The sequence below is a fragment of the Miniopterus natalensis genome, chromosome 8, assembly GCF_054644295.1.
Source record: "Miniopterus natalensis isolate mMinNat1 chromosome 8, mMinNat1.hap1, whole genome shotgun sequence".
Classification (NCBI taxonomy): Eukaryota; Metazoa; Chordata; class Mammalia; order Chiroptera; family Miniopteridae; genus Miniopterus; species Miniopterus natalensis.
Window position 1 is genome coordinate 21,428,104 of NC_142088.1, and position 72,089 is coordinate 21,500,192.

At 39.5% G+C, this 72,089-nt stretch overlaps 1 protein-coding gene and 1 pseudogene across 1 annotated transcript; one reads left to right on the top strand and one right to left on the bottom strand.

Moving 5' to 3' along the window:
* Positions 1 to 20,166: 20,166 nt before the first annotated feature.
* On the bottom strand, positions 20,167 to 34,579 carry CD28 (CD28 molecule; the record flags this gene model as incomplete). The annotated part of the gene is given in 5 exon segments (XM_087819385.1): positions 20,167 to 20,295; positions 25,822 to 25,946; positions 26,199 to 26,552; positions 32,570 to 32,581; positions 34,552 to 34,579. Coding segments are annotated over 5 exon segments (648 nt in total), but the record flags the coding sequence as incomplete, so codon positions are not given.
* A 6,937-nt stretch (positions 34,580 to 41,516) lies between these two features.
* Positions 41,517 to 45,254, top strand: LOC107524791 (SWI/SNF complex subunit SMARCC1 pseudogene; annotated as a pseudogene).
* The last annotated feature ends 26,835 nt before the right edge of the window (positions 45,255 to 72,089 follow it).

The following is a 72,089-nucleotide window of genomic DNA, read 5'->3' on the forward strand; positions in this document are numbered from 1 at the left end:
AACTACACAACTGAACAAAATAGGAGCCCAGAAACAGACCCATACCCACATGGAAGCTTCATGAAAAGGTAACCTTGAATATCAGTGCAATAGTGGCACAAATGGGCATTTATTTGTCTATAAATGGATCTATAAATGGAAAAAATAAAACTGTATCCCAACCTCACACTATATTCAAAAATCAATTTCAAACTGATTGTAGACTTAAATGTGAAAAGCAAACTTAAAAATCTTTAAAAGAAAATATATTTATAATCTCAGGGGGAGAAGGATTTTTTTAAATGAAACACAAAATACACAAAACCAAAGGGAAAGACTTATACACAGAAATTATCAGTTTTATCTTAGCCAAGGTTATTGAAGACACCATAAAGATCAGGTAAAGGCAAGCCACAGATGGGAGAATATATTTGTAATATATTCAAATAACAGAGAACTAGAACTCAGAAAATATGAAGAACTCCTTAAATAAGAAATCAGCCCCCCAAAAAAAACTATAATAGAAAAATGAATCAACTTGTATAGACATTTTGCAAACAAAAATTTGAAGAAAATATGCTCATTTGAAATCTAAAAAATACAAAGTAAAATACATTGAGGTACTACTATACACCCATCAAACTAGCAAAAATTAAATGCCAGTGGTATTGGCTCTGATGTGGAGAAACAAAAATCTAAAACACTGCTGGTGCAAAAGAACTGGAAACAATAACTGGAAACAATTTGCTGTTATCTAGAGAAGTTGAAAATTAACATAACCTATGACAGCAATTCCTTTCCTAGGTATCTATTTTTTAAAGAAAATCTTCTATGCATGCATGAGTTGATAATAGCCTCATTCCTTAACATAGGGAGAAAAAATAAACAGAAAACAACTTAACTTGGAGAATGAACCTGACATATAGTCAAACAATAAACCACAATTCAATGAAAATGAATAGCATCAAAATGGACCAATATCTCAAATCTAATAGTAAGCAAAAAAACAAATCACAGAAGAAAACATGCATTATGACTCTTTACATAAAGGTCAAAGACATGCAGAAGTAAAAATAAATGTTGCTGAAAGATGCATACACATATGGCAAAATTAAAGCAAAGCAAGAAAATGACAAAACACAAACTATTATTTTTCTTCGGTAAGAAAAGAAGGAGATGGAATAGGAGAGTGATACAGGAAGCTTCCAAGATATTGATTACCTTCTATTTCTTATTCTAAGGCAGGTGTACATAGGTTTTATTGTAATAGTTTACTTTCAACCACATGTATGTGTGTATTCACACACATACTATATGTACATTACTCAGGCTTTTTTATATGTATGATATATATGAAAAATACTGTACAATTTTAAGTTGTTTATTATTATTACTATTATTATTACTTTAATTTTCAGCTTCTAACTGGTTAAGACAAGTATTAGCAACCTCTGTAGAGGTCAAGTGTAGAACCAACAAGAGTCCTAGACCAACATCCCAAATGTGGTGCAGAACACTAATTCTATGAGTTATTAATAGATATTGTGTGCTTTAAAAAATTGAAAGATAAAAATTAGTTTGGAAACATTTGTTTAAAAGATAAATTACTTTTTTATAACAGGGCTTCTCAGAACCTTCAATATGCTAATATACCCTGTGACTCTATAAAAGGAATATCCTTTGTAGTGTTCCCCAACTTTTGACCTCCATCTGTTTTCTTTTTACAAAGTATAACTTTATCTTTTGCCCACTCCTTTTCATTTCTGCACTTCTATTTTTGTTTCCTAATTCTTATAGCACTCTCTCTAATTTTTGTTATATTGGATTTCTGTGAACAGGCAGGGAGCAACAGATTTTCCAAAACAATTATTTATTAGAGAAAAAAACTACATGGCTAAGTCCACTCTGTGTAATAAAATATATATAGTCTATAGGAACTCAAGGGAATAAAATAGTAACAGGAACCCAAAACAACAAAAACACAAAGTATACTGAAGCAATACTTACTCATTCCTGACTTACAAAGCAGGCTTTCATTAAGGTAGTTAATTATTCATCATAATTTATATTTAATTATTCTTTCTTATGAAATAACACTATGATATGAAGTCCTAATCATGGGTCCCTTTACTATATAGATTTTCAAGACCCAACATCTCAGTTTTCTAATTAGATGGTAGTTTCAAATTACATGGTAGTTTTAGGTGCCTGTACTCTATGACATGGGGTTCAACAGGCATTGGTTGCATGCTAAGATAGAAGCAGAATGCATAGGAAGTTTTTTCATTTAGCACATTTTAGGCCTTCCCATAGCATAGCCTAAGTGGCACTCATTTCTTCATTTGGGGCATGAAAAAGTTCCAGCACATTCTCAAAATCACAAATTTGCTGTTTTATTTATGTGCACTCATATCTGCCTAAACTACACACCTTTTCCCTTTCTCTCAAATGTTTTCATGACTTCTCTCAAATGTTTTCTGTGAGTCAGATCATAAGTTCTAGGACCAAACCTAACTCCCCTGCCCCTTTTTTTTTTCCTTTTGCGTTATATTTAGTACGTGCAATTCTTCCCAAACACCCAGAGGCCACACAGATATGAGATATCTCTGACTGTGGTAGTTGTCTCTAAACATCACCTACACCTCCCCCAGCATGGCCCCCATACTCCCACATACCTCCATGGCTCATTCTCTCCACTCCCGTTGGGGCAGCCAGGCACAAGCTTCACCTAATTTACAAATGACTAGATTCTGCAAAGGCCCATCTGGAGTCAAAAAACAACCTTGGGTTAGATTTGAGTGTGAAAACCACTGTACTCACTTGTTTTTTACAAGAGTTACATAGATGTGTTAATCATTTCAATTTCTCCCCTCCCCCCTTAAAAAAAAAAATGAAGGAAAGAAAAACAAGTGAGAAGGAAACCTCATACATCATTGCCTTTTGCTACTATGCCTTAAAACAAAAGTTCATAAACTTGTAGAACTCTCATTTGGAAGGGATCTTAAGGTCAAGATGGTTTAAGCACCTAGACCGTAATGACATTGGCATGCAAACCAGTAAAAAAGAGCATAGGCTTTGAAGTTGGACAAAATGTTTGGCTTTACTACTTCCAAAGTCACATGGCCTTAAACAAGTTACTTAACCCGAGTCCCAATTTACTGAACTGAAAAATGAAGAAAATGGACAATGCGCAGGGTTATTATGAAAATATGAGGTAACCTATTTAAGATGCTTAAGATTGTGCCTAGTGCCAAACAAATGGTAGCTGTAATCTTATTCATTTACTTACTTATTTAATTCCTACAAACTTAACAAATGATCATCCAACTAACTCCTCTTCAGTGATGAGAAACTCATTGCCTCTCTAGTCAGGCCATTTCATCTTTTAAAAGTCCTCTGAGAGTTATCAAGTGTGTCCTTACTGTGGGGATTGCCAACTGCCCAAGGAGGAAGAAGCTAGGGGTAGGTGATAGCAAGGGCTATATTAATGATTAACAGAAGAGGCTGTGGAATCAGATGGAAAGGTAGAGAAAATAAAAGTTCAGGCCCAGTCAAGTCAACATGTGCTCACTAGCCCTCCTACACACACATACCCTGCCCCCAAGCCCCCTAAGCTTGTTCAAAGAAGGTCGAAAGAATTTGACTGTCTAGTTGCTAGCAAAAGTGTGAAGGGGTGAGGGTGGTGAGCACTTTGGAACTTCCTATATCTAAACAGTGCATATAAACTTGTAACCAATGAAAATTAAAAGAAAATGTATAGTGTCTTAGTTTGGGTTCCTCAGAAAGAAGAGCATGAAGCAAAGACTTCTATATGAATCCTTTATGGGAGAGTGGAACCCAGGAAGCAGGAGTGGTGGCAACATGACTTAAAGCCAGGAAAGGGGAACAGCCGATTCAAAGATAAAGTATTAAATTAGTCACCACTATGTGTGACTGGTTTCTCCATCCCATAGGACTATATGGAACACCACATGCAATCTGGGAGTAGAAAGGGAGAAACATTTAACCATTGACTCCCAATTTCCACTGTTTCAAAGTTCATCCTACAGGACATTGACACCACACACTTCCAGGTTACCCATAGATATTAGCTAACTATTGCTGCAACAATGCTGCATAACAAACAACTCCAAATTTCAGTGGCTTACCAAAAAAAAAAAGATTTCTTTTTCTTATGAATGTGAGAATCAAACTTGAACCCAGACCACTCATGGCCATGCTTTGTTTCAGGCTATGAGTGGTCTGGGTTCCAGTCTGACTCGCATGTCTCTCTTGAACCATAGACTTCCTGGTACATGTTCTCTCACGGGGAAGAGCAGAAACATGAGAAAAGTCAAATCACATAAGCACTTTTAAAGCTTCTGCCTGCATCCCATGCATTCACATTCCATTGGCTAAAGCAAGTTACATGGCAAAACTGAAAAATCAATAGAGATAAAATATCTATCTATTTTACTGGGAAGCACTAAAAATAAAACCACTTGCCTATGAGTTTCAGCATATAATTCTTTACAGGAAGGTAGTAAAGATTGGGAGCCATAATCTAATCTACCAAGCCTATGTGGGTGCTAAGTGTGTTCCTGAGGAGCCTACACTGGTGCACAGAAGCCCCAGAGCAAATGAGATGCACCTAGAGGTCATATGAGATGAGGTACTGTCAGGTTGAAACTGCATGAAGTTGGTTGACTCAACAGAAGAGAGGGAAAAGAGACAGGCAATGTTGAGAAGATTTGAAGTGATACGTAAGAGATGTTTAATCCAGCCTGGCTGAGCATGGCTCAGCAGTTGAGCATCCACCTAGGATCCAGGAGGTCGAGGTTCAATTCCCGGTCAGGGCACATGCCCAGGTCGCAGGCTCAATCCCCGGTATGGGGCGTGCAGGAGGCATCCAGTCAATGACTCTCTCTCATCATTGATGTTTCTATCTCTCTTTCCCTTCCTCTCTGAAATCAATAAAGATATATTTTAAAAAGAGAGAGAGAGATGTTTAATCCATATAGTCAACTCTGATAGCCACGACAAGGATAATTACTTCATCATGGTATGAAGAAGGGAGTGCCAACTCTACTTGGAGTTCACTCAACTAGGATTTCACTCTACGAGGAGCTCACTCTCTTGCCTTGCCTTGTGGATGGGAGGAAACTAATGTGAATTAAAGCAAGGAATCATCACTTTCCCACCCTGCTATTAACTTTGGAATGGTTTGTTACATATCAGCAAATAACAGATCGGGAACAGGGGTGCAGAGAGAGAAAAGAGCACTTACACCTTTGGGTACTATTTTTAGGTGTAGGCAACAACCCTCACAGAACCAACTGATCCCATGTAGGGAAGGGTCAACAGCTCTGTCCACACATAAAAGGAATATAGTGCAAGCTCTGATGATATCAACGCATTCTGTGCATTTTGCACCAAGAAAAAAATAGAAGTGCTTGCTTTGCAGAAAAGAAGTCCCTAGTAGTCCATCACTTTCCATTCAGTGCATAGTGCAGCAAAAAGTTCAGTAGATGATTGAAATAGCCTTTCCCCACACTCTACAAATAAGAGGTGCTCAGTGCACTCTGTACACGTGTGTATGTGTGAAGAGACTAGTATTCCTCTTCAAGCCAAGATTCACTGCTTCCCCTAACCCTAGATCCCCCTTCCCAACCCTCCACTCTCTCACCTTCCTCAACCCTACTACCCAATCTCATTGCTCAAGGATCTTTCATCATCTATTATTTTCTCTTATTTCTTCAGCTTTCATTTCTTCCTTTCTACTAGAGGTCCTCTTCCCTTAAGCAGGTTAAATCTTTGCCTTCTAACAAAAACACACCTTTCCTATATCTTACTGTCTTCCTCTTACTCTCCAGTCAACAAATGTTTGAGAGCCTATCATGGCTCAGTTGCTTCATAGTTTGCTGGACTTTGGAGATACTGTCAAGGAACTCCCAGGCTAAAAACAGAACACATGTGCCAAGAAGCTTCTCTTCACAGGGAAATTCTTGCCCTAAGTTCTGCTTTCTTGACGTTCTGGTCTTCACTCTGATCACAATTTTCCCTGCTAGAACCTTACTTCCAGCCCCATCATCCCACTGCAACTAGTTTTACCAAGGCCCTAGATGCTAAATCCAAAGAGCTGATTTCACCCACCATCTGACTTATAAACACTGTTGACCACCCTCTCAGACTTAGACTTTTCTTATCTTTGAGAGTAAATGTGATCCTGTCTCTTCTTTGCATTGAACCACATGAAATAATAGTTTTTATAAATCAAAAGTAGTAAAATAACCAGGAATTTGGGGGAAGAAAGGATGAGTAGGTGGAACATAAGGAATTTTTAAGGCAGTAAACTATTCTGTATGATATTACAATGATGAGCACATGTCACTGTACATTTGTCAAAACCCATGGAATGTACAACACCAAGAGTGAACCCCAGTGTGAACTACGAATTTGGCTTATAATAATGTGTCATTGGAGGTTCAATAATTGTAATAAATGTACCACTCTGATGGGAGGTCTTGATAGTGGGGGAGGTTATTTGAGGCAGAGAGGAGAGGGAGAGTGTATGGGAATTCTCTGTACTTCTCACTCAATTTTGCAACAAACCTAAAACTGCTCTCTAAAAATTGTCCATTAATCTTTTTTTTTAAAGGCCAAATCTCAGCAATTTCACTTAGTAGAACTTAACAGCTCTCCTATTCTCTTCCTCTCTGGCAGCTCCTTCTAGGTCTCCCCAGGTTTACCTTCCTCAGTTCTTTTCTTTTCTTTTTTAATATATCTTTATTGATTTCAGAAAGGGGAAGGGAGAGGGAGAGAGAGAGACAGAAATATCAATGACGAGAGAGTCATCATTGATCAGCTGCCTCCTGCACGCCCCCAACTGGGGACTGAGCCCGCAACCCGGGCATGTTCCCGGACCAAGAATCGAACCTCGACCTCCTGTATTCCAGGCCAATGCCCAAATGCTGAGCCACACCTGGCTGGGCCTCAGTTTTTTTCTTAGCTGTTGGTGTTCTCCAGGGTCTTGTGTTTTCTTCCCATGCTGAAAACCCCACAGGAAAAAGGCTGCTGTCCTGAGGGTCCTACATATCAGGCTTCTGGAAATGCTCTTCCACATCTCTTGTCCTATGACCTCAAAAACCTAAGCGACTATCTTCACATGCCATAGAGGTTGTAAGTTGCACCTTTGCCAGTGTTGGATGCAGATACTGCTTCCAAGTTTGGGGAGAATTGAGTGCCAGAAATTTTTCATCTAAGGAAAAGAAAAATTAACCTTTTAAATTCTTCCTTTCAGATAGCATGAATGCTTTAGATTCTTATGCAATAAGATTTCACTTCCCATGACTGCTAAACACCCTTTGCCTTGCTTCTTTTTGAGTTCCAATTTATGGTTCCAGAAGTGTTCACAAATTAGCACAGTATTTGCAACAGTTCCACATATTTTGGAACATTTTACAATATTAAACAATTTAAATGACTGGAATTTATCTGTAAGCCTAGACAGCATGCATGCAGGTTGCTACTGGTTCTTTACTATCCTAAGTTAGGTTTCCTGAAACCAAACTCTGAGACTCTAAATTTATTCTGAGTTTTTACAAGAAAAACATCACTCATTGGGGAGGGACAGTGAGAGAACCAGGATTGGGCACAGAAAGAAATTGAACTGTGATGCAGCTGCAGTTAAAATAGAAGCCTCAGACAATATCGTTAGAAGCTCTGGAGCAAGGATTCAGCCCTTCAGAATTGTCCCAATGGTGTTACCTCCAAATTGATCCACCATTGAACGAAGGCTCTTGCCAGAGAGGAGGCTTATCCTTGGGTGGGGCAGCTCCCTTCAGCAGATGGCAATTCCTAGAGAGGGAACCATCAGAAACAAACACTCCAGCAGCTGCAGAAATGAGGACTTGGACCTGCAGGGGGTCAGGATGGCACATCTTAGTGATTATCACATTTACATGGGCAACTAAATGGACATTACATGGTAGAATTGCAAATTCTGCAATATTTATAAAAATATTAATACCATTTTTTTTAAGTCTTTAAAAATTAAAGGAAACAATTTTAATTTTATTTTAATGTGGGAGGTTTTCAATTGTCAAAGGGAAGTCTATGAGAATGACACTAAAATGACTGGAAAAAAATGCATGCAAGCCAGAATTTTAGTCAAAAATACAGAAGTCACATATGACTCATTATTTGTTTTTGGCACCAGGAGACTATGACTTCATGTGTGCTGAGAGTGATGACATTCTTTGGAAAAATTCAAAGATTATACACAATATTTTATGGATCTGCCAAAAGATAAAAATCTTAATGAAACACATACATAGCAAATTTGACCTTACAACTGCTTTTGAATACATGATGGGAATGCCAAATAAATGCTATTAAAGCAATTAGACTTGACATAGACAAGATAGAGAATATATTAGAAGAATTAAGTAAAACGACAGAGGATTCTCAAAAAAAAAAAAAGAAAAGAAACAAATTATGATCTTCGTTAGAAAATTAAAGTTCTTCTGTATTTTTTCTGGCTATAGATATTTGGTATGAACTATTACTTGTTATTTATTTTAAAAAGAAACAGATATAAATGTAGATGTTTAGGCTTTAAAAGAAATTTAAAGTATTTTTATGTTAGAGTAAATTATTTTTCCAAGTGAAACTACATGCAAAAATGCAACAAAAGTAAAATTTTAATAATCTATAAAACAATTAAAACAAAACAAAAAAAAAGAATTGTTTGCAAAAATGTGAAGAAGCTTTTTTTGTAACTAATACTAAAACCAATTTCTCTAAAGACTACTTTTTGGCCATTTGAGATCACGGCACAATCTCAGTTGAGACTAAAAACTGTAATGAACATAGATAAGTTATTTCATTTAATATTACAGCCAACAATACACAAATTATGTAAAAATCTTGATTATAACACAATTTGTGCTAAAATAAAAGCAAGAAAATAAATTTTATGGCAGAAGTATATAGTACATTTTTAAAACTTTTTGCTAAAGTATAACAATACAGAAAAGAGCAGAAATCATACTTTGACAGCTCAGTGAATTTTTAGAGTGAATAATAATCAGCACCCAGTATAAGAAACAGAACATTATATTTGCCTTAATTGTAATGTTCATCCAATCATCTCAGCTCATTAACAGAAGACCTTTGAGCCCCAACAACTCCCTATGCATAGCTTTATAATAGATAAAAAACAAAACAAAACAAAAACATGGGAAAACGGCCGTATCTCCCATAGCCTGGAAGTTTCCTGAAGACAGGGGCTATATCTAACACCCATGCCAAGTTCAGTGCCTGGTACTTGATAGGTGCTTACTAAATGCTGATACATACATAAACAATGAAACAGTAAGTTTACATCTGCTCATTCCTAAAAGGAAGGCTTTAAAAGCAAAGGGCAACTTTCTTTAAAGAGGTCCTAGATTAAAAAGCCAACAAACAGTACAACTGAGAAAAAAAAAATGGTCAAAGAATAAGAATAGACAGTTCACGGAAAAAGAGATGCAAATAGTTCTTAACCATATAAAAAGATAGTGAATCTAATTCATTAAAAAATGAAATGCAAATTAACTCAGTGATGAGATACCATTTTAAATTATCAAATTGTCAAAGATCAAGTGTTGATAATACTGTGTTATTGAGACTAAAGGCAATTGGCTCCCTTGTACATCACTGGTGGGAGTATACATCAGTATAACCTCTTTGCAAAGAAAAATGACAATATTTCTAAAAATTAAAAATGCAAATACTCCTTCTCAGGGCAGTTCTACTTCACACAATTTGACGAGGTGTATATACAATATCATTTAGATCTGGAATTCCAGTCCACAATAATCTTTCACCTCTGAACTTCAGTTGTATATCGCTTAATTGGAACTCAGCATGTACTGCCTTTATGACCAATTTTTTACCCAACCAGATTGTAAATATGTGAAGTCAGGACTATATCTTAAATATCTTTCTGTCTTTCTAAGCATCCATAGCTATATCAAACACGTTTTGTGCTCAACTTTTGTCCCTTTCACAGGACCCAAGTCTTCCTCTGGGAAATCCCAAAGCCTCTCTAGAAGTTCATATGTCATCCCAGGGACCCCAAGAAGATCAGTGTTGCCTGAGGAGCCACTGCCAAAAGCTGAAAGAGATTGAAAGGATGAGGGTCCAGGCCCAGTACACATATTTTGACCTTCTGATAAGATTTCATTAAAAGAAAAATGGGGGAGGGTTTTACCACTTTAAAAAAACTAAGCAACTGATCTAAATCAACAATGTTAATTTTTTAGTTTTATATTTTTAAATCTATGTACATTTTAAAGTTTTATTTTTAATACATTGTTTAAGTATTTATTGTTTTATACCTACTAAGAGTTATCTTTCTTATTGGCCCCTGGAGTAGGATAGCATTAAGGAACACAGGGGTAGAATTCAGCTAAAGAATCTTGAAAGAATTTACTAGTGCATGCTATCCCATACTGTAAGGAAGTAAGCCAATGTTCCCATTTTAATTCAAAATATGACAATAAATTCCCCAAGCTCCCTCCAGGAAGTGTTCCTTCTCATTAATTCATATAACAGAAGGAAGAGATGGAAAAAGTCCTAATGCTCTCCTGTGGAGGCCTTCCGTCTTCTGCTATTCTGTGATCTGTTACATCCCCAATAGAAAACGTGTTCAACGAGGCAAGTTGCCCAAATTTTATGTGTCCAATTTTATGGACACTGTCCTGGGTCCAGTAACAACATTTAGTTACTGAGAGTTAACAGAGACTAATAATTGAACATGTCAATAGGACAAGATACTATTGAGTCAAGTTCTTTGAATCCTTAAGTAATATAATCTATTAATATAAATACACATCAATAAACATGAAGGAGTTACCAGTTAGAATGCTTTAAGCTTTCTACAATAAAAAATCCAACTCAAACTGGCTTAAATAGTAAAACTGTCTCATATGACAAGAAGTTGAAGGAAGAATAGTTTCAGTGGTGGTTCGATCTGTAGCTCAATAGTGTGATCAATCTGCTTACCTCAGCATGTTCTTCTCAGGCTTACTCTCCTCATGGTACTGAAATAGCTGTTCCAGATGCCACTTTCAAACACAAAATCTATAGAAGAAAGATATTATATTTCCAAATATCTTTTTTAGAGCAAAGAGAAACTTTCCCAGAGGCCCCTCAGAACACACTGGCCATAGCTATTGGTCAGAATTTCGTCATGGGTGCATGCCTAAAACATTGACTGATGATAAAAACAGAACCACTATTCTGGCTTCAACCAATCCTTATGCACACCTTGGCATGTCCCAGAAGCACATGGAGGGTAGATACCTGAACACAAGAGTTCTGTTTGTTGCCAAGGAAGGGTAAATAGTTTTTGCTTCTAAATGTCTGAAGAATGTCTTAAAATACATATTAATAAGATACATTTAACAATTTAAAAAACTGTAAATCTTTATCAGTAGTCCTCAATTTTCCCATCTTTTCCAGTACCTAGTTCATCTAATCTGTTAAAGACCAAAACAGCTTGCAAGTATTCAAATAAAAGATAGTCTTTCATTCATCTGTCCATTTATTCATTCAGTTCAGATGTTCTGAGCACCAATCATATTCAAGGTATGGTTTACTCTGGAAGGCTCCATAATGTAAAGTTTATGTTATCAAGAAGTTTATTATTTGGAAAATGTCAAACTTTAGAAATGATGTAATAGTTTCTTAGCCTATAATGCATAGGTGCTTTTCAAATTAAATCCATAAGTTCCAAGAAATTTATAAGATTTCTAACCTAAACTTATAAATAAAATTTATTATTTTCTTATGAGAAATTGATAAAAACAATTTTGATAAATTACTTAATTTAAGAGTTATAGGAAATAGTAGATTTAGTCAAATAATCCTGATTGACAAATATCAAACATAAAATATGGTTACCTGTAAAATTTAAGCATGAGATGATTTGGGTTTTTTGTTATAAAACCCAAAACAATGCCATTTATTTTGGAAAAATTATTCTGGGGCAGTTATAAGGATTATGACAACTATTATAGGAACTAGACTTGAGAACATTTAATCTACCCTCTCATGTATTGATAACTAGGAAACAAGAGTAGACTCTGTCACTAACTAAGATGTTCCAGGGACATCCCAAAAACTAACTCAAAATCCAGTATTCTCCAGGTCACAAAATCGAGCTTATATTTCCTCTGAGATCCAAACCAGCAAGTTTCTTCTCACATTACTCTTAAAAGACAAACCCACCAGATGTATGTGAGGAAAAACCTGACAAACTGAATTAAAGTGTAAAGAATCGAGGGGAAGAAATGGCTAAAGAAGGAACCCAGGAAAGACATTTCATGGCATAAGAACCATGCCACTTTTTTGGTTTTATTTTAACTTTTTGTTCTTCCTAGATAATTTCTGTTTGGAGAATGGTGATCTAATTTATTATATGAAGAGCCCAGTAACCAAGTGGCAAAAAGGCAAGCATTCTGTCAGATTCTCAATACCAAACATATTGAACATTAAAGAAAGGTGCCCTCTCCAGGTAGATGTAGCTCTTGCAGGCGCATAACTTAGTAAGGGGACCCTGAGTGGATTTCAGCCCCTTCCATTCTTTTGACGAGAAGTCCCTATGCAGGGTGTACCATGCATAAATGCACACAGTGACCTTGCATGCTGAAAAAAAATCTTGGAATTCCTGAGACCGTTTTCCCAGATCCAGAACTTGAATGCCATGTACAAAGTCAGGATAAATCCATTCTGCCAGAAACATTTTTCATCACTGACACCCGAGACATTGGCACAGTAATATTAATCATCTGACCTTTTAGAGGCAATTTCCTGATCTTAGCTGGGCAGATCAGGCTAAATGTTACTACATTCAGCCCTATTTTTAAATTGCCCAGATGGTGTGAATGGGTGTGTAGTCATGGTGCCCACATACACTGGGCTGCTTCCAGGGACAATTTGTACCTTGGGTGTGACCAGCAGCTGTGGACAAGAGTGGAGAATGGAGGTGAAGGGATGACAAATGTCAGGTCAGTAAAACTGATTTCACCAGTCACCTGTGAAATGCTGAGCCTTAGCTGAAGTTAGAGGTAAGAGGAGTTCACTCTTGGTCATCCATAAAAAAGCAGCCAAGTGCAGATGGAAAGAGTGTGACTGACAGAAAATGGGAGGCCAGTTCTGAGAGAGCTGCTCCTGATCTCTGCTGCACCAGCCCCAGGGTGGATTTGAGTGTGCTGTGTAGGGAAGACTTTGCAGGGAAAGACAGGCCATTTTTCGTCCCCTGCCTGCTCTGACTTGACGTTTATTTTGTGTCCTTTGAGATTAAAAGCATTTGATGCCTAGAAAAGAGCAGAAAGGGCAAACAGGGCTTATGAGAAGAGTAACCATAATTCACAAGATCTTTAGACTTTCAGCAACAATATACAGGGGACTCTATCATCCTGAATCAGCTTCTTCTCCTCTTTTCTTATAATTCCCTGTTTCTTTTGCCTAAGATGACTTTCCCTCAGATGAAGTTTCTTCTTCCTTCCTTTCTGTTGATCCATGTCTTTCTTTCAAACAGATACTTAACATTTAGCACCTCCAATAGGCCTTTACACACATCCAAAGGCATCCTTCTAGCCTTACAAAGGTAGATGGTGGCTAGACCTCAAAGACAAGCTTGCAGCTGAAACTGTGGCCTTGGGTCTAAGTTAAGGGTCAACACTTCGCAGCCTGCAGGCCAAATCCAGCCCACCGCTTGCCTTTGAACAGCCCATAAACTAACAATGGATTTTACATGAGTAAATGATCAGAAAAAAGTCAAAAGAATATTAAGGCTATGTGATGTGAAGATTATATGAAGTTAAAATATCAACAAGTCAAGGTTTATTGGAACACAACATGCTCCTTTGTTGGATTATCATCTCTGGCTCTTTTTATACTGCAATGGCAGAGTTGCATAGCTGCAAGAGACTATATGACACAAAGCCTAAAATATTTACTCTCCATCCCTTTCCAGAAAAAACTTATCAGTCCCTGATCCAAGACATTAAACAAGTTAGAGATGTCAAATAAGAACATCTCAATGAAATAAATTTCAGGCAAATCAAGGCGAAGGCTATCAAATAGCCACATTAAGGTCTAAGCCCATAATTAAGACTAAGTGGTTACCCTGAGAAACAGGATATTAAATAAAGCAGGAGGTGGGGAGGTATACAAAGTCTACACTCTACACTTGGTAAGTGTGGAGATAATAATGTTCGTGTTGCTCACTGTCACATCTCCAGTAGCTGGCCCACTTCTTAGAGCTGGGCAAGTGCTTGTCAGATAGTTATTGAATGAGTGAGGGGAAAGGCAGAGGGAAGAAATATAAAACAACTTAAATAAAAGATGCACAGGGTTGGCAGTGAAAGAGGGTCCCCAATAACTACCTCAAGCTTGTCTACCCTTGTGTAAATGTCATGAGTTCCCAAAAATTAGCAAAAATTCACACTTTGGAAGCTAACATAGCAAATGCTAAGTGTGCACCCAGGAGACGAAAGAAATGACTAAAAATAACTATGGTAACTGCAATACTGCTCATTGAAGACCATCTTTTCCACCCCCTTTCTCAGCCACCAAACACATATATATTTAGTCCAGAGAGTTAATTCAGACTTGGAGATTAGCAAGGGGAAGGAAATTAAATATAGAGCTCATGAAATAAACAACACCCCTTGTCACTGTTGATCTTTGATTAACTGGCTCTTCTTTCGGAAACAGGGCCTCTTTTTCTTTCTCTCTCTCTCTCTCTTTGCTTGCAGGTGACACCCACACATATCCTTCAGTGTTGGCAGAGATGCTCACTCAGATAACAACTGGAGTTCGTGCTGCACATTTTCATCTTCGTGTGTCATCATCATCATGTAAAACCACAACTATAGGAAAACAAAGCTGTTTGCTGCTCTTCTGTCTCAACTGACATTTCCACCCAGCTCTCACAGTTTGTTCTTTGGAGCCAGAGGAGTGTTTAAAGCTGCCATTGAGATAGCTCTGCCAGGTGATGTATAAGTAGACTCCAACCCACCCCTATTCTGAGATAAATTCACCTTTTGGCAACTTTTTGTCCCCTCAAATTCCCAGTACCCCAAAACCTTTCATAGAGTTGAAGCAGGTGACTAGGACAGGGAGCAGGGCTTGAGGAGCACACATTCTGGCCTTAGAGTGGCCTCAATAATGAGGTCAGCTTGGAAAAGGTGAAATATTCTTGGATCACTCATATTTCATCATAAGAGTTTTTCAAGTGTAAAGCCCAGTGTCCACACCCTCAAATGAACAAAAGGCACACTGAGAAAGTGGGCCACATTCTGCTCTGGACAGTGGTAAGTATTGAGAGCCCATGAGTCCTTGAAGGGAAAACACTAATTCCTTTGGGATGTCAAATTGGAGAAAGTTCAGAGGTCCACCCTCTCAGATCCATTCCTGAAGAACTGAACTTCTTCTGAGCACCACTGTTGAAAAGTCAGGAGTTATGCAGTGCCTCTCAGTTTTGGAGACACAATAAGCTACCAAACAAGGCCTGGTATGTTTCCAAGACTATTCCATTTGCTGCTGCTTAGTGTGGTGGTCAGGCTGCCATTATGATGGATCCAGAAGTTTCTTTGATTTTTCTCACTTATCCATTATCTCTGTTCCACACAGGATGAGAGAGGAGAAAAGATACTGCTTTAAAAGCAATCAATCTGTTTTATCAGTCTGAAGGGGGGAAAAGTGAATTCAGGACTGCAGACAATTACATATTTACATAGTTATGTAGCTAGAACATAGTAGGAGGTCTGTTAGGTAAAGTCTTGAAGTTTGCATTTTATTTCATTTTGAACTTGAGTTTCAAGGTCCTAGAACCTTTTCACAGAAGCAGTTTGTATTATTTTTATTATCCCAATAAAGGAGTGCTTATTGAGCAGATTCATTTAATGACTGATTTTTACCAAGGTTGTCCCTTTTCGGTTGATTAGACCTGTCCTATTGAACCCTTGAGTGATTAGCTAAGTTCAGTCTTTCTTGGAGTAGGAAACATATAGGCTTACCTTTTTCAAGTTTTAGTTACTTAATAATGGGACTCATTATTAAGTTTAATGAGCTCCATTTCAACAAAGAAAAGAGTAAGTGTGGAGATGAACTCATTGCACACATATTTGACTTTAAGCCATCCTCAAAGCACAATCTGTATGAAGTAAGTGGGAGCTGCTACATGAATTATCAGACCAGCCCTTATGTCTCTTGTTCAAGGGCCTTCCCCTACCCACAAGATCATAGCAGTGTGTGTGTGTGTGTGTGTGTGTGTGTGTGTGATGATTAATATGTCTGATTTGAATGTTCAGCTTGTTCCAAGGGCCACAGTTTTGTTTGTTGTTTTTCTTTTATTTTTAAACTATTGCAAGCCATTAGAGTGTTCAGTTATGACATGAGCATAACAGATGAAGAAGCTGAAATTGTCTGTCCCCAGCTTTCCCGTCTTTCAGCTCCTTTTGAATCACAGCCAGGCAAGGCATTTATAGAATTTGTTGAGACAAAAATTACTCCATAGAAAAGAGCAGCAGTTCAGTAGTAGTATGGAATTTTAATTACAAAGGCAACATTTTTAGAAGTCTTAGGCAAAGTCATGCTTAAAACATTGTCAATACTCCATTAAGAGGGGATGAAGGGGCTTCAATGGGAAATCAACTTAACTCCTTATTGTGGCTTATTTAGCATGGCTTTTTAAGATGATTCTTTTTAACAGTATTGTTTTTACTCACTGCACAAAAATTTCTAAAATATAAATTAACTTATATCCATTAAGTTTTCTTTCACCAGGTTTAACTGTGTATATTTTTACCTCCTGTTTCACTAAAACAAATGGATTTTTGAACTGATTAATAGGAAAGTGAAAAGCAGAACTGGCTCTCTCCTTCTCTGAGTGAGATTAGTGCATTTAGATTAACCATTAATTCATTAGGGCATGTGAGATTCAGTCAGTCAATAAATATTTATTGCATGCCAGGCACTGTTCTAGGCACTGGGGACATGGCAATAAACAAAGCAAAGTCCTGCCCCTCATGGAACTTACATTCTAGTTTGGGAAACAATAAATAAATAAGTAAAAAAAATTTAATCTAAGAGATGGTGAAATGCTGTGGGGGGGAGGGGGGAAACAAGCAAGGAAAGCAGATAGAGTTTAGGGGAATTTAACTATGATAGAAGAAGGTGATGCTTGAAAAGGGACCTGAAAGAAATGAGAGAACAAGCCAGGTAGATATCTGGAGAACATTCTAGAAAAAAATATATGTGTAAAGGCCCAGGAGTGGGAATATGCCTGTGATGCTGAGGAGCATATGTCAGAAAGTATGCATTTACCTACAGGAGAGAGATTTGCATCACACAGAATGCGCAAGCCCAGCCTGACATCTCAGAGAGGTAAACCATTGTTTTGATGAGAAATTGTGACTAAAGCCAAGCCAGAAGTGTGCCTTGCTTGCGGTGAAAATATTTGAAAGTCTAGATTTTTTTTTAAAGGTTAAAATTGGCAATTTATGAAAAGGATTTATCCCCCAATTTTTAAAACATAGCAAGTTTTCTCTCGTTTCATTGCCAAAAGCGAAGACTCTCTGCTCTGAAAGACAATATTAAAGCACAAATTTAAAAACAGGCACATGGTAGTTTAGTAATTTTATCACTAAATACACAGAATATGATGTACACTTGGTCTCTTTGAACTGGCATACTCAGACTAAAACAAGCAAGCTCACAATAAAAACATATAGAAATGGTAAGTATAAAATTCTTAGAATAAAAGCAGCCAGGGACATTGTTTTCTTCATAATTACCACACCCGAAATTATAGGAACATGGCTCCAACCACAGCCTCAAACCATTTCTTGGTTCATACTAATAGTGAAAAAGGACTTCCCTGTTCACATTTCCACTTTGGTTCTGTTCAAAGTGAGTAAGAAAAATCTCAAGTGTGATTCATCTTTAGTAAACCTATTTTTCCCATCAGAAAATAAAACCAGTTACTGCCAAAGATCAAATCTTTCCATTTTATTTATTTACTTACTTATTTATTTATTTATTTATTTATTTATTTATTTATTCATTTATTTATTTATTGCCATTTCCCTTTCTACAATTTCTACAGCTTTATCACTTTCAAATCCAATCTGATAACTTGGATTACAGAACTCTGTGTGCCAAGGAACCAGCACTGTGGCTCCTGTGCCAGTTTAAATCCAATCGTTCTTTGTCACTCAAATATTGCTGAGTTTGGCCTTCTTTAGATCAATTAAACTCATGGAATGGATTTAACTGATCTAAAAAATCACTAAAAAATCAACCGAAGTACAATATTTTCTGTCTGAAATCATAATATTCTTACCTCTCCCCACATTACAAAAAATTAAAGAAAACCTCTTTATATACATAAAAGTGGGAGGTGGAATGGTGTATATTTTATTACAATAATCCAAATTTTATAGCACCTCATCCCTGGATGGTGGGTACAATATTATTCTTTTCTTTCTCAGGTCATGGCCCAGTTTAATTTGTACACATAATTGATCTACATGGCAATAATAATGATAGCTAACATTTTACGTCAGGCATGGTACTAAGTATCAGGGACAAGTAGAAAAAAGAGACAAATAGGGCCATGTCTTCAAGGAAATCACAGTTGAGGGACAGACATTTGTGATCATTATCTCCATTTTATAGTTGAGAAACCAGAGCCTTAAAAAGACAGTGACTTGCCTCAGACCAACTAGCAACGGGACTTAAACTAGGTGTATCTGCCTCTAAAACCTAGACTCCTCTAACATCTGAATAAATAGAAGCACTGAACAAATGGCAGCAGCAGAGCCATTCTTCAAGGTCCCCAGGCATACTCCAGTTGACCCAAACTGGAGGTAGAAAAATGTCCATGGTCATTCCAGGGTCAGGCTTTACAAGGTATCTTGAGAACTTTGATGCTGTCTCAAAAGACACACTCCAAAATACTTTTCCATGTCGATGGACCTCCAGGTAAACAGGCACCTGAACAAAGTTCTGGAGCTCTGAGCCCTTAAAACACTGAAGTTCCTATAAAGAAGCTTTCATCAGGGCTCTTCTGCCTGCCATCTTCTGGAAAATTTCCATCAGCCAATCCCTCAGCACATGCCAAAAATCAAATCATTTTCTTCTATTCTCCCTCCTCAGAACAAGTTTCTTGGGACTCATCCCACACACACTAATGAATGCTAGCATCCCTTTTTCACAGTATTGTCACTTCTCCTATGGATGTACATTCAGCATTTCACTTCAGATCTCCACGCAGACGATAATGAGACCAGCTGTGCAAACCTGAAATATATGGAGCAGAAAAGTCCCCCTGACTGGAATGTGTTGCCAAACAAATAACCTTTCATAGTATTTAAATAATTTTAACATTAAGTGGCCTTATTTCCAAACATATTCTTTCTTGGTGGGAACACTACTTTTTTTTTTTTTTTTTTTAATCATATTGTGAAGACTGTATTGAATTTCCATCACAGGGAGCGAGGAAAGCAAGTCAGTTTGCCTTGCATTGCTTTGAAGATATTCCATTGGTCAAAATGACTAAATATGACTAGAATTTATCAAAGACAATGTCTACCTCTTTCTAAACTAAAAAGAAAACATTAAATAGGAACTAAGTGGCTCATTTCATGAGTGAGTGTTTTCATAATGTTTAAATCTCCCTATCCTCCCCCACCCTAACCTATCCCTACCCTAAACCCCCATTTAATCAAAGGGAATGATTTTCTAACCTTTCTTCTCATCTAAAAAGTCCTTCAATATCACACTTCACTTGACCACCATGTGCAGGGGGGTAAGAAGGGAGAAAATTGTAAGCAGATTTTAAGACTAACAGCATTCACTCACTTTTTATTTTCTACCCTAACCTCTCAATCAAGTCAATAAACACATAACAAGTTTGAATTTTGATCATGGCACTACCAGATTTAGCTTGCTATAGTAATAATATTTAACTTCATTTGAGTCTCAAAATGATGTTATTTGGTCTAGTCGGTCAAGAAAAATTGGTATTTGTGGCCTAATGGAGGGCCTGAGGTCGCCGGCTGAAGATGAGGCGATCATTTCCTATCCAGAGCAGTGGTGTTGAGCAGGTGAAGAGATGTCAGCCGGCTGGCATCTGGATAGGTGTCCGTGTCAGGAGCGGTATGCAGCAAAGTCTCGAGATGGAACGTAAGGATAGTAGTGCTGTCGGGTGGGCCCCTGCCTCCGGGGGGTCATGTTGAGGTAGTCGCTGTGAAGGATCCTGTTTCTCTTATTCTTCATCTGCAGAAAAGAGAAGCGTCACTGTGAAAGGCCAGGGACATGGAGGGAGATGTTGTGGGATGAGTTCTAAGACTTTGGGGGCAACTATTCAGGCCATGGACTGTCAAGTGAAGGCTGAACAGCAGAATTCATTAAACACCTTAGACTTGGATCATGACTAATTAAACCTAACTACTTTGGACTCTTCTAAATTGACTTGAAAAATATGAACCAAAGAAAGTATTTTAGAGAAATGCACCCCTGTTACTCTCAAAGAAGTCATTTAACCTAAATGTCAAAAGCATATCCCATTAACATACCTGCTGTTGATATATAAGTACTCTCGAAGGCCCTTCCTCCTATGCAAAGGTTAAGCATCCCAGCTGAAATCTTCTTACTTTAGTCATTTGCTCAACAAGCTATTTTTCCATAATTAACCAAAGAGGACCTTCAGCCCTTCAGAGTCTGGAGTAATCATAAATTCATAGCAGTGGATTCCAAATTAATGGGAAGATTGTTCTAGGCAACTAGTTACATTTCTATTCCTTTACATATATTTACATTTCCATAAAGACAAAAGAACCACTCATTTTTAATCTTCAGGCTCAGCTCCCTCTGAATGAATTTCTGCAAGGGGTGAGAAAAGTAGGACAATACTTAACCTAGAGCAAGAATGATGCTTCCATGAATCTTAGCAAAGTTTGGATTAAGGAGCATCTTCTTTGGATCAATATGATGCTAAAAATTTATATATTTGATAAAAGACCCATAAAATTCTAAAAATAGAAAGCCATCCAGATTTCTGGATTCAGACTTCTCTATTATGGAAAAAAAAAAATGCCTATTTCCTGGCACATAAGCCTAATGCATAAGTAAATCTGCTGGACATGAATGATATGAACACCTGCGTAAATAAGTAGGCAGATGACTTCAGCCCTGGCCTTATTTCCATGCACTTCTACCTGAGCGTTTCACACCTTCCTTGTCAAAGGAGCCTGTGTAAGTGTTAAAGAAAGGTTGGAGAAACACTAACCTCCACATTACTAAATATGACTAATGTGTTTTCAGCCCTCATTTTCTTGACTCTCAGCAGCATTCTTTATTCTTGATTTTTCTCTCCCTTTTGAAACACTCTTCCACTTTGTGTTCTATGAGATGGTACCATCCAGGATTTGATTGTGCCTCTCTGACCATGCTTTCTGGCCTCCTTTGCAAGCTCATCCTTCACTAACTAGCCATTCACTGTTAGAGTTTCTCACAGCTTTGTTTTAGGCCTCTCCTCTATTCACTCCATCTTCACTCTCCCTAGGCTTCAATTATCACCTATTCACCCACATTAGTATCTCTGGACTAGACTTCAAAGTCATTTTAAACTCAACACATCTAAAACAAAATTTAAGATCTTCGCCTAAACTCTGGATCTCTCCCAGGGTTTCTCATCTCAATGAGTGACACTACATGTATACAGTTGTCCAAACCACACCTCCCAAGCCTTATTCTTGCTACCTCCAGCTCCCTTATTTCCTGTCCTATGGGACATTTGACAATGTCTGAAGACATTTTGGGTTGTCACATCTGGGAGGAATGCTACTGGCATCTAGTGGGTAGAGGCCAGAGATGCTGCTAAATATTCTACATTGCATAGGGCAGCCCCCAATAACAAAGAATCATCCAGCCCCAAATGTCAATAGTGCCAAGACTGAGACATTCTAATCTAGAGTCTGGTTATGGGGAAAAAAAAAAAAAAGGAATGAAAAGGAAGCAATGGATACAAAATGTATCATCAAATTAACATGAGTATTGTCAGACTGCTTGACTCCTCCTTCTTGCTCATACCCAAAGATGACTGATGACTTTAGCCCGGGTGACTTGAAGGATAGTGTTTCATCCATAGATAGATATAAAGCAGTAGGAGAAGTGTATTTGAAGGAGGTTATAAATTCTGCTTTAGTCATTTGGGACTTGAGATGATGGATGGGTTATCTAGCTGGAACTAAGAAGAGGGTAGCATTAAACACACATAATTGGAAAATTCATTCAGGGAAAGGTAGTCATGGAAACCAAGTGCATGAAGGAAGTTGCTCTTCAAACATCTTGATTCTATATCTTTTCTGTAAATGAAACATAGGAGTTCTCTTGGGCACAGAGGACAGGAATAAGGACATGGAAATGTCTGCCTCCAAATCAGTGTGGAAAGTTGCTGATGATACCCTGCCAAGCATTTTAGTACTTATTCCAACCCTGAAGACTCCCCTTGCCAGATTCCCAAATGACAGTCTTTGTCTCCAGACACCAAAATAAAACTATAGCGGGTAGGGAGGGCCCAATAATGAAGATGTTTCTGGGTTCTCCAGGTTGCACGCAAAAACTATGAAAGATCTGCTGCAATCAATTCCCATGCTTATTCTCACTGTGTTATCAGACGGTGGATTTAGTCATCATCACCCTAACTCTAAACACAACAGTAAGATGGAAATGACACATGCATGACCGGAAACACTATACAGAATTCACAGTGTCCATGTGCATCCAGCATACACATATATGTTTGCAGAGTACTCACCTCATGTGTCTATGTGACTAGGTCACCTACTCTGCCCCTTCACCATTAAATGTCTGTGAAAGGTGTATCATTTCAGGACCCACCTCCCTTGCCCTTCCCTTCAGTGCAGCCCTTACCCACTTGTTTCCTGGAAGCAGCAGCAAGACACAAGGCATACACAAGGCAATTTAGTGAATAGAGAATTGAGAGTGAGAGTAACAGGTGTTGGCCTGTGGCAGCCTCGCCAAGGGGAGCTCTTTATTTATTCAAATGTCAGCAATAGGTCAAGAACTGAGATAGAATCTGCAGCTGCTCCCAGAAACCCACTCAGCCTAGAACTGCCTACGGTAGCACGTCACAAGCCCTCAGGAAGTTCCGGAAAACAGCAACTTATACCAAGGCACAGTGCAGACCAGCCAAAAATAGGATCCCATAAAAGTACCTAGGAAATGGCTAAACTGTAGGGATCCCTAATGGCCTAGTTGCCTATCTCAGCAAGGTGCTAGCTGCTTAATCAGTGACAGCAGCAAGAAAAGATCATCCCAGGGTAAAAATGCTGAATTAGTCTATGAAATATAGGTATATGTTTATTTCACACTCTTTTGGTCAAAGAATACAAAGACCTAGCTAGGTCTGATTGCAAATAAAGGATAGTTATGAGGTAACCAAATTGACTATAAGAGGCCACAGATGGTAAGATATAACAAAGCACTGGAACTTCCCAGTTTATAGGGATCCTGTGGGACAGAATAAGAGTAAAATAAGTAAAATAAGTTTTTTCAAAACAAAACAAGATGAACCCCACTGGGAATTAGTAGTACTGCCAAAGAGAAACCCATAGTGTCTATGTTGTTTCCGAGTTGAAAGTAAACTGTTAAAACTCCTTGAAAATGAGAAGCTACTTTTGTCCCTTTGGTTAATTTGAGTCACTTGGCAAATTAGTGTCTGATTATAGTAACTGATATTCTATTGCATATTTACAATAAATTTTAAATGATGATCAGCACCCTTTTGCCACTGAAAGTTAAAGCAGTTCCCCAAACTACTTCCTGCAAAGCTAGTAAATTACATTGACCTACGTCAGCATATTACAGGGGAGCACCTACCCTGGAAGGGTACCCAGGTGCACCTCGCTTTTTTTGTTTAATCCTCATCTGAGGATATTTTTTCCATTGCTTTCAGGGAGAGTGGAAGGGGAAAGAGAGAAAGAGAAGCATCAATGTGAGAGAGACACATTGACTGATTGCCTCCTACACGCACCTTGACCCTGACCAGGGGTGGGGAGTGAACCCACAGCCCAGGTATGTGCCCTTGACTGGAAACAAACCAGAGACCCTTCAGTCTGAGGGCTGATGCTCTAACCACTGAGCCAAATCGGCTAGGGCAACTGCACATGGCTTTTAAAAAAAGTTAAGAAGTTGAGATTCCCAATGGGGTCAGGAAAAAAAAAAAAGAAAAAAAAAAAAATTAAGAGTCTAAATTCTAAAATCATTAGCAAACACCACAGTGGTTTAAAGCTGGAAAAGATTTGGATGAAAACACCAAGATCCAGAAAGATAAAGGGACTCAGCTAACATTAGAGGTAGAACTTAGACAATATTTCACTACATAAAAAGCCCCCAGGAGGCTTAGGAAACTTGAAGAAGGCAAGGCAGGCAAATTCTCAAGGTGATATCTAGTATAAAGCATTTCCAGGAACAAGCGGCCACTTTGTTCCCTACCCGGCAGAAGGTAGAGATTAGGCAACAGGCAGCATGACCAGTGCCCAGAATACCCCAAGTGTCTTCTGAAAAGGAGAAGTATGTCGGGAACAGAACAAAAGAGAGGCAAACTTTGGCAACAGGCCGACAAGAGATTAACATCGTCCCACGTTGTATCTATCATTGGCATGACTGTGAATCCATGGCTGCCCAGCCCCTCCCAGCACCAAGGCTATTGTAAATAGGATGGCTTCACATGGCATGGCTTCCAGAAATCTCTAACCCATGTATGAATTAGTTAAATGAGTGGAGTATGCCTTGAAGGTGGGTGTTATACTTCAGGCATGTTTATTTAAGTCCTCAGTTTTGCCTCCATGGAGGTTATGAGTTTAAGCATTCATTTAGCATTAAATATACTTAATACTAGGTAGATGGTGAATATAAAAAGAAATAGTCCTTTATCCTTAAGGAGCATGCATTTCTTGTTGAAGGAATGACTCATACATGCATCTAACTTATAAAAAACATTTCAAAGACAAAATGGAATTAATACATGATTATTCTGTGCCCCAATGTGTATATAAGAACAGGAAGTCTCTGAGTAAGGGAAAGGTCCTTGATAAGGAGGTTCCTTTCTTAACAATAGACATGATCATCATGATGTCCTCAAATCTCATTCAGTGCTGAGGAAGGTAAAAAATATATATACCAAGTTTATTGCCTGAGTATTTGCAAAAGTTGGTGAACTCCAATTCAGTGATGAGAGCTCAGAAAAGTCTAATTCTCATTACAGTTTCATAATGACAGTACCATACTTGGCCTCACAAAATTCAACTGCTTCTGAGGAGATAAAAATATGACTCAGATAAACAGACCTAGTTTCCTTGCTAGGTTTGAATACTTAATTTCAGAAGCCAAATTTCTCATGATTTTTGACCCTGAACCAAAGTTGTTCATTGACTTTAGTTGTCTAGATTCCCAAGTTGCTTAGATTTTTATACTTATGTACACATTAAAACTATTTTATATATCATAATGATACCCCTACCCTAATTTAAGCATTTAGCTTTTTATTCTTTTTGGCCACCTAACCAGTGCCTTCTGGAAAACAGAACACCCATCAGATTTTTATCTCAGATAAAGTTGGACAGGCTAAAAGAGAACCTACTTAAACCTAGCAAGGAAAAAGGCAATAATAAAATTTCTGTTAAACAGAAAATAAACTACATAGGCAAAATTCTTGAATATGATCAGATCACATGTGTGGTAGAAAAGTTGACATAAAAGCAGTGCTGCTTCTCTTACCCAGTAAGTAAAAAGAGCCACTGTTACTAGCATGCTATACAGAGTCAAGACTCCACCAACAACCACCAGTGCCCAAAATGGCTTAGAAGACTCCGGAGTTCGGTGAGCTGGACAAAGCTGATTCTCTGAAAAACAGAATAGAGTGGATTAAATGATTTGAGAGTGGCACTTGAGTACATTTCCTTCCTTCTGAACATTATGGAAGAATGTGAGAGGGACCAAAATATGCAAATTACCACTAGCTTAGAATGTGCAGACTTCCCCTTTGGTCTTTCCTCTTTGGAACTTATCCAATACCACTAATCATGACCTAGTTTTCAAGGCTACAGTTGAAAACCATTACTTTAGAGCAGTCCATTAACAGAGTCGCATGTTACCTTTCACATGGATAATGGTTCCATTGCTCTTCTCATTGTCTATGTATGGAGGAGGGTACATGACCTCTATTTTGCAGAAGTAAATATCCGTTTGGTTAACAAACAAATTCCAGAGGTAGAATGTCACTGTTTCGTTGCCCAATTTCCCATCACAGTTGAATCCTGTTTTTGAGCGAAACTGAAGCTGATGGGAGTAATTTCCATTCACAACACAGACTTCCACAGCACTGTCTGCTCCCTTATAAAGGGATGCCCGGAACTCCTTTGAAAAGAGGTTGTAGGTATAATTGCAGCTAAGGTTGACAGCATTGTTGTGCACTACAAGCATGGGGGACTGCTTCACCAAAATCTTGTCTTCTGGAAGAGAAAAAATCACTTGCTTAGAACAAGGGTATAAAGACTTGTTCCTGAAATCAAAGTATAGTAATTAACAAAATAAACAGATCTCCAGTAAAGGCTTTCTCTTGGCAGACAAAGACTCAGGAGCTCTTTGGGAGATAATTAAACCAAGAGTATAAAAGTTTAGGGTTTGATGTTGTTTTCATCTCCTTTGAATAGGACAATGGAGCATGTTTTCACTTGGAAGGTAGAATATGGTTTTCTGTTGGCATTGAGCATCACAGTTATGCATTTGGATTCTTAAATCTCTACTGAGATTCCTAAAATGTTAATCATGCTTGATTGTGTTAATTTCCTGATTGAATGGCACACTTGGAAGAGGTGCTTAATACCTGATATAGATACACAAATAGATTTGTTTTAAAGTTGTGGTACAAGCTTTTGTGAAGGAGTTTAAATGTTTTGAAACATTTTGACTTTGTTTATTAGCCATTCCAAGGGTAAGATAAAGAGGTAAGAGAAGCAATAATCCAAAGAGTTTAATATATCTTCCATAGCAAATTTTAAGAAGAGCCTTCTCAAGAAATTTGCATATTTGTTCCTTTAAATCTCAGAAGGTAGAAGAAGCCCACAAGAATTCTCTCTCTGGTCCATCTGCTACCTTTGTGCTAGCCTAGTAAAAGATCAAAGAATCTAGAGACCTTTTAGTTCAATTTCTTCACTTTTTAAGCAAAGAACCTAAAGTTAGGTCATAAACTGCATGAAGGAAGAGAACACATCTGTTCTATCTGATTTCCCACTACATATGTGGGAAATATATATGTGTCATTGCCTGGCACATGACAATATATTTCTTTTATTTTTTTAATGAGCTGTATGAGGCCTAAAATCAATGGGCAGATGGTAAACAAAGCTAGGACTAAAATTCAAGCCAACTACAACCACCTAAGAAATAGACAACTTAAAAGCATTGAGAACCAACTTTGTAACCAAGACTCTTCAAAATTTCTCTAAAACAATAAATTGATTTGTGTCTTTGATTCTAATTTTGGTACATTTTTTGCTATCATATGGAGGTAAGCTAAAAATTGTCTACCTACTTGCATTTTAAAAAAGGTTATTTGAAGCAACACCCCACAGTGAATTAACATATATTTTGTTTATTATATGTATTTTATACTATATTCTTACAATAAAGTAAGCTAGAGAAAAGAAAATGTTATTAAAAAAATCATAAGGAAGGGGAACACACTTTGACAGTATTTATTTAAAACTCAGCATATGAACAGCAAATAAGTGGACCTACGTAGTTCAAGCCCATGTTGTTCAAGGGTTAATTGTATATTTTAAAACACCATCTTAAAAATACTAGAATGTTATTTTCCACTTTATATATTACCAAGATCAGTTAAACTACAACTATCTGAGAATTCTGCTTAGTTGAAAGTATCACATCTGTTAAATTGAGCTGAAAATTTCCAGGAATTAATTGCCTTCCAAGAAATTTTTTTATAAATTAACTGTATTTGGACAAGCTGTGCTAAGATAATGGCCATTAATATAATGGCAATGAGACCAATTTAATTCTAAATACTCACTCCTGATAGTGCCACAAAATTATTTAATTCCAGCTTATGTGTTTGCTAGTTTTTAAATTGCAGATAATAATATCTCTTAGGGTAAATAAATGTGCTCAATTAGCCATCAACCTTCAATCTTTTCATTTATGTTTATTTTATACTTTCAAAATACAGCAAGTTCTACATTTTAAATACCCTGTTTTATATGCTTCCATTTGTTCAGTTTTTGCTTTGTATTTCCTCTAGACCCCTAGTTTTCAAGTATCTTGAAAGCAATGACCACATGTTACATTTTTTTGTATAATTCTGTGCAAATAATAGGATCTCATTAAATAATCAATAAGTGAAAGGTGGCCTTCTGACTATCATTCTTAGCAGCGAAGCCTAACTACCATCTTATTAAATCCTTATGCAAAATTTGAGTCTCAACAATGACTTTAGCTGCATTTATTATTCACTCAACAAATACTCCCTAAAAGCACTAAAAAGTAAACATGAAAAGAATCAAAAAGAATCAAAAAAGTTCCTGTCTTGATAGGAAAATCCAACTTGTTTTTTGTGTGGTTTTGTTTTGCTTGGCCTTTTTCTTTGTGTACTTAGAAGAAATCATTGGGCAGGACCTGGCTGGGAGACTTAGCGCCAGCAAGAAATGCCAGCATCTCTCCTTCTTTACAGGGAGTTCAAGTTAGGTATTTGTATTTCTGCTTACTGAGCCCTCAGGAATTGTGTTTCTATAATTACATGTATTCTGTTGTAATGGGCATTCAGATTCTTCCTGATCTGCCTTTGAGAGCTGATATAAGAAAAAAGATGAGACTAGAATTTATTTGCTGAAATTAAAAAAAAAAAAAAAGGTGGAGAGGAACTTGGGCGGGGAAAGTGAGTAAGGCTGGAGAGAAACCAGCCCTGATGGTTGCCCACTTTGGTTTCCTTCTCCTGGCACCCACAGCGAGGAGGAGGAACTGAAGGGAGAGGAAGGGAAGGGAAACCATGTTACTGTACTCCATAGCATCTATACTCCGGTAGTTTGCTTTATATGTCCTGTGTAGCTCAGAGTGTGACACCTTCCCAAGATGCATGTAGGAGAAAAACAATGATTTCCTAAAGATGAACAGAGTTCAGTTTCTGTCCTTGGGCAGTTCACAGCCTGGTGGGGGAAAAAAGATAAACAGGAAGTTACTTAAAAAATAGTGGCACAGTGATACTCACGGTGCTTCTGGGGGCAGTTGGGGCACCAGCTAAGGATTTCTGGAGGGGGTGACTGCTACCTGAGTCTTGAAAGATTATGCATACACTGACAAGTTTTTACTAAGATGAGCCTTTGTATTAAAAGGTTGGGTGAGGTAAGAGAGTGTGTGTGTTGGGGTAGGCGGGGAAATAGAGGACTTTGGGGAAGATAAAACAAGAGAAAAAGAACAGTCTAGGCAGACAAGAAGAGGAGAGAAAGAGCGTGACTGGGGTCGGGAATTACAGCTACTTCGATTTTGCTGGACCATAAATTGTAAAAGACAAGATTGACAAAGCAAGCATAGTTCATAGTTTGGGATCTCTCCTGTATGTTATGAGGATCTATTAAAGGATTTTTAGCAGAAAAGTAATATGTACAACTTTTCATTTTATACAGATCACTTTAGCAAAAATGTGAAAAGTAAATTCGAAGGGTACAAGAGTGAGAAGATGGAGACTAGTTAGGATAAAATTGTATTAGTCTAGGCAAGAGGTGATAAGGTTAGAAAGAACCACAGTTTTAAAAAAGTGAATAAATTCAAGAAATATTTACAGGCTAAAGTTGGCAGAACACCACATTGGCTTAGATGTGGTGAGATAGGGAGAAGGAGGAGTTACCAGTGACTGTCCTCAGGCCACACAGACCAACCAGTGAATAATATTGTTTTCCTTTCACCTGCATCTCTTCTTTGTTCATTACCTAACCAGAATAGGCAGTTCAAAACCTGAGGTGAAGTTTGGACATCTGGGATATAAAGAAGATGTTCTTCCAGCCTAAGGGATCATTGCAAAAAAAAAAAATATGAATTACCTCAAAGATTCCTGGGAATACAGTTGACTCCCTGGAGTTTAGTGCAGTGTTTGCTGTTTTTCACAAGGGAAAAGCAGGGATCTTTCTCTTTAAAACTATTTTTTTTCCTTCACAAAGCATAATACAGTGAGACAACTAAAAGATAGATAGATTTTCCTTCTGTTCATCATAGAGCCTCCAAATTCAAACCTGAGCATTGTTAAGACTGAATCAGATTTCTCCTGAGCCCATTCTAGTTCAGTTGTACAAGTTGAGAAATTTCTCAGGGAAGAGCAATCCAAGATCCCAGTGTCTAGGCTGGCTGTTACACATTCAGTTTTCTCTGGTTGACAGCATATCCAACAACTGAGCAAGGGAAGGAAAAGTCTTTTTTTAAAAAAAAATATTGAATAGTTGTGGAATGTTTATTTCTTTTTTTATTGAATTTATTGGGGTTACATTGGTAAAAAAATTATATAGGTTTCAGGTATACAATTCTATAACACATCATCATCTGTATATTGTATTGTGTGTTCACCACCCCAAGTCTAATCTCCTCCCATAACCATTTATGCCCCTTTTACTCTCTTATACCTGACCCACCCATCTTTCCCTCTGATAGTCACCATACTATTGTCTACGAGTTGTTTTTGTTGTGTTTTTTTGCTTAATCCCTTCACCTTTTTCGCCCAGCCCCCAACCTGCCTCCTCTCTGAGAGCTGTCAGTCTGTTCTCTGTATCTATGAGTCCATTTCTATTTTTGTTTGTTAGTTTATTTTGTTCATTAGATTCCACATATAAGTGAAATCATATGGTGCTTGTCAACTAGCTTATCTCACTTAGCATAATATTCTCTAGGTCCATTCATGCTGTCACAAAAGGTAAAATTTCCTTCTTTTTTTTTAAAAATATGTGTTTTTTAATTGATTTCAGAGAGAGAAGAGAGATAGAAACATCAATGATGAGAGAGTCATTGATCAGCTGCCTCCTGCACACCCCCTACTAGGGATTGAGCCCGCAACCAGGCATGTGCCCTGACTAGGAATAAAACCTTGACCTCCTGGTTCATAGGTGGACAGTCAACCACTGAGCAACACCAGCCAGGTTTCCCCTTTTTTGTGGCTGAGTAGTATTCCATTGTGTAAATGTACCACAGTTTTTTTATCCACTCATACACCGAAAGGCACTTGGGTTGCTTCCAAATCTTGGCTATTATAAATAACACTACAATGAGCATAGGGGTGCATAGATTCTTTCAAATTAGTGTTTCAGGTTTATATGGATCTATTCCCAGAAATGGAATAGCTGGGTCATATGGCAGTGCCATTTTTAATTTTTTGAGGTAACTCTGTACTGCTTTCCACAGTGGCTGCACCAATCTGCATTCCCACCAACAGTGCACGAGGGTTACCTTTTCTCCATAGCCTCGCCAACACTTGTTGGTTGAATTATTGATGGTAGCTATTCTGACAAAAGTGAGGTGATCTCATTGTGGTTTTAATTTGCATTTCTCTGATAATTAGTGATATTGAGCATCTTTTCCTATTGGCCATCTGTATGTCTTCTTTGGAGAAGTGTCTATTCAGGTCCTTTGCCATTTTTTTTTTGTATTGCAATGTTTGCCTTTTGGTGTTGAGTTTTACAAGTTATTCATAAATTTTAGATATTAACCCCTTATCAAATGTATCATTGGTGAATATGTTCTCCCATTCAGTGGGCTGTTTTTTCACTTTCTTGATGGTTTCCTTTGTTGTGCAAAAAGTTTTTAGTTATGTAGTCCAGTAGTCCAATTTGTTTATTTTTTCTTTTGTTTCCCTTGCCTGAGTAGATATATCAGAAAAAAGTATTGCTATGAGAAATGTCTGAGATTTTACTGCCTATTCTTCTAGGAGTTTTATGGTTTCAAGTGTAACATTTAAGTTTTTAACCCATTTTGAGTTTATTCTTGTATTTCGTGTAAAAAGGAAGGTGGTCTAGTTTCTTTTTTTTTTTTGCACATATCTGTCCAATTTTCCCAACACCATAAATTGACTAGACTACCTTCACCCCACTGTATGTTCTTGCCTCCTTTGTCAAATATTCATTTACCATAAAGGCACGGGTTTATTTCTCAGCTTTCTAGTCTGTTCCATTGATTTATATGTCTGATTTTATGCCAATACCAGGCTGTTTTGATTACTATGGCCTTGTAGTATAGTTTGATATCAGGTAGCATGATTCCTCCAACTATGTTGTTTCTCATGATTACTGTGGTTATATGAGGTCTTTTGTGGTTCCATATATTTTTGGAATATTTGTTCTACTTCTGTGAAATACGCCATTGGTATCTTGATAGAAATTGCATTGAATCTATAGATAGCTTTGGGTAGCATGGATATTTTGATTATGTCAATTCTCCCTATCTGTATGCTTCCACCTGTTTGTGTCTTCTTCACTTCCACCCATTTGTCTTGTACAGGTTTTTTACATCCCTGGTTAAATTTTTACTAGGTATTCTTTTTATACAATTGTAAATGGGATTGTTTTCTTAGTTTCTCTTTCTGAAAATTCATTATTGGTGTATAAATATGTCACTGATTTCTGAATATTTATTTTGTATTCTGCTACTTTACTGAATTCATTTATCAGTTCTAGCAGTTTTTTGGTGGAATCTTTGGGGTTCTCTATATACGGTATCATGTCATCTGCAAATAGTGACAGTTTTACTTCCTCCTTTCCAATTCGGACACCTTTTATTTCTCTTCCTCTGATCGCTGTAGCGAGGACATCCAGCACTATGTTAAGCAGACATCCCTATCTTGTTCCCAAACCTAAGGGAAATGCTTTTAGTATTTGCCCATTGAGTATGATGGTGGCTGTGGGTTTGTCATATATGGCCTTTATGATGTTGAGGTAGGTTCCCTCTATTCCCACTTTGCGGAGAGTTTTTATCATAAGTGGGTGATGGATTTTATCCAGTGCTTTTTCTGCATTTATTGATATGATCGTGTGGTTTTTATCTTTCATTTTGTTTACGTGATGTATCACTTTTATTGACTTGGGGATATTATACCAACCTTGCATCCCTAGAATAAATTGTACAAATACTATGCTTGAAGTAGTTTGCTTAATATGTGCTAGTGTATGGCTAACAGCTTCCTAGATTAGGGTTCAACCTGAGTTTAGGATTGGCCTATGGAGTCTCTTGTTTTTCAACATTTATATGCTTATAGCACTTAGTTCTGCCTTGGCCTGAGTTCATGTCAATTATTCAGAGAAACCTGTGGGAGAAACAATCTCATAGGATCCAAAATCTACTTCTGCGTTAGAGAGAAACTCAAGGAAGGAAATTCACTTTTGGCAGTGGAAAAAGATAACCAGTTGCTCTAAGTGATATTGAATATATCATGATGATTATGTCTTTCAGTAGACATAATAATTCTGATTCCTTATTTTTTCTTAAAATGGAGCATGTGTGAAAATGCACACCACTTGCTCAATGGGAGTGGAATAATGACATAAATAAGTCAAAGCAACCAATAACCAAAACATGAAATGATATTTGGCCTTGATATGTATTTTGGTCCTCTGAGTTTCAGGGAATCCACAGTACTTCAAATAATTTAAGGATATATCTAGACTCAGAAGATCGTAGATGAATATTTAGCTTCCTCATATTTAACTTCTGTTTGACTCCTTTTTCTTTCCAGTTCGTGCTAGGAGTGGGAAGCACCCTTCTCAGGCTAATTTGGTCTCAGTAGACCTAGCCTTTTTCCATAAATATTTGGTTTTCCCTCTTGTGAGTAGTTAGGCAAAGTCTACCTAGTCCAAACGTATTAGGTTAAAAGGGAAACATTTTCAACCCATCTACTGTATTTGCTTAGGTATCAAAAAATTGTCTTGACTGACACTTTTATAACTGAATTGACAAGTTGTTTTGATGATGAATTTAGTGTTCTGCTTTTCAAAGCCTTCCTAGCAGCTAAACCAGCTAAAGGTGTGGAGACAGGAAGCAGTAACCTCAAACCTCTTTCCCTCACAACTACTCCTTGACAACAGACAACATGAAGACTAAGATTGGAGGTGAGAAGGTACTTATCTGTTGCTTATGAGCAAGGCAGTGAGAGCTAAAAGATTTCCCACAGATAATCTGTGAATCTTGTGCTATAGTTGACTTCTGGAAAATTGAGAGTTGCTTGTGCTTCCATGAGAATGGAGTGGGGGAGGAAGCTTGGTTACAACAAAAGCTTTCCCTTTCTCCCTATTGGAAATGGGTCAGTTACTATATCAATAACCAAGTCAATTCTCTGCACAGGTGGAGTGGATAAACATCTGTAAGGTGTGGCTCCAAGTACCAGAAAAGGAACCTCGACCCTGAAAGAATCTTTTCCCCTAGCTCTTTAATGCTTAGATTTCAAAACAAGATGAAGCCCAAAATGTAATGTGGGAAATATGTTGATTTAAATTAATAATTATAGTCTACATACATAGGGCTACAAAGTGTTTTCTCCTATTTTATCTCATATGAACTCCATATTAACATGAGAAGCAAATACGCAAGGTATTCATCTTTATGGCCATTTTATAGGTGGGAAAACTGAGGTCAATGAAGCCAATGACTTGCCCAATGTTACAGGACAAGTAAGTGACCCTTAAGACTTGGCTCATGCCTCATGACTTCTAATCTACTGTGTTTTCTCTCTGGCAGGTTGCATCAAAATTTCAACACAATTTCAATGACTGATTTTAGATCCTCTCAAAGCTAGGCTTGATAATTGGATGGTAGTACATGTGTGAATTGAGAGTTATGGAGGAAAATACCATTGAGCAAGAGAGTAAATGGAGTGGGAAAGACAGGACCAAGATAAATTCCATTTTCTCCACCATTCTGCTGGAGTCCCATGCTGCAAAAAGTACTCAGCTTTAAGGAAAGCTGGAGATGATCTAAGCCAATCCCTTGTTTTATAGGAGAGACAATTGAAAACAAATGAAGTAAATAACTTTTTGAGCAATTTCACACAAACACTGGAAGAGTTAAGGTTTTATTTATTTATGTATATCTTTATTTATGATTCTAGGAGCAATGTTTTAAACCATGAATGGATAACCAACTTTGTGAATTCAGCAAAAGTGACTTGATTTCATGGTCATATTTAGAAAAAGTGTGTCTCCAAAAGGTCTGTGCCTCTAGTGCACATACACAAAACATTTTGCTTACCATTGCAAAGACTTCCTGAAGGTCATAGATGGATCCCAGATAAGGCCTACAGATAATATGGTCACATGAAATGCCTCTTATAAATTATTTCAGATCCACAAGCAATAATTATCCCATGGCAGCTCTTCCATTTCAGCTTGCCCAAGTGTACAAAGAGGTTTGAACATGAATATTAGTCAATACATAAAGTCACTTTCCAGTCTAAACTTCATTTGGGAAAATCCTTAACTTCACAGTCTTTTTGAATTGTATTTATTCGTCATGTTTAATTTACCCTATTTCATATTTCCTTTTCTTTATCATAACGCCATAGAGAAATAAAATGCCACATAGATGCTGGTAAACCAGAGAGTAAAGTAGGCAGCACTCAATGCTGAAATCTGCATTGGGAAGTTAAAAAAGCAGTAGAAAATATATAGTAGATATTTATTTAGCAGTGTGGCTTCCCTTCAGAACCTCTTAAGAACTTTATCGGGTTCCTTTTCTGTACATCCCAATCAGAGTTTCTTTTGCAGTTTAAAGATCAGGTTGGAAAATCCTGATCACCTTTTTTTTTTCCTTTTTTAAGTTCTGACTGAACAGGATTTAACATGTTAGGCAGCAACCAAAGAAAATGAAAGCTTTTTATTTTCAACCATCTTGCCCTATGATGTTTGTGAACATTTTGTGAAGATGACACTGGTTTCCCTGGCACAGAACACCTCCCTCCTGACCACAGAGCTGGTAAATTACCGTAACTTCCCTCTGAGTATATTTCCTGCTCAGGCCCAGGATACCCTTCAACATGTGGCCATCTGACCACTTTCTCCTTCTCAGTCTCTGTAACAAGCTGGCTGCCCCACAGGCCAACCCAGGGTTACTCAGGAAGCTGTCAGACAAACTGTGCTTTCTGGGAGGAAAGGGAGTCTCAGCCTTCTCTGGCTGTGGTAGCTCTAGCTGGTGGCTTGGCCTCTTACGGTTGTGAGAAAGAGGAGTATAAAACACATCAGACTACAGCATCTTTCACCATCTTCTTTGAGCTACTAGGAAGATAAAAACAGAGCTATGAATGATTCATACCTTGAATGGCTCCAGACGCTCTAAAATTCATGTTAAAATGAAAAAAAAAGGTAATACCGATTACATTTTCAAAATAACTCTGGTCATTTCCTCTAGTTTTCTATTGACTGTCATCTTGCAATTCTCCCCATTTTCACAAGGAATAGAGATTTAAGGAAAGCCTCTCAAAAAAAGAGACTTTGAAAAAATCATGGTATATATACATATATGTTGTCTCATTCAGGATCCCAGAAGAAAACAGATGGCACACTCAAAATTAGGTAGTAGTAGGAGGGTTTTATTTATAAAAGGACTATTTGCAAAGGCATGGAACCATAAGGGGTAGTGCTAGAAGCTGTAGCTCATAGCAGCAGAGTTATGACCACCCTTATATATAAGGGGGCAAGGGGAGAGTGAAGTTAACCAGAAGCAGATGGAAAGAGGATCGTGTAGAGAAGGCCATGACAGAAGCAATGACTTCTATAGAGAGAAACAGTCAGGCAACCAGCCAACCCAACCCCACCTCCCAAGATTGTGTATGTACAACTATCAGTTACATCAAAGCACATTCATTCATTCTTACCAACAAAAAGTGTGAATTTTAAACAAAATCTAAAGAGATCTTAGTCCAAACAAGTAACAAATAATAACAAGTAACAATAGAAATTGAAGCCTAATTAATCAATTTACTAAACAAGCACTAAGCTCCACATTTTACCCTGATTTGTGTCCAATCATTATGCTGTACACCTGAAACTAATATAGTGTATGTCAAACTATAATTTTTAAAAAAATTTTGTGCTACATGAAACTGTCAGAAAGTAACTCAAAGATCAAATAGTTTGGCAGCAAAAAGTCCTATCTGAGCACCTAGACCTAAGTCATTAATTCTTAAGAGAAAAACATGATCAAAATAATCAATAAGTACTTTTCCTTCTAAGGGAAATCTTAAGGCAGGTACAAAATTAGCTATACTCCAAGGCCATGTATGGCATCTTAGCCCTATAAACATTCACTGACAGTCACATGAAAGAGGCCTTGTTGCCAGGCAACATGATTCTGGAGGCTTTTGTGCAGGCTGGCCTTTAGCTGGGACATGAAGTCTGGGCAAATTTAAGACAGGTCAAAATGAAGGAAAGGACTTTTAGTGTAAGGGTTTACTGGAGGCTAGGAGAGCATCTCACTTACTTAACAGGGAAGTAGGTAAAGATGGCTGGTACCAATCATGGAGAGCCTTTAATGCCAAGAAAAGGCACATGGATTTTACTAGAAAGGCAATGGGAAACTGAAGAAATCTGAGTTAAGAATGGGGTGGTAAGTACCACTTGGGATGTTAGCACATCAGCTTTGATGTAACTGATAGTCAGTGCAGAATGCAATGACTTGGAGCCAAGCTAGAGCAGAGGCAGAGACCATTGGAGGCTGTTGCAATAGTGTTGATGTGAGCTCATAGGATCTGAGCTGTGGAGATGGCAGCTGGGATGGAAAGGATGAACAAGTCATTTGTGCACAGTTATGTTCTGTGATGGCGGATAGGAATCAGAAATGACACAGAGGTCATGGGCTGGGTGAGAGCAAATGGGGAGGTGCTTGTTGACAAAATTAGATAAGTGAGGAGAGGAAATTTGTTTGGGAAAAAAGCTGTTGGGTTCAGTTTTAGATATATTGGGTTTGAGTGGTGGGCAAGGCACCCTGGAGGAAAGGTCCAGGAGTTAGATATGTCAAACTAGAGTTCAAGAAAGTCAGAGATAGATTTGTATGTTGGGATGTCATCTGTATTAGGATGACAGTTAATATCAAACCTGCTAAAAACCATTACCTACACTGTAATCCATCCTTACCACTCAGAGACACTGCCCAGCAATGCAGGGTAGGAGGAATCTAGAACTGATACTTCCTGAAGCTAAAGCAATGTAATCTTGGGTGCAATGTGACCCAACCTCTACCATTCAAAGGTCTGCAAGTATCCTCTCAGCTCCTAATGGTAGACAGTCCAAGAGGACACCATGGCAGAGTACCTTAACTTATATGAAAGAGGTACCATACCCAAAGCCACCAAACTACTTCCAAAAAATCAAATTGTATTACCCTAGAAGGATGCCTATAGTCCAAATAGTAAGTAACCAGGGTTTTATAGCTTTCTACAAAAATATCATGGTAGTAATTCAGCTAACAGATAGAAAGAAATCCCACAAGTATCAAAAGGCTTCCTATATGATTTTCTAAATGTATATTTTAACCCAGTAACCAAATTTAGGAACCATATTTTCCTCTTGAGTCACCATGATTCTGAGCCCTCATTCAAAACAACTCTGGTGAAAAGATGAGAGAATATTTATTCTGTTTCATTCTCCCTAAATCTTCTACTTCCAAAGAGCCTGTTCAGGACCACCTTGGCACATACAGAATCTTCTAGGTAAGTGTCATGGCCTGGAAGTTTGAAAATAATTGCTATGTCAAATCTTAGCATTATATAGGAAAATGAGGGAGAGAGAACAAAGACAATGCTGTCCCTTAAACTTCTGCAGTCATTTCAAAGCATATTAGTATCTAAGACCCTGGTTTGCACTCCCTCCAGACGATTTCAGAGATGGCTGGCTTGCAATTCTTTGTATTTTCTCTATGAGATCATAAGAGCTTCTACAAAGGGGGAAAGGTGGTTAAGTTTCCTTTTTAGAGCTGATAAAAGCCAGAGGTTTTTATTCCACTAAAGAAGCATTTTTAAGCCAGAAATATACCTGAAATGTCTTCATGTCCAATCCCTTCATATATCAGATGAGAAAACGAAGGCATAGAAAAGCTGTGCCACGGTGTAACAGACTAAATCCCCTAGTCACATCCCCTTACCTTGAAAAATCAGTAGCTTTAGCTTTTGAGTTTGACAAAAAAGAAATGTAAAAAGAATAAATGACCTTTCCAAAGCCAAGGGCAAGCAGCCACATCTTTGTTCCAAAAACTATAGGGAGATGCTGAGATTAAGTTTCCTGACTGGAAAAGGGAGCCCTGCCCCTGATGTTCGGGAGGGCTGGTCCTGAACCTTGTGTGTTATCTCAGCCCTGAGCTGAGGCCACGCCCAGCCATAGTGTGCATTTTTGAAGGCTCGAGCAGATTTAAAGTACGCGTGCGCTTCAAAGTCAAGGTATGTAACATCCCTGTGGCCCTTGTTGATATGGTTAGCACAGCAATCTGTTCTGAATTATATATCTATACATAATCTTTAACATTAGGTTTACCAGCACAAAATTGCTCATCTCCCCTAGCTTCATCCTAACACAACTCTGCCCCTATAAATCTCCTTTCTTCCTCCCCATTTTTCTTAGATATTGGTTGTCCCCTCACTAATCTCCCATGCTCCAAATCATCTCCCCCTCATCTTCTGGAGAGAACGGCCTCCATCTTCCATTTTTCCTTCTGCCTCCTCCTTTCTTCCCTAATAGTTCTCTTTCCCCTCTAACCTACAACAGTACACATCACACACACACACGCACACACTCTCTCTCTCTCTCTTTCTCTCTCTCAAGACCAGCATTTGGTTCCTTCCACATGTTAAACATAATAAAGTCACTTAGTTTGCAAACATTTATTACATACCTGCTATGTACAAAATACCATGGTAAACATTATAGGTGATAAATGGTCCTAATTGTTTTCACTTTAGTAATTTCCTGCCCCTTTTTTAACCCTTTAAAGTCTTATCTCCCTTCCCCACAACTCTACCTAAACTCAAAAGTCCCAACTGGCCTCCTTTTAACCAAACCAGTGGCCTTACCAAGTTATTATTCATTTCCCCTTCCCTTATCCAATTCATGCTATTAACCATTGTGTTGTGGGTTTTTAAATTGTCCCCTCCTTTGACTTTAATGATACTTCATTAGCCTTCTTCCCCTCACTTCTCCAAACACATTCTCTGTCTCCTTCACTAGCCCATCATTCCCTCAGCTGACTCCTAATCAGAACTATTTTTCTTCTTACCCACTTCCCATATCTTCAGCTTCAGTGTAGTTGTATGAGACAGTGAAGAAGGCTGCAGTATTGGAGTTGGGGATATTAGAGTATGAAAGGAGATATATATTAGATAAGTAATATGGGCCCAGCCTAAAAGCATCCAAAAATGCCAGGAAACATTGCAATGTCATCTTTCTATAAGCACCTTCTAGGAACCATCAACACAACTTCCTTTTCCAGACATTGAGAGATGTCTAAGTTTCCTCCCATCTCTAAATGTCTATGGTTAAATTGAACAATTCAATGGATTGTTCTGCTTATAACTGTTTCCACAAAATAAGTAAATGTAAAAAGAGTATCATTATAGAAGTGTTTGATGGAAAAAATTTTCCAGGAAAATTTCACAATTCTCATTTTTACTTCCTTGAAGCTCAAAATGAGTTTTTGTATCTGTCACAGAACCTGGAATAGCACATAGAAGATGTTCATAAATACCTGAATGAGCACATGAATGAAGACCTGTCTTACCAAAGCATCAGAAGAAGCAAGCACTTTGGAAAACAGGAATCCAATACTTTCAAGACCTATCACTTACTAACACCCTATTTAGTTCCCAAAGGAGCCTCAGAGTTGAAGGAAACAGTCTTCTCATGTGTGTGCATTCTTACCCACCTTCTATGGGATAGTCTGTGGCTCAGAAATGGAACCCCCCAGAATCAGCATTCCTAAAGCTGATCTTAAACTATGTACCCTGATTATTAGTCATGTTCAATATCAAGGAAAGTTATCAGGTCACATGGAAGTTGCACATATAGCCACAGTGATGTTCTGACACTTCATCACGTGTCAAGTATCCTTCAGCAATGAAAAGTACAACCTGTTACCTTCTCAGCAAGTGAGGGGAAAAAGAAGTCAAACACACACCTAAGCTCTTAATGAGGACATCTATGTCACTGTTAAAATGTAAGACATTTCAAGAATTCAGATTCTTGTGAGAATGAGTGGGTGACTAATAGGAGTTACTGCTGTAACCCATACATTACATTTCAGATTGTGAGCCAACAAAGTGACAAGGGTACTGCAGAAAGGGACTCACTATCAGATCAGAGGTAAGAGTGAACAGTTAATGGGTAACTCTGATGACACCATCAAGAACCATTAACCTGGTTACCTTGGCAGCCAGAGTCCCCAAGATAAGGAAAATGATTACGAATGAAAAAGATGACAGTCATGGTGATGCAGAGATAAAGTTGCAGCTCAAAGTTAAGTAAGAAGTTCTCCACCATGATTCAGGCTTTCTTCCAGCAATGAAAACATAAGCACATGTAACTTGCATGGTGAAGCACACAGACTAAATTAAAATGCCTATGAAATTAGCACTGAAATACAAAGGCCAAAGAAGTCTCAAATCTCTTTTTTACATTGTGTAAGGAGCAACTGAGTTGTAACTGATCCCATACAGGACACCTCTCTTCTAGTCATCAAAATGAGAGTAAGGGGCAAGCAGTTAGACATCTACTTTCCAACCACTTCTCAACTGGGCCTGGGTTACCTTCTCTCCAGCTTCAGAAATCAATTCTCATGCCACAATTCTCAGACTGAAAGCTCTGGGTACAATTTTTTATGACAACACCATGTCATTGACCAAAAAGAGTCAAATAAATCACCATAAAAGAGACATACACTGATGGCCGCGTGCAGGTGCTGGTGTGAACAGAAATGCCAGGAGGGCCGGGGCAGGCGAGGTGGTGGGGATAATGGATGGAGACAATGGTCTAGGTAGTGGCACAGGGCGCATTGGGTGCAGGAGGCATGGCTATGGCTGTGGGCCTGGCCATTTAATGACAGAAGGACCAGGCCCCCCAGGCTAGCAAGTTTTGGGAGTCTAGAGACAGTGTGGATTGGGTGGACTGGGTGCAGGTCTGGCTGGGCAAGCACTACAAAAAATATGTTCATGCAGATGCAACTACCAATAATCCGCTGGCTGGGCTGGTGGTGCAGTTTCTCCACTTCCAGGTGCCTTTGGGAAGCAAGTAACCAACTCGGCCTTCACCAAACTCCCTGCAAAATGTTTCATGGATTTCAAAACTGGAGGCGCCTTGTGTCACATTCTCGAGACTGCTTACAAGCATAAAAATGAACACGGATAGCAAAGGTTTGATCTACAGAATCCAACCCTAATGAATAGTAATGTTGAGATGTTTATGAACATTGAAAAAAACATTGGTGCAGAGCAATTATCTGACCAGAGCCAACATCTACCTCATTCCAGACATTGATCTGAAGTTGGCTAACAAATTGAAAGGTATCACCAAAGGACCTCAGGGGACATTTATTGATGAGAAGTCAAAGGCTTCCATCACATTTATCTGTATCCTTCCTCAGTGAAGTGTATCCTTCTAGAAATGAAGAGTGGTTGCGATCCATGATAAGACAAGCAGGTGTTAGTACATTAGGGGCTTTACCTGGACAGCTACAAAACTTGGATCCATAGTAATGATGTTGATGTGGAAATTGAAGATCTACCAATTCCAGAAAAACCATGGAAGTTTCATGCAAAATGGGTTTTGGATGCTGATGAATGAGGAGGATTACAAGGTGGACAAGAACAGGAAGCCCATGAGTTTTCAACAGCAAACTTCAACAAAGAATGAAGACTCAGCCAGAATTCCAGAGAGAAAAAATAGAAAAGCATCAGCTAATGCCTTCCTCTCTGCCCCCCACACCCCCAGAATCACATAAGAAGAGTGGGAAGAAGGGCCAAGCTCATCTTTATGGGACGTGCAGAAGTCAGAAAGAGGAAGAAGAGCAGGAAGGTCTTTCAAGAATATGGAAGGCCCGATACCTGTACCCAACACAGAGGACGGGGTACTTCCCAAAAATGTAAATCCAAAGAAAGATAGTGAAAATACACCTGTTAAAGAGAAACTGTAGCTGACCTAGTTGAGTGGAATGAAGAAACAGTCACAACAGGAGGAAAGGAAGATGAAGCTCCCTTCAAAAGTGATCAGTCAGTCAGTTCACCCCGGTGAAGATAATATCACAAAGCAGACCAGTCCCATTATTTTTCCAAGCTATGCATCATGGTTTGATTATAACTGTATTCACGTGATTGAAAGCTGTGCTCTTCCCAAGTTTTTCAATGGAAAAACCAAGACTCCAGAGATATATTTGGCATATCAAAATTTTATGATTGACACATACCACCTAAACCTCCAAGAATATTTGACCAGCACTGCTTGTCAGGGGAACTTGACTGGAGATGTGTGTACTGTGATGAGGGTTTGTGCCTTTTTAGAGCAGTGGGGGCTTGTTAATTACCAAATGGATCCAGAAAGTGAACCCATGGCAATGGGACTTCCTCCTACTCCTCATTTCAATGTATTGTGTGATACCCTCTCTGGGCTTGTGCCTCTACATTTTTGATCACCTCAGGTCCCTGCTGCTCAGCAGATGTTAAATTTTCCTGAGAAGAACAAGGGTAAACCAATTGATTTGCAGAGCTTTGGTCTCTATACTGATATTTACTCCAAGAAAACCTTAGCAAAGAGTAAAGGTGCCAGTGCTGGAAGAGAATGGACTGAGCAGGAGACCCTGCTAGTCCTGGAGGCCCTGGGGAGGTACAAGGATGCCTGGAACAAAATGTCAGAACATGTTGGAAATCAGACTCAGGATGAATGCATTCTCCAGTTTTTGAGGCTTTTCATCGAGAACCCATACCTTGAGAATTCAAATGCCTCCCTTGGGCCTCTAGCCTACCAGACTGTTACCTTTTTGGCATCCTTGGTGGACCCTTATGTAGCATCTGCTACAGCAAAAGACACCTTGGAGTTTTCTTGAGTCTGGAAGGAGGTGCCAGTGGATTTAGTTGAAGCTCATGTCAAGAAAGTACAAGAAGCAGCCCCAGCCTCTGAGAAAGTGGATCCCACCTACAGGCTTGAGGGCAGCGGCATCACAGGCCTGGGCCTGAAGAGCCAGGAAAGCTTGAAAGAGCTGCAGAGGAAAAAATGGAAACAGATACTGATGGTCAGCAGCCTGGAAAGGCAGAAACAAAGAGGAAAATTAAACAGATGAAGGTGATAAAGCACAAGACTGAGACAATGAACAAATATCAGGAAGGAAAAGGACAGTGAAATTAGCGGGGACACCAAATCAGAGGAACAGGAGACGGAGGAGAGCCAGGAGCTCATTGATAGTTGTAAAGAAAGACAAAGCGACGTTGAGAACAAAAAAGTAGAGCATAAACTTTCTGAAGGAAATGCAGTCACAGCCGCAGCTGCTCTGGCCTCAGCTGCAATCAAAGCCAAGCACCTGGCTGCCTGGAACAGAGAAAGAGCAAGTCTCTGGTCACTCTCCCAGCTGAGACAGGGATAAAGAAACGGGAAATCAAATTTCAGCATTTTGAGGAGCTGGAAATGATCATGGACAGAAAGAGGCTTTAGAACAACAGAGGCAGCGCTTGCTTACTGAACTCCAGAACCTCCACGTGGAGAGCCTGAAATACGCAGAATTGCGAGTCCGCCTACAGCATGGGCAGAACCCTCCACAGGGGCACCAGCATATGGGAGGGCCTGGCCTGCCACCCCTGGGAGCAGCAGGGCACCCCGGCATGATGCCTCAGCAGCAGCCTTCTTCCTACCCTCTGATGCAGCACCAGATAGCACTGCCCTACCCACTCCAGCCAGGTCAGCCCTAGGTCCAGATTCTGATGTCCCGGCAGCCCATGCCAGGTCCAGGATTCCCACCATTGCAGCCAACATCCACCCTCCTGGCATGCTGCCAATGAGGGGGACATCCTAGGGCCTCCAGTTATCCTCACATTTCCTAAGGGCATGCATTCCTGCTGCAGCAGCAGCAGCTGCCATCACCTGCAGGATGGAGTCCCTCCGCCTCCTGCTCCAGGCCCACCCATCCACACCCAGCGCCACCAGCTGGAGTGAAGATGACAAGACTTAGGTTCCTCAACTTCCTTGGGTCTTTTTTAGGTTTTTTCTTCTCACAGACCCAATCACAAGTTCCACATCCTGTCTCTCCCCATTTCTCATGCCTCCCCTCTCCATGCTCTGACACCCCTGTGTTAGGTCCTCAGCCAACACTCAGGGGAAGCCTTGGTGACAGTGTGCCCTAGTCATCCTAAAAATAACCTCTGTCATCCCTGCCCTGGTGTGGGGTATTCTTTGTCTATTATTTTTGCTCTCCTGCACTTTTTTGCTTTGTTTTATGCCTCTGTGGATAATATTTTATAATCATTGTCTTGTCTTTTTCATTATCTTTTTTTTTTTTTGTCATTATTGCTTTAAAGGAGAGCATTCAAAATTAATAGGAACCAAAAATGGTGATGGGCCAAGGGGGTAGCCAGTGGGGAAAAACCTTAAGGCATTATAAGTTACCTTATTTATGCTTATCTGAGTTAAGAATGGTGCCGATGGTGAAATTTCATGAGGCTTTTGCCACACATAGATGCACCAAAATTCAAAACGATGGGGAAAGGGACTCCACTGATTTTTTTTTCCTCCTAGTGAGGACTGCCAGGGCCTCCACCCTGCCCAGCAGACCATACCCCTTTGGTACCTCGAAGGGTAGAGCACATGCATTAGCACAGATCACTCCCTCCCGGGCCCACAGGCTCTACTTTTTTATGCAGGTTTGTTGGATTGGGATGGGTGTTTTTGTTTTTCTGAAGGCCATGTGAGCTTTGAGGGCTGGCATTTGGGGAAGCATCCCTTAGATCCTGGGACTAGCCAGGAAAATTTTAGGGGCCAAGGGCAATGGCTACCCAACCAATCTACCCCACTATTCACTGCTTATATGCATTCTTTTCCCCCCTCTTAAAAAAAAAAAAAAAAAAAAAAGTAGTAGAGAGTGCTGAACATTTTAGCTCATGGAACTTGGTTAGGATGGTGGGGTGCTCCCCACACTACCTCTTGCAGTTGCCGGGGTGAGTGGAATTTAGTGTGCACTGCATGCAGCAAATACTTGGAGGAGATGTTCACACATCATAGAAGCTGAATAATAGTCATACGGAATTTCTATACTCATGATAATAGAATAAAGACATTAAGAAGGAAGGCAGTCTATGTCTAAAGAGAGACAGTGAGATCCCCTCCCCTGCCCTAGTAAATGTTTGAATGTGAGAGCTTCAAAGTCATTCCTATCTCTAATCTATCTGTGAAAATGACTCATTCTATTTCCTGATATTGATATATTGATATTAGTTATACAGCCCTTGCTGTAAAAGTCCTGTCTGGATGGTTGCCTTTAAAAAAACATTAAAAGTAATATCTTATTGTAGGTATGGTAGTAAAACAGAATTCTTAAGCAAGGTCTATACTTTGAACATGTCCTTCAAATTTACTTGAAATAACAAAAACACCCAATCAATTTTTTAACAGTCAGAAAAACTGGCTACAGTGTGTTTAGTGTCACGTGGATACAGCAATTTGCTGATTTCACTGCATTTTTGATGTTCAGCTTTTTACCTTATTTTCCCCAAGTCCAGCCTCAGAGTATCACTTTCTTATCAGAGGAAAATCACTTCCTTTCATGTACAACTACCTCAGAGGGGTCATTTGCTGAACTCAAAATAGTTTTTCATTACCTGACTTTGCCGATTATTTAAATGATTAAGTACTATTTTTCTGCCTTCCGTGCCTCTCTCAGAAAAAGACATGCCAAGGGAAATGAAGCAGTGTTGGAGAAATCACTCCTGCCCAAACTGGCCATTTTGACCGTTGATTCGCTAGGGTTTGGAGAAGTGAAAATAAACGCTCTTGTGGAAAAAAATAAGTGATGTCTTCCTGATTTTGACTTCAGACTGAATAACTAGCCTGCTGAAAAATAACCAATATTGGCTGCAAATGTATGAACAATGCCATGTATTATATGCATGCTCCTTCTATCACCAATCACAAGTCAGGTCCATTTCAAGGGTCTGCAGTTCTAAGCTGGACTCATATTCCAAAGTCCAACAAAATCCTCTATTATGGGTCTCAATTGCCCAGTTACCCAAATCTGGTAGAAAACATGTAACTTTAGTAAAAGAATTGTCTAAGTAAAGTTTTCCTCACACTTTCAAAGTCATACTTCTTTCAATTAGCCATAAAGATCTTTCTAGGGTGTCATTAAAATCATGGAGAATCAGGGTAGGTTTAACCTTCCTAGAATAAGTATTTTAAACTATGCTGTGAGCCAGTGATTTAGGATTATTAAATTAGTGGAAAAAAAGAACCGTTCTTCCATTCTTCACACACGCACACACATACAAACGTACATACATACAAACACACACACACTTCAGCACAGACATACCAATAGTTTCTCACAATCCTAGGGAGAACAATTATACTTTGACCAGAGAATTATCTCATTTTTCTAATTTATTCATAGAGGGTAAATACAGAGAAACAAAGAGCACATGGAAGGTTTTGCACCATTGATTAGAATGGATTATACATTTGTGTATGTTGTCCTTGTGTTTTCTCATAAGTTTCTAATTGGAAGAAGCATTTCAAAAGTGCCATCTTTACCCCAAGCCCTTTCCTCTTTCATTAGATGACCACTCAGCACCAAATCTGAAAAGTTATGAGGAGGGCGATTTGGTGTTTGAAAAGCAAATGCATTTTAAAGTTGAAAACAAAGGTTTTGCTTGTATGAATCCTCCATCTGCTTTTTAGCTACCCCACTTTTAACAGATGTTCTAAAGAAAAAATATAAAGCTTTGAGTCTTACAAAATGTATCTTCAAAGGACAATGAATGAACTGATGACAGATGGTTGTCCACAAAGCACATCAGCAAAGTATTTTGTGTACAATTGCCAATTTTAGTTTTCTGTCAGAGTGAGGCTTCTCTTTCCTTGCTGCCTGTTTTAATGTCTAATAAACGAAGAAATTTTAAAGATCCCTTAAAACTAGCATTTAAAGGCCTTTTTAAAAATAAATTTAAAGATACTTGTTAAATGAGTTTAGTAGCTCTAAATGCTTGGTACTAGATACTGGGGCAAAACCTGTCTTATCACCAGCTCATGCCTTTCGTTATATGAACACCTTTTACAAATACACACAATTTGTAAATGTTCTCGCTGACACATCACACAATGAATTAGATGGGTATATATATAACTATTGTACTTACGCAGGTCGGGAAATAATACCCTTTGGAGCATGTGTACATGATATTTAAGAACAACAAATAATGTGGTCTTTGCAAACCAAAATAAATGAGAAAGAAAATTGAAGAGATTGACTTTTCAATGTATCTTCAAGGGAAAGAAATAACTATATTTAAACATTCCATCAACCCATATCAGTCCATTTTTTTGAGCCAAACAGGACCCTTTTCTAACTCTGAGACAAGCTGAAAAAAACACCTCATTCTAGCCCACCAAAGCAACAAGTTCATTCTGTTTGGAACTGTTATTTTTCTAAAGATGATTTAACCTTGGATGAATCTGAAGCTAAGAAATTACAAACCACATCATGTTAGGTAGGATAGCACAATGGTCACGAGCACAAGCCCTAGCATCAAACCCTGGTTCCAGCAGCTAGTATTTGTACAGCCTTGGGCAAATTAGCATTCCTACTCCTCCGTTGCTTCATCTAAAATGAGGTTTTGTAACAGTATTAAGTATATCATCCTCCGTCATCATGATTGGGAATTTAAGGAATTTTAATCTAAGAAAATAAATTTCAGCCAATTGTAAAAAACAAACAAACTAACTAATTTATTAGCATTTGTATTGTGCCCATTTATATGTTGACTCCAGAATTCATTTTGGCACTCATTCAATTCAGGTAACTATAGTAATTACAAGTAACACCTTGCTAACCAAGCACTGACTGCACTAAGCATTTTACACGGATTATTTCATTTTATCCTTACAGTGACCTTGAGATGAGGTCCCCATTTTACACATAAGGAAACTGAGGCTTAGAGAGTTTAAACACTAGCCTACACTTAGCTAGTAAGAAATGGATCTGTGATATGAATGCAGGCAGTCTAATTCCAGAGCCTTCAGAACCAAACTGCTTATAGTAGTTTTTTTAAATTAAAAAAAAATTATATATACATGACATTTCCGACTAATACCTAAATAAATTTTATTTAGTTCCAAAAGATGTTCATTGAAATATTATAATGTAATCTGAGAATCAGTGAACTTCTAAATAATAGGTTGCCATTTATAGAAAAACTATACTTTAAAAACCCAAATTTCACACATTGCTTGAAATGTAAAATGAACCAAGCCAAAATAAGACCTCAAAAGTAAAACTCAGAGGAGGAAAGAAGTCAAAGTTGTTTACCTGCTACTTGAATTGAAGGGAAGAAGTTGAGAGCCAGGAGCAGCCTGAGGATCATTGTGCTAATGGTGGGTCAGGGCTGCAGCCCCTCCTCCCCGAGGAGCCCAAAGTGTGAGGTGGGTGGGCTGAAGACGCACTTGCCAAGGCCTGAGAGTCTCCGTCATCCACTGCCACCTCCAGCTTAACTTCCCTCGGGGCATCTGATCAAACCACATGCATTCAAACCACAAGGCACTGTTTCACACAGGATATTACATTGTTTTGATGACTTTAGACTTTTCTTTTAAAGGCAGCCTTTTCTTGGCACTAAAACAGAATGTCAGCCACTCTATGATGGGCTCATGAGAATTACTCTCTACAGTCTGGTATCAGAAACTGTGAGAAATTGGTGCTCGGAATCCAGCAGGACTTTAAGGGTAGACAAACAAGGTATTCTAAAGGACCAATAAATAAAGTCTCCCACAGAGGAGATTTTCATAGGATGGGGACAGGCTTATTGTTAAAAACAACAATAAGAATTATATTGAGGATTTGGGAAAATTTATATCAGTGTTAAAAGGAGTCATAAATATTAGGGACCGAACTTTTGTGTTGGACAGAGGTAGCCCTATGGAGCATTTAACACATACTCCTTAGTTCATACGAAGCCTCCCCAGCTCACTTCTAGGAACTTTGAGAAACACACCCTCCTTGCAAGCACCCAGCCCAGCAAAGCACCCTAAGCAAAAGGAGAGTCAAATAACATGGTATGTCCTGAGGGGGACAGTAGGTGACCAAAAGCCCTTTGGTATTGCATGCTCTCTACGTCCCTCAAGGAATCAATTCAATGTTAAGTGGTAGGCAGGAAGAGAGGCTCCAGAGCAGTCTCCCCAAGGCCAGACCTCTGCAGCCCTTTCTGGAGGGCCAGGCCTTCTGCATGTAGAGTCATTCCACTGATAGGGCCAACTCTGCTTCCATCTTCTGCCACCTGGTTCAGGGTCCTGTCCTTGCTGGCTTTCTCAAAACTTTTCCAGTAGTTTTTTCTGCTTTCCTGAAAATCTAAGTTTTATATGATTACCCTAGTTTTTGGTTTGTATATGTGAGGGTTTTTTTTAAGATAATTTGTATTGCTTTCTATTCTGACTATAAAAGTAAGACATACTTCATATAAAAAATTTAGAAGATACATTTACCTTTTTAAATGTTAAAAATAATCATTAAAGTCAAACTCACCCATAATCCTACCACTCTGATATAAACACTTAATTTTCCAGTCCATTGCCTTCCATGTGTTTTTCTATTAAGATTTTTACATACTTAATGTCATGTTTTATTTATAGTTTTCAAAAGATATATACTCTTATCTGTTATATCTTAAACATTTTCCCATGACATATAAGTTTTCTTTATAAACATCAGTTGTAATTGATGCATAATATTTTGTTCTATAATCATATCATAAATTGTTTAAGCATTCCCTAGTATTGTTACCAATTTTTTGCTATTTTAAAATGCTGCAGTGAACATCTTTGATGCCCTAGCTGTATGTTCCTCCCTCCTCATCTGCTGAATGACAGATAAAAAGTATTTCCTCTCCTGATAGGGCCCCGTTTGTCCACATTTCAGTTTTCTCACCAACACAGTCTTTGTGACCCTCCAATACTGACACATTTTTCTGCCCTTTGGAGCAATTTGTCCTTAAAAATGATTCACTTACACTTCTGAACTAAAAGGAAATAATGAAGTTATGCCCCCAGTCCTGGAGAAGATTCTCTATCCTGTTAGGGGGACCTATATCTTACTTAAGGCCTGATGTCTTTCCAGGGACAATTTAAAGAAGTCTTAGTGCCCTTCTCTAAAAGGTTACCCCTATTCTGGAGTGACCAGGCCACCCAGGTCTAGAAAAAGAGGCTCTGAAGTTCATCATAGAGATTAAGAATATGTACAGTAGAGACAAAGACTTCCCTCTGATTAATAACAAAAGACTAAGAAGAAAATGAATAATTGTCTTCGAGCATGTGAAAGATGACTATACAGCATCTCGTTAATATTGCATATATGTTAGTGCTTGGTTGAATCAAACTTAACTAGAAAGAAATAGTGCAATTATCTAGTCTAACTATTTTTCAGAGGAGGAAGTTGAAGCCCAGAGAGGTTAGCTAATTTATAGAAACTCACAAAGCAATAATTAAGTGTACTTGATTTTTATAACTTGACTAACCTTACTTGGTTTTTATTCTTTAGAGTAAAAGGAAACAAACTTTGACATTTGCCTCCCTTTTTTATAAACAAGTGTCACACTAAAGAAGCAAATCATTTCATTAGGGTCCTTTCACATTTGCTCTTGAAATTCAGTGGCATTCACATATACTGAGAAGTGGAAATGATAGAGATGAAATAAAGGATATTTAAGCCATCAATGCACAGAATACCAAGACTCTACTACATTCCCCATGGTAAAAATAGCTAGCATTTATGTACCAAGCATTTTATATGCCTGATCTCATTTAATACTCACACAACCTGTAAGGAACGTGCTATTATTATCTCTATTTTACAGATGAGAAGAATGACTCTGAGAGAGCTGAGAAGTCTTGGGAAGCAGTGGAGCCAGCATTAAAATCTAGAACTTTCTAACTTGAACTGCTATGCCCTAATCATAGCACTATACTGCCTCCTTACTGTCAAGCCTCTCCAGTATTGTGAATTCCTTCAGGACAAAAGAATAAGAACTGTGCATTATCTTCCCCTTGCAATCTAACATCCAGCCTGTGTGACTCAAGTGTGGAGAGGAAAGGGGGTGGGGCCCAAGATGCTGGGAAGACATAATCAAACTGTGTTTCATAAAAATACACCTGGATACTTCTGGAGAAATTCCAGATTTTTAAAATTCACACATGATTTTAAAACTCAAGGAGATGCACATTGTGATGAAACAAATGACCTTAATCAATCAACAAAGATACTGAAGTTCTGACTATGTGGCTTGTCAGAGAAAAATATTACAAATGATCAAATTCTATAGGCTGTTTGAAACATAACAGGAACTAAGCCTGGGGTTAAGACCCTGAAAAAGAAGAATCTCAGGGCATATAATATTGTGATATAATATTGCAATATTGTGGTTTTCACCCTTGGCTCCTGGCAAGAGGTCATAAAACCTCTGTAATTTCCTAATCCATAAAGGTTCTAGGAGCATTTTTTTTTCATATTTGGATTTTGTTCTAAAGCATCTTTTGTTCTAATAAAGTGATTCTTGGTGAGCTCTTGGATAGCTTCAGGATGGGGCTGGTCACCAGAAAGACCAAGCCATGGTTAGAAGCTTAGAATTTTCAGCCCCACTCCCCATCCTTTGGAGAGAAGGGGGGCTGCAGATTGATTTTAAAATTGATCATACCTACATGATGAAGCCTTCATAAAAACCCCTGAACTACAGGGTTCCCAGAGCTTCTGGGTTGGTAAACACATCACAGGATGCAAGGGTGATGCACCTCAACTCCGCAGGGACAGAAGCTCCTGCACTTGGGACCCCTCCAGATCTCGCCCTATATATCACTTCATCTGGCTGTTCATTTGTATGCTTTAGCATATCCTTTATTATATAATAAACCAGTAAGCATCAATTAGTAATTTTCTGAGTTCCATGAGCCACTCTAGCAAAGTATTAAACCTGAGGAAGGGGGGTCATGGGAACACAATTTATAGCCAGTCTGTCAGAAGTACAAATGACAACCCAGGACTCGCAACTGGCATTTGTAGGAGTGGCAATCTTGTGGAACTGAGCCCTTAACTTGTGGGGTCTGACACTAAAGCTAGTTAAATAGTGTCAGAACTGAATTATATTGTAGGACAGTCAACTGGTGTCAGGGAATTAGTCAGTGTGGGGGGAAAAACACTTTTGGGAATTCTAGTGGCTAAAATCACAGGACTTGAAGTCCCACAGGCATAGGGGTGAAATCCCAGTTGGGCCATTTCATAGCCATACAACCTTAGAAAGTCATACCCTCAATTCCTCATGTGTAAAGAGAGGATGAAAATAACTCAGGCAATAAGTTGTTCATATCTCACACAATGTGTGAATTTCCACACCTTTAAGATAGAAATAAGATTTAATGACTCTCCATTTCACAACTATAAGTGGCTGAGTAAATATTTGTTGGATCAACCAAAATGGATCAATGAATATATGTTTGATATGTTTATGTGGATCGATTTTACTTCATAGCATGTGTGCCACTAGAACTCTGTTTTAGAAGTTATCATAGTATTTCTCTCTGGTGCACAGTGCTTTCATTATAACCCATACCAGTCAGTATAAACTACGAAGTATCATTGGAAAGTCTTCAAGAATTATATTTGTCAAGCCGGTCAATGACAGAAAGCCTTTTGGCTATCTCTAATTAATATTAAGCAAGCCTACTAGGATATTTTCTTTTATCTAAATTTCAGCTAGAAACTTGCCTTCATTTTAGTTCCTAATTTTCCATAAAGCTCTGTCATACAGAGGTTCAAATGCTCATCTGGTGATTGTAGGAAAATAATGAAGCCTGACCTGAGTTTCTCTCTTTAAGCTCTGCAGTATTACCCCAGCTGTTCGTATGAAAAACTTATTCAAAAAGCAGACAAAGATGGTTAAGAAAGTCATGCATATTATCACAAACCAACAAGACCAAAGCCTGAAAAAAATTATATTACTCCTAAAAGAAATGAAAGAGCAAGAAATAACTGCCATATTGATCAATGAATCCCACTGAGTAAACAAATATTACAGAAAAATACCTGCAGGAACAGTCTAGGAGGCTTGATCAAGGATTACATGAAAAAATAGCTTAAAAAAATTACCTGAAAACCTTTTGACCGCTTACAGAGAAAGGCAGGCCTACAGCTCCAAGTGGTAAAAGCAGTAGCTAACATTTCCTGGATGCTTCCTGCTAGCAGGTATTGTGCTCAGCATGATGCATGCATCATCTCATTTAACCTCCACAACAACCTTAGGAGGTTGGTACTTTTAATATCTCCATTTTATAGATAAGAAAACAGAAGCTTAGACAGGTTAAGTAATTGACCCACAACCACACAGTAAGTAGTAAGGCAGGGATTTAAACTTGATTTGGTCTGACTCAAAAAGTGAACTCTAGATTAGAGCATCATGACAGAAGTAGATACAATCTTGATCAATCAACAGCTGGAACATGTGATTGATAGTGCAGTACTTAAGAACAAGGGGTTGTTTTGGGGGGGAGGTGATTATTTATTTTAAGTTATTTATTTATTTTTTAAATTTATCTTTATTGTTGAAAGTATTATAGGTGTCCCACTTTCCCCCCCAATTCACCCCCTCCAACCCCTCCCCAGGCCTTCACCCAATCCTTGTCTGTGTTCATGGGTTATGCATATATGCATATAACTTTTTTGGTTAATCTCTTTCCACCCTCCACCCCCCTTCCTTCTTCCCTCTGAAATATGATCGTCTGTTACATGCATCAATGTCTCTGGATCTATTTAGTTTGTCAGATTCTTTTGTTCATTAGCCTCTTCTAAAGAAGACCCTTCAACATTTCCTGTAGTGCTGGTCTGGTGGTGATGAACTCCTTTCACTTTTCCTTGTCTGAGAAGCTCTTTATCTGACCTTCAATTCTAAATAATAGCTTTGCTGGGTAGAGCAATCTTGGTTGTAGTTCTTTGTTTTGCATCACTTTGAATATTTTTTGCCACTCCTTTCTGGCCTGCAAGGTTTCTTTTGAGAAATCAGCTGACAGTCATATGGGTGCTCCCTTTTAGGTAACTAATTGTTTTTCCCTTGCTGCTTTTAAGATTCTCTCTCTGTCTTTAACCTTTGGCATTTTAATTATGATGTGTCTTGCTGTGGGCCTCTTTGGGTTCCTCTTGTTTGGAACCCTCTGTGTTTCCTGGACTTGTAAGTCTATTTCTTTCCCCAGGTAGGGGAAGTTTTCTGTCATTATTTTTTCAAATAGGTTTTCAATTTCTTGCTCTCTTTCTTCCCCTCCTGTAACTCCAATAATACAAATGTTGTGCCTCTTGAAGTTGTCCCAGAGGCTCCTTATACTATCATCATGTTTCTGGATTATTTTTTCTTTTTGCTCTTCTGGGTGGGTGTTTTTTGTTTCCTCATGTTCCAAATTGCTGGTTTGATTCTCAGCGTCCTCTACTCTACTATTGATTCCCTGTAAATTATTCTTCATTTCAGTTCATGTAACCTTCATTTCAAATTGGTACTTTATTATGTCATCGATGATCTCAGTTGTTTTTGTAGTACTCTTACTAATATGCTTGAGCATCCTTATAACCAAAATTCTGAACTCTGTATCTGTTAGCTTGTTTGGGTCTATTTCATTTAGTTCCTCTTCTAGAGATTTCTTCTGTTCTTTCCTTTGTGACATGTTTCTTTGCCTCCACATTTTGGCTGCTTCCATGTGTTTGTTTCTATGTCTTAGGTAGAGCTGCGATGTCTCCTGGAATTTGTAGAGTGGCTTTGTGTAGTAGGTGTCCTGTAGGGTCCAGTGGCTCAGCCTCCCAAGTCACCTGAGCTGGGCCTTCTAGGTGCTCCCCTGTGTGGGCTGTGTGCACTCTCCTGTTGTAGCTGAGCCTTGGTTGCTGTTGGCATCAGTGGGAGGAATTGACCCCCTGGGCAATCGGCTGTGAGGACCAGCTGCAACTACAGCCAAAGAGCTGCTGTGCTGGAGACACCTCTATGGAGCAGGATTTACTTCAGTGGAGCTTTGGTGTTCACCAAGTGTGCCCCTTGAGTGTGTCACTCATGGATGTGGAAGGGTTGTAATCCAGCGTGGTCGAGTCTGACCACCAGGTGCACTGTCTCTGGGGCCTCCCAGAAGGTGCAAAGTCAGCCTGTGCCAGTGCCTTGCCCAGGGCCACCCAGCATGAGCTACACAGCAACCTGTAGATGGTTGCTACTTGTGCTGGGCTTGGCATTGTCCAGGAGAGGCCAAGATATGACCCAGTGCAGGCTGCCACTAGTGCCAGGCCTGGGGCCACTTATCAAGCTGTATGGGGCCTGCTGCTGCTTGTTTGAGAGATTTTAGGAAAGTCCTAAGCATGAGGCTCGAGAGGCCACTTGCACAAAAAAGCCCCTGGAAAAGGCTTGGATGAGCTGCAGGTGGGGAGGGGCGGGGCCAAGGGTGTGAGTCAGGTGCTGGCAATTCAAATATGGCGCCTGCCTGCTGGCTGTGTGCGGGGAGGGCTCGCCAAAGGAGCCATGGCCTCTGCGAGCTGTTCTGTCTGGGAGGAAGCTGCCCCTCCACCTCTCGCCCGGATTTCAGGCAGGTTAGTTCCTCCCCGAATGTTCCAGTTTCCTTTCAAGCTGCTGCCCAGCATTGGACTCAGAGGGAGCGTGTCCAAGTGAGTCCATGCGCGGGCCCTTTAAGAGGAGCTGCTGGGGCTCCCGCAGCCTCCGAGTCCCTCAGAGACAGTCCCCCCTGGTTTTCATAGCCCGAAGCTATGGGGACTTCTCTCCCCTGGAACCCTGGGCTAGGAGCCCTCACTCCTCTAGGAAACCTCTGCCTCTGAGATTCCCTCCTGGGTTTCAACCGTGGCACCGGGTGTGGGCCTGTGGCCCAGTCTACCCGATCCAGCCCTGATCCTCCCACATCTCCGCCCCTCCTACCGGTCTCGGTGCTTCTTCATCTCCCTGGTTGTAGGGCTTCTGTTCAGCCAGATTTCAGGAGGTTCTGAGTGATAGTGGTTTGTATTTTAGTTGTAATCTTTATGTGGTTGCGGGAGGCGGCAGATACAGCTGTTACCTGCGCCGTCATCTTGAAGAACAAGGTTTTTAAAGGGAATGTATCTTCTTTTTTTGTTGTTGCTGTTAATCCTCAGTGGAGGATTTTTTTCCATTGATTTTTAGAGAGAGTAGAAGGGAGGCGTAGAGAAGGGGGAAGAGAGAGAGACAGAGAGACATTGATGTGTGAGAGACACATCAATTGGTTGCCTCCTGCACGCACCCTGACTGGGCCTAGGGATCAAACCCACAACCCAGGTACGTGCCCTTAATGGGCATCGAACCCGCAACCCTTCGGCGTGTGGGCGGTTGCTCTAACCACTGGGCAGAATGTATGTTCTTGATAGGCACATCTGACCTTTAGCGCCACCTTCATAAAAATTCAGTAACAATTCTATAGGTGACTTGCAACATCTCCCTTCAGGTGGGAGGATGCAGTTAATGCTCCCGGCTGACCCTGCACCCATGCAAACCCTGTCAAGAGAAAGAAGCAAGATGGTGAAGTTTCGACATCGTCCTAGAGGAATTAACTCTGACGAGATCCTCTAGGAATGTGTGTACTGTCAGCAAGGATCCATCATGTGCCCAGGCAATGCTGATCTGAGCTTTAGGACAGTTCCTTGACAATCGGTTTATTCACTTGGTAATCTGAAAAAAAGCAGAAGGAGAGTGGCAGATACAGAAGACATCAGTCACCATCGTTAAAGACTGAGAGAGATATTACAAAGCAAGCTCTGGCTAAACCACTATGACAATATAAACTTAGAGGTCTTAGGACCCAAAGCCATTGTTATCAGGAAAGTCTACTGTGCTGTTCTCAAACCCTATGACTCTGAAAAACTAATGGTCTCATGGAGCCATGTTCTGTTGGCTCGTGGGAGACCAGCTGCCACCTTACTGCTGGCATTGTACAAATGCACTGAGGGCCCTGTGCCAGGCTGGATTTTTTATTTTTTGAAGCCACTGAGACATTTGGATATTTTCTAGAAATAGGGCTGTTAATTAAATACGATTGGGGTTGGAAGGGCAAGGTAAAGAATGTATTTCACTCCACATCTTGTACTGAGCCTGATTTTACTCTTCTATTCCCTACTGTGCAATCAGTTGGATGGTGACGGGGCAACCTCTGACCTCTTCAGGAAGGGCAATCTTGTCCCAGCCTTGGGAAAACTGTCATGCCTGGTTTTCCTCCTTTCATAAAAATTTTAAGGGCCCTCATCCCCTAACGTGTTTTTTAGTACAGAAACTCCAGCAAATAAAACTGTTAGCTTCAACATTGCTTTCAATGGTCTCTCATGTTACTGAGGACCCACGGGAGCCTTCTCACCCTTCCCACTGCTGTATCTCCCTCCCCCCACCGTTTTCCACCAGTTCCCACACTCACTGAATAAGGAAGGTCAGTCTGAATACATCTGTCCACATCTCCAGAATGCCACAAAGGAGTAACAGCTGTTGACCTCTGTTCCAAACACATGATCCTGTTTGTCCCAAAAGTAGCTTGGGTGAACTCCAGCTAATATATACAATCTCTACTTCCTATGGAGAATGTAGAGTCAGGAGAGTATATTCCCCAAACTTGCTTTGGTATAGATTGAACAGCCTGCTTTCAAGTGCTGAATCCTATTACAGCTAATAATAATAATGTTAATAATTATTATAATAATTGTAGCTAAAATTCATTAAGCATTTGCTATGTGCCAGATATAGTACAAACCTAAAACATGGCAAGTTTTTAAGCCTTAAGTTTTTCTTTAAGTTCTGGGAAATGCAGTACTTTTCTTTCTCTCTAAGTCACTATGCTTTCTCATCTTAATACACACACACACACAAAATATTGGGGGAGGGAGGGAGCTGTAACAGATATTACAGAAGCCCAATAGTAAGAGTAAGGAGCAAGATTAAAGAGGCTATGTCCTGAGGCAAGGTCCAGACAAATCTAGTATTCATCTAAGAATCCATCCAGAAATAGCCATTAACACCACAGTGCACTTGATGTCGTTTATGCATGGTCTTGAGAAAAACTCCAGACTAAACTTGTTCTCACACATTTAGCTCCCTGTATATTACAGGCTGCTCAGTTTTGGGATGATTGAAACCTAAGTCATCATTCTCTTCACTGAGGGGCCAAAATCAACATTGAAATGCAAGGAAACCTCATCCACATCAGGAATCTAGTCTATGCTGATTTCTCATACTGTTCATTGTATGAAATTTGCCCAGCTTTGCTGTGCCAAATTGTCATAGGACTCTTCTAGAAAAACCGGAATCATTTAGCAGACTTCAAAGTGGAACAAACAAGAGTAGAAAAGTCTATATAGAGTGACCTCAAAAATGCATATAATTCACTCAACAAATATGCATTCAGCGCCCACGATAGAGAAGGCCTCTTTTACACCCCGAGGATCTAGGGAAATTAAGGCAGCCCCCTTGTCCCCAGAGAATTCAAACCTGGAAGAAACACTGAGAAAGAAGCCCCTAACTTGCCCCTAACTTGCTTTCAGGGTAGGGAGGCTGTTTTTTGAAGGATAAGCAAAACTGGCCAACCAAAAGTGAGGAAGAGTGGGGCTTTCCTTCCAGGCAAAGTGTATACTTTTGCAAAAGCCTAAAAATGCATAACTTACTGAATGAACTACGAGGAGCTCAGTGTGACTGAATCAGAAGGAACTGAGCAAAGACAAGGGAAGTGACAGGAGTCAGGGGTCAATCAGGCCATGGTAAGAAGTTTGCTCTTTGTACTGAGAACAATGACGAACCCTCACAATATGGGTCAGCGCATAGGTCTGGGTTGCTGTTATAGATTTAGGAGGCATCAGCATGTTAGACCCAGGGTTTCAAAAAGGTTTAATTTCTGACGTCAACTCCAATTGATTGATATCAGCTGCTTGAATCACAGTGCTGAATGGGATTTCTGAGGCCTCGTACTGGTTCAACGGGGGCATGGGAAGGGCAAGGGGGAGGCCAGGCATGGCTCTCTGTGGCTCCCTGATCAAGATTATAAAAAAGCCATGAACACAGATCAGATTGCAGGCTGTTTTTCCTCCATCTGTCTCTTCAATGTTGGCACTTTTCCATAGTTGGGGTTTGAGGAGGCCAAGTGATTACTTCCTTCTACTTGCTAATTCAGTTCTAAATCTAATAAGGGAGACTAAAAAAGAAAAAGGAGTCATGCTGAGGGAGATGCAAATATTACTGATAGAGTGCTACCAGAGAATGTGGCTAAGATTTGTGGCCACAGCAAGCATCCCAGAATTAGGCATATTTACCCATCAATCACAGACATTGTTAGAAACACAGGATCCACCTACAAGGGTAGAGTCTTCACCACTAAGCTACCACTGGGCCCAGAGCAGAACATGGGCTCTCTGCAGGAAGACAAATCCCAAAGGTGGGGATGAAGGCAGTAGGAACCAGAGGGACATGTAAGGTCAAAGGAGGGTTTGTTTAAAGTGGGAGAGACAAGTGAGCATGTTTTCATGCTCCAGCAAGGAAAGCATGATAGAGAGAAAGACTGAAGGGATAAAAGAGAGAAAATATCTAGGGGAAAGAAAGGAGATGACAGGAAATAGGCCTAGACATAAGGTAATACCTCAGTATTAATTTAAAAGGATGAGACAGCCCTGGACAGGTGGCTCCGTTGGTTGGAGCATCATCCTGTGCACCAAAAGTTTGCGGATTTGATTCCCAGTCAGGGCACATACCTAGGTTGTGGGCTTAATCCCCAGTCAGAGTGCATACAGGAGGCAAATGATCGATGTTTCTCTCTCACGTCAGTGTTTCTCTCTCTCTCTCACCCCCTTCCTCTCCCTCTAAAATCAATAAAAGCATATCCTCGGGTGAGGATTATAAAATGGTAATAAGGAAGTAACCTCTTTGAGACTTTCACACCTGTCTAGAAAAACAGAAGTTGTAGCAATTAGAGATTAACGAGCATTGACCAGGCACTTCTCCATTCTTACGCGTAATCTCCTAAAAATCCCTGTGTAAAAGCTGTTCTGATTGGTCCATTTTATAGATGAGAAGAGCTATGAGGCAGCAGGAAAGGACCAAAACATACTTCCTCCAGATCTGAGACTGTGATCTTGGGAAAGTTGACGATTTCTCCAACTCCTTGTTCTTTGCCATTAAACCATCGTTTCATTAAACCATTGCTTCAGAATGAGCTTCCACTGGGCGATGTGAATCGATGGGAGAGGCATCTTCAGAAGCTATTATTCAGTCTGTGTGATGGAGAGTGGAGGATGGTGGGGAGTGAATGGCCTCTTGAGCTTTAAATCCTATTTCTAAAATCTCTGAAAAAGTTAACAAACATCTCTTTCAGCAGAGTGGTGTGAAGGCATTTCTTATCCCTGGGTGCCACCTCAGATCTTTGGGAAACCAGGCTGACCTCTCAGGGCTTGCTATGCTCCTATGTCTCTGCCAGAAATTAGGCTTCCTAAAAATAGCATCCATCAGGTGGCTAAACTGTGGGAGGTGGCAGACTGGCTAATGATTTGCCTCATGCTTACAGATGTTCTCTCTGAGGACCCTGAGATTATAGCCCTAGGGAATGGGGAAGGCTCGGGCTGGCTGAGTAGACTTTCTCTAGACCCTGGAGGTTAGAGTTTCGGAGAAATAAATTATGTTTGTTCTTTTCCCAGATCTCTACTTAGCAAAGGTTTGTGAAAATGCATTCTTTGTACCCAAGATTGTGGGCACATTCTCTGAGATCTTTTTCTCTTGTCTCTCTTGAGTTATCACTCTCTTTTTATTTCTCAGAAATTCAGGCTCTGAACTGCTTTACAAACTGGATAAAAATATGTATGTTTCTGCACAAACATGGGGTTGACAAGTACTTATTGCCTCTTCTCTTTTTCTACTCAGTCAGAATGCAAAATGCCTCATGAAAGTGGACGTGTGGATAGTCTGTCCCCAAAACCCCTATTACATAGAACTGGCAAGACCATCCATTACGTCTGGCAGTTCTTAACTTTTTTATGTCAAGGAACTGTTTGGTGGTCTGGGAGCCTGCCAACCCCTTCTCACAAGCATGTTTTGAAATGCAAGGGACAAAATGCATAGGATTGCAAACAAACCAGACTATTGAAATGCAGTTTTCAAATCTTTTCTGAAACATGATGCAGTAATAAATGTGCTTTATTAGCACATTAAATAGCAAGATCTAGCTATGGTGTGATAACTACTATAATTTTGAAGTAGTGATAAGCATAAATGATACTTTGAGATACCTGCAACAACTATAATATGATATGAAAATACCTGTGATTTCTACTGATGCTAAAATTACTGTGATTTGCTGCCTAAATATATTGTTGAAATGCTTACTTTCAGTTAGAGAAGTTAGGGAATATAAAGATATAATTTTTTTCCTGCCCAAGATTATGTCAGACCCCTGGTTATAAATCCCTGAATAAGCCAATACATCTGGCGGTCATCAGCATCCATCTACCTACATCTGGATCTCACGCGCACACACACACACACACACACACACACACACACACAAGCACTGAGTGCCCTATAGCCTCAACTAGAACCTGATAGCTTCTTAATGAAACTCATAAAGGACACTTCCCAGATGTCTTCTATTCTGAAAGATCAGGAGCAGAAAGTGCAAATAACATTGCACACCTCAATATCAGCATCTCTTTAGCCTCATTTCCAAGTACCAACTGGGTGTGGATGGCCACTCCCAACCATGGTTTTCTCATCTGGGCCTGAAATGTAGGCCAGAATCATAAGCTCTATAATTCCACCTGCACTTGTTTTGCTCCCACATTTCAGATGAACTCCAACTTTCCATTCCATTCACTGTACTCAACTGGGTGGGACATATGTTGCTGAGATGAAACACAATATACAGTGGAAAGACCACACTCAAGCTCAGGCCCCTTGCTCTGAATAATGATGTCAAGCCCCCTGGTGACTCTGCAAGCACCCCACACTCTCCATTTGATATTTCGTCCTTGACAGTAGATCCAAATATCCTTGGAGGACTTCTGCCACTTAGGGAACACTCTCCCCATCACTTACTCTACTGCAGACAAATGAGCACTGTTTTTTTACTCTTTAAAACAACAATTTCTTTTAGGTGTTAGGTCCTTCACATGAGCTCTTTCTTCTGTCTGGAATGCCCCTTCCCTTCACTCTTCCCAAAGCATACTCCTCCACCTGACAGTCATTTCTGGTAACCCTATGTAAATTAGGTATTTCTTTTATTCCCTACCTCAATATCCAGGTAATTTTTCTTAAATGATCACAATATGTTTCTACTTTCTTCCATCTCTTCCACTAGAGGCTGAAGTTCCTAAGGGAAGGGATCCCCATATCTGGCTCATTCACCTCTGTACCTCAGCACCAATGCAATGCCTGGCATATAGTAGACACTCAATAAAAACTTGGTGAGTGGATTAATCAGTAATGAACATTCTTTTTTATACTACATAGCTCTATAATCTGTAATGTGTACACTAAGCTCCTATACCAGAGTAATAATGGAAGGTAGGCAGAGTAAAGTATCAGGTGATGTATATTTGAAAGCATTCCTCTGTTTTATGGACCAGAAGTGGTATTCTATTTGGCCTAGTTTGATTGCCTATCACCTGTTGACCCAGCTGCCACAGTTCACTGTACTTGCTGTGCCAATCTCTAACAACTGGTATGGGTTACTCCGCGCCTACTTCTCTGACTCCAGGGAGTATGGCTGTAGGAAGTAGAGTTGATTAATCTCTAGAACCATGGAGTTTAGCACCTCAGGAATGCTCTAATCCTGGCTGGCCAGGTACTCTTCCTGGAAATCTCTCTGATCTTGGTGTCATTGTACCAGGGAAATCAATTTGGGGGCATCAGTTCCCTCCCCAGAATTCATTTCCTTTGCAAGCCATACATTCATCCTCAGATGATTAATGACATTGCACTCAGTGATAGGCCCTCTGCTAAGGGCTGGGAAGATAAAGGCAAATGAAGCATGCCCTCAAGTGGCTCAAGACAGATAAGCAAATTAACAACTCGTACGAGGTAAGTTTCTGCTTTTACATTGATAGGAACAGTTCTATAAAACTACTTAAATGAGCCAACATGATAAGGGCACCCACAGATATGTGTATGTGTACCTTCACATTTGCCATCTCTCACAAGATCCTGAAAGTATCAATTATAAAATGAATCTCCCTCCCAGGGGCATATGAACCAGATTTTACCATTCAACACAATTACTGTTGCTTTAAGAGAATGTCTGGAGCTGCTGCACTGCCCAGCCCAGTAAGCACAATGGAACATTTTCCTTAGGATTACCTCACTCCCAGTGACCCACACAGGAAATAATTATTTTGGTAGAGTCGCCAGTAAACAGTGAAATGCACTTACTTGAAAAATAAGCTCTTTTTGACCCTGCAAGACAGTGGCTTCACAAACATAGCTGAACCTAGTTTCTACCCAAACTCAACAATTTTGTACATAAATGCTGCCTTATTCTTGGATTGTGGGTTCCCAGATCCAGGCCACACTTCAGAGTTCTGCCAAAACCCCACTGCAAACAGTGGTTTCCTTGTATTTCTGGCTAAAGAAGAATGTGGCATCAAAGAAAAATTATATTTCTTTCCTGGGACAGAATATGGAAACTCCATAGATGTCCTAGCAACAAGTTCAAACACTGTGCTCATGTCTGAGAAAGTACTCCTGGTCTTACAGACGTCAGTCATGAGGCCTGCCCGAGGAGTATGGCAATGTTTGGAGTAAATGAGAGTTCTGGGCAGGATTTTTGAGTCAAAGTGAAAAGTTTAGATCTCTACTCCTTATTCTAGTTGGACCTAATTTCAGAACGCTTTGTTCTTCTGGGTAGCCCCCAAAAGACAGTACCCTAAATGGAAGCTACAGAGCTCTGAGAAGAGTAACGGTACCTATTGAAACACATGCATTGGATTAATAAGGCAATGTTCTCAACTAAAATTGACTTTATTCTACTGAAAACCAAAGTCACTGAAAGAGTAACCTAGGGCAAGAAAGGGCTACATGGTAACTTGGAACTTCTCTATGAGTTCCTGAGTTCACTCCAAGAAATACATTGTGAATAGAGAGAGCTGGAAGTAACTGATCCAGCCCTCTTCTTGGGTCATTTTGGAGTGAGACTCAACTGACTTCAAAAGGAATAGAGAATTCCTGAGGAGGGACTTCCCAGAGATTTTCATTTATTAAGGAGGAAAGAGTGAAGGGCTCTGTGCTGAATGGATTAGAACCCCACCTGGTGTTTACGCCAAACCACAGGAAGTGCTTAACATCCTGGCATGAATAGGCCATCACTTGGCAGCAGCAGCCAGCTGTTTACAGTACCCAATCTGGTCATATAAGCTTAATGATACCTATTCTAGTTTCAAGTGATACAAAAACCAAATGTATGGATGTTTAGTATCTCAAAGATAATCTATGAGAAAGGGGGCCAAATTGAAACAATTCCTACCTAGGGGACTGAAACAGAAATGTAGTTGGTTTTGTGTGATTAGCAGAAATTGTGATATATTACTACTAAATTATGATAAAGTCATAGCCCAAAAAGTCTTTGATGTGAGGAAATTTTACTTTATGAAGATAAAATCATCTCCGTTTGACATAGGACCTGTAAACTATAGAAGTATAGAAATTTAACCACTGTCACAGCTGATTTTAGTGATTCTATATAGCACATGTATCATGGCTGATGTATAGTACAATTGACACACATACACACATGTATATACAATAACAGACAACAGAATCTTAACAGTGATATTTTAATCATGAAACGATTCCAAATCGCATTTAGGTCCCTAGTCAGGGAACATTAGGACATCCTCTTCCTGTTTCTGCCTTGTCCAAAAGCTAGAACAGAGCTCTTGGAGGAGATCCAAGATGTCAGGAAGAAATTATTTTAAGTGCTGTTATGTTTGGGAGGGGCAGCAGGGCAACATGAACTGAGTCCTATATCTGAATCCATGTATAGTAATAATAAATCAAGTCCCCAGAAGACTTCAGTATGTTAATTTCTGGCAATAAACGGAGGAAATTGCACAAATGTCACACACATAGGCCTGTTTAGTCATTCCTTCCTCTGTACTCTGTACATCCCTCCATTAGCACTTACCTCATTCATTACACTGTAATTATTTGTTCACAGGCCTGTCTCCGCCACTGGCCTATGACATGGGAAGGAATTAAGAACACTAGCTGTGGAGCCAAGCTGCCTAGATTTGAATCCTAGCTCTGCCACTAACTAATTTCTGTGGCTTCAAGCAAGCCCTTTAACCTTGCCAACCTTTGGTTTCTTCCACTGTAAAATAGTTAGCAATAGTATCTGCCTCTATGGTGGCTGTGAATACTTTGTGAGAAGTGAATAGGAACATGCCCTGCCTTAGGGAGCATCCTCAGTAACTGTTAGCTGTTCGTATTATCACCATCTGGGGATAAATCACACCCCGTTCATCTTCACACTCCCAGTGTCTATAGGATGCCCAACTGCTGAAAGCACATCAGTTGAACCAACCAATGAATGAGATGATGGAGTGAAGAAGAGGCAGTCTCCTCCATGCTCTTCATTCACTCTGGGGAAAATAATGAGGCATGTGTGGCCCGGCCTCATCCTTCCTCTGGGCATGAGCTGCTCTCAAAGGGCATGTGAGGCAGGGCACTTCCAGCTTCGCCCTGGTGGTAGGCCTGCCCTTTCTCCCCAGCTTCCTCTGAAGGGGGTGGGGGAGGCCAAACTGCCCAGAGGAAGCGCGCATTCTCTACTTTCCTCTAGGAACAGGCTCTCCCCCACATGGTTTGGTGCCATCTGAGACCAGGTGGAGAAGACTGATGAATGGTGTTAAAAACAAAACAGCCCAACAGGGCGTGGCTCAGTGGTTGAGTGTTGACCTGGGATCCAGGCGATTGGGGTTCGATTCCCAGTCAGGGCACATGCCCGGGTTGTGGGCTTGATCAATGACTCTCTCATCATTGATGTTTCTCTCTCTCTCTCCTTCTCCTTTCCTCTCTCTGAAATCAATAAAGATATATTTTAAAAAATAAAAAATAAAATAAATAAATAAAAGCAAAACAAATTCAATTTTCTGGGCTCATTTGGTAGACTCATAGGTGCTCCCATGAAGCTGTTCCCTCCAACCTAACTTGACCAATCATATACAGGGTATTTTAGCTTCCACCTGCCATTACTTGGATTATTCCTCAGTATGTTCTATTTAGTGCACCCTCTCCAAAACCCTGTGGCTCAATTTAAAAACTAATAATAATAATTTTTCCAGATTTTTAATTTTTCAATTTTTAATAAAGTACACCTCTTGGGAGAAACTGAAAGTACATGAATTTCTGAAGAATTGAAGAGTTGAATAACTAGGATACTGGCTGTTCTCCTTTGTTCTCTCCAGGCCTATTCTTGGCTGTTCTCTTCTTTGCTGTACCTCGAGAGGTTGACCTCTTTGGCTGTATCATCTGGGCTCTCTTGCTGTCTGGCTTCCTGGTAAGTTTTAACAATTGGAGAAGACTGAAGGGTGAGAAGAGAGAGAGGCCTGAGTATTTGTTCTGTCTGCTCCCTCTCTGACTGTGGTTTCATTTCTCTGCTGTTAGATGCTTCCCTCTCATGGCAATAGTTCATGCTGGGTTTCTAACATCACTCATTCTTCTTAGCCCTTCTGGCCCACTAGCAGTAACAGCATCCCAACATTGCTAGTCCCCTTGGTGCTTCATCATCTTTGTTAGTTCCCTTTGCCCCGCACACACCCCTTTTACGAGTCCTTTAGTTAAAGGCTCTTCAAGTAAATCTTTGGGTGTGCCACCTCTTTCCCATTAGGACTCTGATGAAAATAAGTGATGAAAACTAAAGAAAGACCCTTTTGGAGATGGAAATATTAAGCATGCATAGCTTGATATCACTAACCACTTGTCTCATCCAAAAATGATTACCTTTATTCTCATTACACCTCACCTAGAATCTTTCTGGTAACTTGACTTTCCATGTTGTTCTAGCTAAAGAGATAGAAGACCCTGGTCAGACTGGTTCTCATGACTGTTCAATATCTCATCTCAAATCAGTAAACTGTTACTGCGCATTATGAAAATAGTGAATGGAAAGTCAAAAGGAAGTGGAAGTGGGAGAATTAACTGAGTTTACTTTTAGTTCTGTGGAAAAAAAAATCACATATTTGAAGGGCTGACATTCTAAGATAAAGAGCTCTAAGATCAGGATTCAAAGATAAAGACTGAGATTTACCAGATATGAGCTTCTGAAAATGTAGCCTCCAAGTAAACTCAGAGGCAAACTCAAATTTTATTTTCTAATTTTCTAATCTACTTCCATCTGCTCTTTTATATTTTAATGTGTTTGAATATTTGCTTATGTTTATAAGTATAGGCAATTTCTCACAGCCTCAAAACTTCCATGTAAGAATGAATTCTGGCACATAGAATAACATCAGCAGAGACTGGTGCTTTGAGGGAATTCTAAAAGGCAGTAGCCAAACTATAATTACTTTTTTATAGAAAAAGTGAAAGGCACAAAAACAAAAATCCTCAGTCCAGCATTCCAGACCTTTCACAATCCAAAACCACCATAACTCATAAATTCAAAACACCAAAAACACCACACTCCTTCCTGCCATTTGGCCTTTGCTTATTCTATGACCCACAACCTGAAACACCTTCTCCTGTCCTCTCTGTCTGTCCTGGTCACTCTTCAGCCTTCAACACTCTGACACAACCCCATTCTCCCACAGCACTTTTCCCAGCCATGCCAGTTCACCATATTCTCTATCCCTCTTTTAGCACTTGACAAATCATATTTCACTCTTTATTCCCTAAACTACTGACTGTCTCCCTCCAGCCTTATTCCTGGGGTAAATTCTTGGTGATTTCAACTATCTTTTCCAATATAACCTAGCCTCACACTTCTTTTTTTTTTTTTTAACTGGAGGTTTTATTTGGGAGTGGGGAGAATATTTAATATTTTAATTGGCTGGGGCTATTGCATTCCCCCAGACTGATGCCATATGGAGAGGTGTGCTCCACCCAAGAAAGGTGGTGCTTGCAGTATGGGAGAGTGACAGGGATCCTAACAGCTATCCCAGTAGCTCTCTCCCCAGAGCCACAAACCCCAACCTCTCCTCATGTGACTCTTGTCTTCTCTGCCCTCCCTTCTCTGTAGTCCAGGGTGAGTGGCTGTGAATGAGATTTTGTGCATTGGCTCTGTAAGAGGGTGTCTGTATCTCTAGCCCACTTCTGTCTGTAACTAGTGAATAGAACCCCTACCAATTTTCACAGTCAGATGTTATGTGGGTACCTCTTCCTGGCTCTGGTGTTCTGAGCTGGGAAGCCAGGCTTCTCAGGGGGAACCTTTGCAACAAAGGCATCTTTCCAGAATCTCAGCTGCTTCCCCTGGGAGCGGGACTAGCCCTTTTCGCCACTTTGCCCTTTCTACCGGTCTCAATAGGGCTTCTTTCGTATATCCTTGGTTATAAGATTTCTCTTCAGCTGGTCTTCAGTTGGTTATTTAGGTTGATTGCTCTATAATTTAGTTGTAATTCCAGTTTGGTCCTGGGAGGAGGTGAGTGTAGCTTCCACCTACTCTGCCACCACCTTGGATCCACCTTCTCTCATAACTTTTTTTTTTAATCTTCTCCCAAGGATTAATTTTTTTTTTTCCTGGAGAGTGGAAGTGAGGGAGAGAGAGGGAGAAACATCGATGTGAGAGAGACACATTGATTGGTTGCCTCCCCCGCACCCTGACCAGGGCTGGGGATCAAACCCGCAACCCAGGTACATGCCCTTGACCAGGAATCAAACCTGCGACCCTTCAGCGCACAGGCCAATGTTCTAACCACCAAGCCAAACTGGCCAGGGCTCTCATATCTCTTTTATTCGCCCCTATTGAGTAGTCCTCTATAACAGTTCAGCCACCCTATCCTATTTGTCTTTACCATTAACTGCACTCCCTCCATAAGCTCAATTTCAACATTCTACTCTGCAATGACAATCTCCAATATTTCAGATGATTCTTCCTATGACCTCAAGCCCCTCCAGTCAACCAAGCCTACCATCTTTTCTCTCATACCCTTCATGGCCTTAATATCCTTCCTTATCCAACCTAAAGTCGGTTATCCCTCACTATACTCACTAATTCACATACACCTTTAACTCCCTGGACCTTCTCCTCATGCTCCTCTGACAACCCCAAGCCTGACTAAATCCAAAGCTCTACCTTCTTTGTACCTGTATTTGAACATGGCTGGAGTCCATCATACAACTGCTTTGACTGTTCTTAACTTAAAATTGTGGCTCTTCATCTACTCTTTTGATGCCTTCTACTTTGGTTTTGTAGAAACAGTAACCCTCTTCCTTTTTGCATTCAATTTACCTGCTATTTCACTAAATAATAACAAAGTATAGTAACAAATGCAAATGGAGTTAACAGGTTTGGAAATAAACCAAGCCGACTCTTGGTAAGCATATAACTCAACTGGGGAGAAGAGAAGCGTGTGTAGCCTACGAGCCTGGGGTGTTCCAGGTGCCATGGACCTCAACCAGGATGTATTACAGAGGGCACAGAGAACCTCTGTTAACCTGCCACGGTAGTTAACTGGGGGTCAGTTAGTAGAATGTCTATTGTACATGTATTACACATGAAAACTATGGATTCTGGAAATAAAAATCCGTAAATGACATTCTGTAAATAAGCAAAACAAAATTGACCTCCTACTACTTCTTTATTGACCATATGAAAAGTCATTTTTGGCCCAGGTTTATTGATTTATAGTAAGGCTATTGAGAAAGAAGCCTGTCAATTTACCAGAGGCTCTTTCATCATTTCTTAGCCATGCTATCATTTTGGCTTTATCCCATCATCATCATTTCCTAATTGATGCTATAACATAAATATCAGATTCTTTAAGATTAAGTAGCTTCACCCAGAAGTAAATTATCCCCTTAGTGCTATACAAAGATACCATTAAGAGCACTGTTTCTCAGCCATTTGTTTTTATTATTGCCTTCCCCCTAAGAAACATTTTTAAACATTTTTTTCTAATTACTCACCAACCATGAAATGTTAATATAATAGGTTTATTGTATATCTGTTTATATAATGTGCATCTATACTTTATACATTAATACACACACACACACACACACAAACCAATTGTCACCTCCTTGGATACAATTACCACCCTGTTGAGACTGCATGATTTAGGGCATCCTATATAGGATTCATTTTTTTAATAAAAATTATATATATTTAAGGTGTACAACATGATGCTTTGATATACATAGTGAAGTGATTACTATGGTCAAGCTAATTAACATAACATCACATTCCATAGTTACCTTTTGTGTATGTGTGGTAAGAGCACTTGACATCTACTCTCTGAGAAAATTTTCAATACTCAATATAGTATTATCAACCGTAGTCATCATGCCTTGAATTAGGTCTCTAGACTTATTGATGCTACATAACTGCAACTTATACACTTTGACCAACATCTCCCCACTTCACCTACTTTCTTGTCCCTGGTAACCACCATTCTACTCTCTGCTTCTATTACACAGTTCTTATTTGACTGTTACCTGTGGCTGACAAAGAGAACAAAGGGAAAATTTATTTGAAGAAGTGGCCTTAGTGGTGAGGCTGTCAGTCGTGGTCACTCTTTTATGTTTTCATTTCTTTTATTCTGTCTTTCTTAACTTGATATCTTTATTCTTTTCAATTCAGTGCTCATATTTTTATTAAAAT